This window comes from Hemitrygon akajei, chromosome 3 (genome assembly GCF_048418815.1).
Source record: "Hemitrygon akajei chromosome 3, sHemAka1.3, whole genome shotgun sequence".
NCBI lineage: Eukaryota > Metazoa > Chordata > Chondrichthyes > Myliobatiformes > Dasyatidae > Hemitrygon > Hemitrygon akajei.
Window position 1 is genome coordinate 141,498,878 of NC_133126.1, and position 72,089 is coordinate 141,570,966.

Consider the following 72,089-nt stretch of genomic DNA (forward strand, 5'->3'; position numbering starts at 1 on the left):
TTCAGATTGTTGTACACCACTATTACACCCATTATCCCTTCATTAATAATTTAAGTAGAATAAGTATTTCCACATCCTCTTCAAACAATGGACCTCCTCCAGTTCCTGTCAGAACAGATTTTAAATGAGAAAATGGAATTTGTTTTTAACATTGGAATCAATGGTAGCAGATACCCTTTGACAGAAAAGGCACAGTTAAATGCAGACAATACTATTTATGTCTATCTGAGCCAATGTCTTGCCATGGCAACAGTCGCTTCAGGAGAATCTCATCATCAACCCTGCAGGGGAAAGAAAAAGGAGAGATGAATCTCCCTAGCCGCTTTGAGTGGCATTCACTACTTTCCCTTATTGGCAGGAAATGAATCTTGAGGCATGTTTGTGACAGTGCTTTATGAAGGAAGTGTTGAATTGGACACTTAGAAATGGGCCCACATCTCTTGATGCAAATTGTGCACGTAAACAAAAGATAGTGTTAAATTGAAGTATACTCTCTGTTGAGGACAGCTCCTGCTTATACGTACGTGTAGTTGAGGATGCCCACACTGATGCTGGCACTAATCAGAAAGTAAGAACCTTCGACAGCTTTAAATGCAAAAACACCCCTGATGCATCCACACCTACAATGTTCAAAGAAAGGTGATTCTTTGTGACTGACCCTTGAACCCATCAATATATTCCAATCTTTAATTTGCCTTATATGTTTTAAGTGTAAAAATATTGTTTTTTTATTATCTGCAGTAGTTTAGAGTCTGTGAAGTTCTGCATAGGTACATTCCAATTAGACAGGGAAGTTATGGTAGGGTACAGGAACCGTGGTGTACAAAGGCTGTAATAAATCTGGTCAAGAAGAGAAAAGCTTACAAAAGGTTCAGAGAGCTAGGTAATGTTAGAGATCTAGAAGATTATAAGGCTAGCAGGAAGGAGTTTAAGAAGGAAATTAGAAGAGCCAGAAGGGGCCATGAGAAGGCCTTGGCAGGCAGGATTAACGAAAACCCCAAGGCATTCTACAAGTACGTGAAGATCAGAAGGATAAGACATGAAAGAATAGGACCTATCAAATGTGACAGTGGGAAACTGTGTATGGAACCGGAGGAAATAGCAGTGATACTTAATGAATACTTTACTTCAGTATTTACTATGGAAAAGGCTCTTGGTGATAATAGTGATGACTTACAGCAGACTGAAAAGCTTGAGCATGTAGATACTAAGGAAGAGGATGTGCTGGAGCTTTTGGAAAGCATCAAGTTGGATAAGTCACCGGGCCCGGGTGAAATGTACCCCAGGTTACTGTGGGAGGTGAGGGAGGAGATTGCTGAGCCTCTGGCGATGATCTTTGCATCGTCAATAGGGACGGGAGAGGTTCCAGAGGATTGGAAGGTTGCGAATGTTGTTCCTTTATTCAAGAAAGTGAGTAGAGATATACCAGGAAATTATAGACCAGTGAGTCTTACCTCAGTGGCTGGTAAGTTGATGGAGAAGATCCTGAGAGGCAGGATTTATGAACATTTGGAGAGGTATAATATGATTAGGAATAGTCAGCACGGCTTTGTCAAGGGCAGGTTGCGCCTTACAAGCCTGATTGAATTTTTTGAGGATGTGACTAAAGACATTGATGAAAGAAGAGCAGTAGATGTAGTGTATATGGATTTCAGCAAGGCATTTCATAAGGTACCCTATGCAAGGCTTATTGAGAAAGTAAGGAGGCATGGGATCCAAGGGGATATTGCTTTGTGGATCGAGAACTGCCTTGCCCACAGAAGGCAAAGAGTGGTTGTAGATGGGTCATATTCTGCATGGAGGTCAGTCCCCAGTGGAGTGCCTCAGGGATCTGTTCTAGGACCTTTGTCATTTTTATAAATGACCTGGATGAGGAGTGGAGGGATGGGTTAGTAAGTTTGCTGATGATACAAAAGTTGGAGGTGTTGTGGATAGTGTGGAGGGCTGTCAGCGGTTACAGCGGGACATTGATAGGATGCAAAACTGGGCTGAGAAGTGGCAGAAGGAGTTCAACCAATAAGTGTGAGATGGTTCATTTTGGTAGGTCAAATATGATGGCAGAATATAGCAGTAATGGTAAGACTCTTGGCAGTGTGGAGGATCAGAGGGATCTTGAGGTCCGAGTCCATAGGAATCTCAAAGCAGCTGTGCAGGTTGACCCTGTGGTTAAGAAGGCAAATGGTGTATTGGCCTTCATCAATCGTGGAATTGAATTTAGGAGCCTAGAGGTAATGTTGCAGCTATATAGGACCTTGGTCAGACCCCACTTGAAGTACTGTGCTCAGTTTTGGTCACTCACTACAGGAAGGATGTGGAAGCCATAGAAAGGGTGCAGAGGAGACTTACAAGCACGTTGCCTGGATTGGGAAGCATGCCTTATGAGAATAGGTTGAGTGAACTCGACCTTTTCTCCTTGGAGTGACGGAGGATGAGAGGTGACCTGATAGAGGTGTATAAGATGTTGAAAGGCGTTGATCGTGTGGATAGTCAGAGGTTTTTTCCCAGGGCTGAAATGGTTGCCACAAGAGGACACAGGTTTAAGGTGCTGGGGAGTAGGTACAGAGGCGATATCAGGGGTAAGTTTTTTACGCAAAGAGTGGTGAGTGCATGGAATGGGCTGCTGGCGGCGGTGGTGGAGGTGGATACAATAGGGTATTTTAAGAGACTTTTGGATATGTACATGGAGCTTAGAAAAACAGAGGGCTATAGGTAAACCTAGTAATTTCTAAGGTAGGGACATGTTCGGCACAACTTTGTGGGTTGAAGGGCCTGTATGGTGCTGTAGGTTTTCTATGTTTCTATCTATCTAGAGCTAAACAGATGATATCAGCCATTGAATATTCACTGTGGAAAGACACATACCTCCATCCTTTCTTTATTTGCCCTCGAAACCGCAATATCTGGGAGTCTTAAGTTTTTGTTAATATTGGTAAACATTCAGTAAATACAATATTGAAGGAAAAATTTGCTTATTGTTTATTGTTATTAAGATATTGTTGCACCACAAGTTTACTCTTGTTTACTGGCACTGTTATGGAGTATTGTGTATCCGGTATATGGAGTATTAGTATATTCAGGTGTGCGATGATTCTGTATTGAATTCAATACATATTTTATTTAACTTTCTGCAGTTCCATAAGTAAGATCTCATTAAAAATCCTGACAAAATATTCCATCTCGAGTGATTTTGAGACGTTGTTTAACTCCCTGCATAGCTTTGTATATATGCACTGTGAGGGCAGTAGAGTTAGAAATATTATGTTTCATTGACTTAATTTGAACAAACTAAAGAAATTGTTGATCCTATAGCATATTGGAAAACAAATTTCTGCTGTTGTGGACGTCAACAAGAAATTTGTTATCTGATATGCTAAAGAGTCTTAAAGTTTTTTATCTGCTGATCAACCCATCAAATTTACAGCACAGGATGTTACATTGTGTTAAATGTAGTCTACTAGAATTCTTGGCTAAAAAGCCTGCAAAAAGACATTAGTGAAGTGAATGATGAAACCTGATCCTTCATCTTTGAGAAGAAAAATTGGTCTGTCATGGAATTTAATTCCGTGCAATTGTCAGTGAACATTCTTAATACTGATCTTATGATGTAACAACTGAAGATGCTTAGGTAAGGATGTTATCCTGAGGATATTCTGCAGTTAGGTCAAGAGTACAGCTGACGGCAGTGAAAATTATTCAGCTAATTACAAATAGTTAATTTATAATTTTTGACGTTCTCCACCACTTTTAAAATGACTATGTCAGTATCTCTCCTTAACGGTTATGTTTAATTGCTGGCATGCTTGTACTTCATTTGCTTCTCCGAAGACAAAGCTTTGTAGTCTCTATGTACACAAAATACTTTTATACTATTTATTATCTATGTTGCCACCTAAAAATCTTATATATATTGTGGCACTATTTTCTTTATAATATTTCCATATGTTTTGAAATATGGAACAAAATGTTAAAAGTGATGAATATGATTCACTTTTAGTAACGTGCAGTACAGGAAAAGGCTTGTTAACCCATTGTATTTGTGTAGACTATCATGGAGTTTTCTACAGTCATTCCACTGATTCTCCTGCAACCCACCTAAGTTAAGAGCAGCTGACAGCAGGCCATTAAATACTAACCAGCGTGTCTTCAGTCTGTGGGGGAAACCCGCAGGGTCACAGAGAAAGTACAAACTCCACACCGACAAGTCAACACACCAACAAGTCATAATTGAACCCAGGACTCTGGAGCTGTGCTGGGTAGCAGCAATTAACCACTACTTACCATGTCTCCCAGTTTTACTTAAGGAAAACCATCAGAGAGGCAAGTAATAAAGTATAAAGAAATTGGCAGTGAGTTAAAACACGTCAAAGTGTGCATGGTTTTGTGTGAAAAGACAGTACTTTAATCAAGGTTTCAATGTGAATTGCGAAGCACATCAGTGAACACTGAGTGGTTTATGGGCCTCGTTGAGTGCTTCAGTTTAAATTGCATTCTTGGCTGTTAAAACAATAATGGGAGGGAATTTACATGGTTACTGGATCTATAAATTACATGTGGTGACCTCTTACATCCAACCTTTTTGCACATAATTTGGCCATGGCACTAGAAATGAAGTCATTGCACATGCCCGAGACTGCAAGTGAACTCAAAGCCTAGATTTCAGTTGTAGGAGCACAATAAGAAAATTGGGTACAAATGAGCAGAGGTTGCCTCGTGCTAGGGCTGCCTGATGGCATTGAGAAATCTAACCATCTTTTTTAAAGGAACTTCAGTGGCCAAGAGTAGTTCCTTCTGACTCACCAAATTTACTGTGGATCACTGCCGGCCTGCTTTTGCTCCTATTTGCCCAGTATCTACCTAGAGGATAACTCTGAATGTAGATAAATAGAGCCCGGAGACCAGAAACGGGAGAACTCATCAATTTCCTTCCAAATTTGAATCAGGCCCATTGCCTAATCATCAAGCATGAACTCCTGATTAATGTGATAATTTTCTGTTGACAAATCCCCCCCCCCACAAAATTCTGGTCTCAGTTATGACTGTGCATGTTACTGATTAAGTTATGGATGAAGATTAAATATAAACCTTGAGCTGAAAGGTGCTGTGATTTTAACTTGTCAATCAACTTCATTACTGTTTTTCCTTCTTCGAATTCCAGAAGGAACTGTAATTATTTTTCAGTTCTACAGTTGACTGGTTCAGCTAGCGGAGCTATTACCCCTCAACCCCAGTGACCCGGTCTCAATACTGACCTGTATTGCTGTATGTGTGGAGTTGTCACATTCTCCCCGTGACTATGTGAGTTTCCCCCAAGTGTACTAGTTGCCTTCAACATGCTAAAGACAAGCAGGTTGGTATGTTAATTGGCCAAAGTGTGCAGCTGAATGGTAGAATCTAGGCGGAGGTGATGAGGAGAATAAAATGGTTTAGAGTGCGATTAGTGTAAAGTTGAGTGCCTAATCGTTGCTGTTGTTTTGATGGGCCAGATGGACTGTTTCATGCTGTTTTTCCATATGACTTTGAATGTAGAAAAATAAGTTATTTTTTCATAAGTATTCAAAATAATTATATTGCAAGTTTATATTCTTTTTCCATATTGTTATATGATTGGATGCCGATCTCCTTCCTCTGGACCATTTTTCATTTTTCTCTCTCGGAAGTTTCTATCTTTTAATGGACAACAAATTAAACCTTTTAGGTACTGTCAATCCTGTTTAATGCTATGTGAATTAATGGCAACCACAATGTAGCTTAAGGTATCCATCAAACTGAAATTCTATGCCTAAGCCCTGGTACTCAATGTTCCAGCGGTGATCTTGTTAACTGAATCACTCCTCCGGAAAATTAATGAGACACAAGAAAGATTGCAGGTGCTGGAAATCTGGAGCAACGCACACAAATGCTGGAGGCACTCAGTGGGTCATTTAGGGTTAAAACCCTTCATCAGGACTGAAAAGAAAATATTGTACCTCATATTCTGCCTGTAGGTCTCCAATCTCATAGCATAAGCTTTGATTTCTCTATTTTCTGCTAACCACTCCCCTCTGTCTCCCCTTTGTTTTCTCTTGCCCCTTCAATCCTCTCTCCCCTTCTCTTTCCCCTCCTCTGGCTCTCAGTCTCCCCATCACCCACACATCTACAGCATTTCATGTGTTATTCCAGAAAACTAATTTACTGAAAATTAAATCAATTAAGTAGCAATTTTAATCATGATAGTCTGATGCCTTGCACTGGAATCAAATTGCTGGTGTTGACTTCTGATGAAGTTTTGTTCATCGCCATTTCTCATTTTTCTTTACTAAGAGCAAACATAGGCAGAATTTGATGAAGGTGTTCCACAGTCCTGCTTGATTGATGGAGTCAAAAAAATTAGTGATATTGAAGGCCTTGTTCAGTAGCTGGTGATGCTTATGGTATTTCACTGGAAGTCTTTGATGAGTTTCCTCTTGTTTTTGGTTATAGTGAGATGGTACCTTGGATGTAGGTAGTTTCTAGGTAAAGAATCTAAGAATCTCTTTGCGTGCACCGTCCAACTCTAATATGTATTTTGAGAGCTACCTCTCAACAAAGACAGACATTGATGATGAAATTCACTGCTGCCTTCAATATGTCAGCACAAACTTTGGTCAATTGAAGAAAAGGATGTTTGAAGACTTCAGACAAAATGCTGGTGGAACGCAGCAGGCGTAATCTCTTAATATCTCTTCTTTCAGTTAGTCCTGATGAAGGGTCTCGGCCCAAAACGTTGACTGTACTTCTTCCTATAGATGCTGCCTGGCCTGTTGTGTTCCACTAGCATTTTGTCTGTGTTGCTTGAATTTCCAACGTCTGCAGATTTCCTCGTGTTTGAATACTTCAGACTTGGTTTACCATTTGCAGTGATCTCTGCCCTCCTATATTCTTCTAGGTCTTGGACTACCTAAGGCATCTCTAGATCATGAAAAAATTAAATCAGAGCCATCTGCCAAGTCCCCCAAATAAATAGGTAGATAGATAGATACTTTATTGATTCCAAAGGAAATTACAGTGTCACGGTAGCATTACAAGAGCACAGATATACAAATATTAGAAGAGATGTAACAGAAAAAAATAAGCTACCTTAAAAATAAGACGAACAAGACTCACAAGTCAAAGATTACAAGATTTCCAAGTTCACACTGATAAGATGGTAGTGCAAGAATTACTGTAATATTATAGGGTAATGGCTGCACATTCACGCTGTCCAGATAAGAAGTGATGGGAGTATTGTACGGGATGTCTGCGATAGCAGGGTGTGGTAAACAGAGATAAACAGACCTTAAACAGACGTTAATAACAGTCTTACAGGAAGGGGTCATCACTTCCCTGGCTGTAGGTTGACTCATTAGAGAGCATAATGGCCGAGGATGAGAATGACCTCATGTAGCGCTCTTTGGAGCAGCACAGTTGTCTTAGTCTATTTCTAAAAGTGCTCCTCTGTTCAGACAAGGTGGCATGCAGAGGGTGAGAAACATTGTCTAGAATTGCCAGAATTTTCTGGAGGGTCCTTTGTTCTACCACAGCCTCCAGTGTGTCCAGTTTGACTACTTTCTAACAGAGCCAGCCTTTCTAATCAGTTTATTGAGCCTGTAGGAATCACGTAGGAATCACCTGTGTTGATGCCATTGCCCCAGCACACCACCGCATAGAAGATCATACCAGCAACAACAGAATGATAGAATATGGAAGGAGAAGCCTGCATACTCCAAAGGACCTCAGTCTCCTCTGGAAGTAAAGGTGACTCTGGCCCTTCTCATACCCAGCTTCTGTGTTGGTGTTCCACTCAAGTCTGTCATCCAGGTCACCCCCAGGTACTTGTCAGTCCTCACCACATCCACATCCTCACCATCAAAAGTAACAGGGAGCAGTGCAGTCTTATTCTTCCTAAAGTCCATCACATCTCCTTTGTCTTACTGATGTTGAGCTGCAGATGATTCAGCCTGCACCATTTGACAAAGCCCTCCACCAGGGCCCTGTCTTCATCCTTCCTCCTCCATTTATACACCCAAATATTGCAGAGTCCTCAGAGAATTTCTGCAGATGACATGACTCACTGTTGATTCTAAAGTCTGAGGTATGCAGCATAAACAGGAAGGGAGCCAATACAGTCCCCTGTGAGGATCCAGTGCTGCTAATAGCCATGCCTGACACACAGCTCTGAAGCCGCACAAACCGTGCTCTGCCATTCAGGTTGTTCATTATCCAGGATACAATTGAAGTGCCAGCCTGCATTGAATGGAGCTTTCCCCCGGCAATGAGGGCTATATGGTAGATCAAAAAACATGATCCTCACAGCCCTGCCCTGCTTAGCCCAATGGGAGTAGGCTCTGTTCAGCAGGAAGACGACAGCTTCGTCAACTCCAATGTGCTCCAGGTAGGCAAACTGCAGGAGATCGAGGGCTGATCTGACCAGGGGTCAGAGGTGAGCCAGAACCAGCCTCTCCAGGGTCTTCATGATGTGTGAGGTCAGGGCCACTAGATGAAAGTGATTCAAGACTTTCAGTCGTCCCTTCTTGGGTACTGGGACCCTGCATGATATCTTCCACACAGTCAGGACCCTTTCCAGGCTGAAACTCATACTGAAAATGCACTGGAGAACTCCACACAGCTGTTCAGCACAATCCTTCTGGACCCTGGACGTTTTGCCGTGTCGGAATTTCCCCGGAGTCCTTCTGACCTGCTCAGTAGTGAGGGTGAGTCCATGATGAGTTGGTGGAAGGTGGTAGCTGGGTGAGGTGAAGATCGGGACAATAGCAGTTGGTACATGGAGGTGTGGATGGTAGTAACAGGGCAAGGAGGAGATCTAGACAGTGGTAGCCGGTGTTGTTCATCCACATGTTGAATTGGAGGGGGGAGGAGGGAGCAGGGGAGGCATTGGTGCTGAGGGAGCATTGGGTGTCTCAGCACCTGGATTGGTGTGCTGAGATGGGTTTGCACAGGAGGGCATTGTCAAACCTATTGAAGAATTGGTTTAACTCATTAGCCCATTCATGGCTGCCTTCTGAGGTTCTACAGCTAGGCTGATTGAAGCCAGTGATGTTCTTCATGCCTCTCCACACTTCCCATGTGCTACGCTGCCTAGGCTTGTTCTCCAGCTCTCTCCGGGACCAAAGAGTCTATTCCAAACCCTACCATGGGAGGAGATTACTGGATGGACAAGGGAAATATTCACATCCTCACTGACTTCTAGAAATTCAGGCCCATAGCTGCTCAAAGTGAAGAAGGAGGAATTGGCAGGGTATTGAGAGTCAGGGGTGCAGACCACACAGAAACCCAGAAAAAAGTGGAAAGGATAACACCATCACACAACCTACTCACTCAGTCACCCCCTTACCCATCCAGGGAGTTATCTGTAGTTACCACATTGCTCACCTCAGAACCCATAAATCAGAAAAGAAGCAAGTCATCCTTGACTCCCAGGGAATGCCTCAGAGGACAATTCATGCCCTTTTACTGTTTGACAGTCGCATTTTATTTGAAATTCATCTCAGAGATACTATCAGATTATTAAATGTCAAGATGTCACTCAATCAAATAGGACAGTTGTGCATTTTACTGAATGAGCCTAAAAATGATCTTTTTATTTCCTTTTAACATTACAATTATCTGTAAGTTCATAGGTCCACAAAGACGAATGCACAGGTACACATACATGCCCATGTGCACACAGACACACTGACAAACACACATCTGTACACACACATGTACACATACAAAGACACACAAGTGCACGTTCATACATTCTCCATGACTAAATTTAATAGGCTCTTTGTTTCTGCTGTTAGATGGTAGAGATGGAAACAAACAATATGTTGTTCCTGGGTCTAGTATTCAGTGTTTCATTTATCTGCAGTGGAATCTTTGAGGACTGGTATTCATCTAGTTGTTACCAAGCTATATCAATTTGAACAGTTGTCTTTTTTTATCCACTCACTGCCAATTCCTGTTTCCTGCAGTTCAATCTGTTTCAGTTCAGTAAGTTTATTTATTAATGGACTAGATTCTCCTGAGAAATTTAATTAGTTCCAGAAAAACATCAAGGGTTTTCGGGCTCCCATGTAAGTTTGCATGAGTGTACAAATTCCTGAGAGATTCTTAACCATACTCTCTTCATTCAGCTATCAGCTCTTCCCTGCAAAACTGGGCTGCTGCTCCTCTGAATATGGGTTGACAATTTCTATTGTTGAGCCTACTGACATGATTCAAGGAGTATAAGAAATGTTTCTAGATACATTTTACTCTTAATTTATTGAAATTTACTGCTTGTGCTCCAATGTTTTATGGTTGTGCTTAATAATGTCTGTTTAACTGATGGCAATAGCAATGTTACAGCAATACAAAGCTTTTAAACCAGTACTTAATAGTTTATACTAAGGGAGATCATAATTACGACTAAAATATGAGATGGCTCAATAAAAAGCGTACAATTATGTTCACCATCTTTAATAAGTCGTGGCTGAATGCTAAACATGAATTGTGATGTTTGCCATTAAGATATAGTATATCTCAATGGCAAAATGTTCTCTAAATCTTGCAGATGTGATTTCAAAAAATAGATTTAAACTGAATTTGGCTATTGCATTAAACAAATAAAATTCAAAGGATCTACAGATAGTCAATTCCTGATTTTAAATGATATGGGTGAATCTATACAGATTCAAAGTACTTTGAAGGGTGAATACTTTGGAAGTTATAAGAAACTGTGCACAGTATATAACATAAACATTTTAAATTAATTATTGCATGCATTTTGCACAATTGTTTGTATAATGTATAGCATGTCTTATAGAATTTTAAAAGCATTATTATACATAAGCTAATATTATAATGTTTGGTGAAAACAGGTTGGTTAAATGATAACCTACATACCTGCAGAAATATCACTGTCAGATAGGAGAACTCAATTCAATTAGACTTTTCTTACTTCCTTTCATAAAATATGTTAAAACAAACTAGATAGTGTGACTAAGGAAGATTTTTTTTCCTGTTAGCAGAGAAGACAGAACAGAATTTTAGGAAAGGCCAAAAGGATGTAGACTCTAATTACAAGGTTGGTGGAATGGTAATTATGGGAATGCTGACTAGAATTCTGAAGGCATAGGTGGAACTACAACTGACATACAGTGTAAAATTTAGTCTCTTTATCTTGGGAAGAAGGCACTGGTGTTGGAAACAGTAGATTGAATCCCGAGCTGACATAATTATCTTATGAAGAGAGTTGAATAGGGTGGGTTTACTTTCTCCAGAGTTCAGAAGAATGTGAAATCTTACTGAAACATAATTTTGATAGAGCTTTGCATAGTAAATATCTCCCCTATTTTGGGTTATTAAACTAGGGGACATAATTTTGTGAGAAATAAGCAAACATTTAAAACTGAAATTAGAAGGAATATCTCCTCTCCATACAGTGAAAATTTAGAATTCTCAGATAAAGAGTACTGCTGAGCATCAGAGTTTCATCAACTGCGTTAATATCATATTGAAGCAATATGACTATTTATATCACTGCAGTGATACAACATACGAGTTTGTTGGGGAAATTATTTTGAGGCTTATTGTCTTTAATAATTGTCTTTAATGTATATGAACAGGCTTGTAAGTTCACAATTTCTTCATTTGATGAAAGAGAATAATAAGCATTTTGAACATATATTTGAAGCTTTGGATAACTAATTGCTCAGTTATCACATTCAGCTTAGCAATTATCTCACTTTATGTTCAGTGAGCATTTAAGGATGAAATATTCAGTCTTTCTCATGGGATTTGATTATATTAGTTAGTTTCTAGCATAAAAAAGAGACTTTGGATGTTCATTCTAATAAGCACCGAGCATTAAGGAACAGGAAGAGTCTTGGACTTTCATTCTGCTTGCTTTTAATCCAGAGAGGAGATCTTACTTACTTACTGCCCATTTGCAGCCGGTGCTTAGACCAGCAATGAATGTCCTCCATCTCTCTGCCATAAGATACAGGAGCAGAATTAGGCCATTCAGCCCATCGAGTCTGCTCTGCCATTCCATCATGGCTGATCCCTGATCCCACTCAACCCCATACACCTTCCTTCTTGCCATATCCTTTGATGCCCTGACCAATCAACTTCCACTTTAAATATACCTGCGGACATAGCATCCACTGCAGTCTGTGGCAGAACATTCCACAGATTCACTACTCTCTGGCTAAAAAGAAATCCTCCTTACCCCTGTTCTAAAAGCTTGCCTCTCAATTTTGAGGCTGCGCCCTCTGGTTCTGGATACGCCCACCACAGGAAACATCCTCGCCACATCCATCTTATCTAGTCCTTTCAACATTCAGTAGGTTTCAATGAGATCCCCTTGCATTCTTCTAAATTCCTGTGAATACAGGCCCAAAGCTGCCAAACGCTCCTCATATGTTAACCACTTAATTCCTGGAATCATCCTCGTGAACCTCCTCAGGACTCTCTCCAATGACAACACATCTACACCCAAAACTGTTGACAATACTCCAAGTGCACCTAAGTGTCTTATAAAGCCTCAACATTATCTCCATGCTTTTATATTCTACTCCCCTTGTATTAAGTGCATTTGCCTTCTTTACCACAGACTCAACCTTTAAATTAACCTTCTGAGAGTCTTGCACGAGGACTCCTAAGTCCCTCTGCACCTCTGATGTTCGAATTTTCTCCCCATTTAGATAATAGTCCGCAATATTGTTCCTTTCACCAAAATGCATATTCATACATTTTCCAACACTATTCTATCTGCCACTTTTTTCCCATTCTTCCGATTTGTCAAAGTCCTGTTGCATTCGCATTACTTCCTCAGAACTACCTACCCCTTTACTTATCATCCGCAAACTTTCCCACAAAGCTATCGATTCCATTATCTAAATCACTGACAAACAATGTGAAAAGTAGCGATCCAAATACTGACCCCTGTGGAACACTACTAGTCACTGACAGCCAACCAGAAAAGGCACCCTTTATTCCCACTCAATGCTTCCTGCCTGTCAGCCATTCCTCTATCCATGCCAGTATATTTACTGTAATACCATTGGATCTTATCTTCTTAAGCAGCCTCATGTGTGGCACCTTATCAAATGCCTTCTGAAAATTCAAGTAAATGACTTCCACTGCCTCTCCTTTGTCCACCCTGCTTGTTACTTCCTCGAAGAACTCTAATAGATTTCTCAGGCAAGTTTCCCTTTACAGAAACCATGCTGACTTTGACTTATTTTATCATTAGTCCTCAAGTATCCCGAATACTAGACTCCAACATTTTCCCAACCACTGAGGTTAGGCTAACTGGCCTATAATTTCCTTTTTTTTGCCTTCCTCCCTTCTTAAAGAGTGGAGTGACATTTGCAATCTTCCAGTCTTCAGGGACCATGCCAGTTCTCGCCAAAGCCTTACCAATCTGTCTCAGGACACTCCCATGATGACCACTCCACTAGACAGTAGCCCTCTTTTAGGGAAGCTGGGTCTTTAAAGCTCTTCATCGGACTTGCAGAGGAATGCTTCTACTATGTCTACACAGAACTCCAATCAAAGACTCATGTTGAAAAAATTTCTGCTTTTTAAAGCTCTTTGCTGGACTTGTGCAGAAACACTACCAAAAAGATGTAGCATAGTGATTACAACATGTGGTCACTTACAATGTTATTGGTGCTGTCTGTTGTTATTCTTCACCTGAAAGTACCATGGACAACCACTTTGAAAATGTATAATCACTACACTATTAAAATTCTCTCTCTTTTACTTGTCTAGTTTACTTCCTCCTTGTAATTCTGCAATAAGCTGATGGTGTCAACAGCAACAATGCGCTCCCATCATTCAACAGGAATCAGTCCCAGAGTTCCATGCACACGCTTTAGCTAATTTAGAGGACAATTCTGTTCAGCTCATCCGACAATTATTTGTCAGTTATTTGTCTCTAACCCCAGGGCCAAATCTTGCTAGGATTCTCCAGCATAATGGAGACTCAATTTTCTATCCTGCAGTGGAATCTGAAACCCTATTGATTTCAAGGGACGCAGATAAGAAGCTGAGTAAAATCAGACCCTTTCTTTAAAACCTTGCTATAATGCCATGTCTTTACTGATTTCAAATTGTTTTACCATTTTTCAAAATTATTGCGGAATTTTTTTTAAATATTAGAGACATTGTTAAAATTAATGACATTTGGAAAGCTTTACGAGCTGTTGTTCTCTGTTAGGGAGATTGGTGGTGTTTTGCTAATGGGGGGGTCTCTCACTGAACTGACATCAGCTTTGTAGTCATTTCCACATCATAGCTGGATTTACGGTTACAGAGTGTAACCATCCATTCTCTGATTTCAGAGATAAGGCTAGTGCAACATATCCATAAGAAATTCATAAGATTTCTTGTAAAGGGCCTCATCAAATAATTGTTTTAAGAATGGAATACATAACATTCAATGCATCTATCTATTCCACAGGAATGACAATTTAAAAAAAAATCCATTACATTTGTCAGGTGAGTCATCCTTCCAAATCTGTGCTAACTCTCTTTCGTCACGTTCCATTGCAGTGAACGTGTTTGAATTAAATCACTTACCATTGGTGTCCAATATTTCCTCTGCAATGGATATTAATTTAACTACAAAAAGGAGTATAGTGTCACGTTTCTACCCTTTCTTTAACACTGTTGTTGCAACCACAGCTTTCCACAGGCAGCAATCTCAGCCCCATGCTATTCTGCTATTGTAAGTTCTACCATTGTTTACTCTTCTTTAGCATTTTCTGATGCATGATTAGAGTCCCAGGAGTTAATTTCCTTCTCCATTGCAGATATTCACATGCCTTTAAACTGGCTATGAAAAATTCTGCTTATGCAGATGCAATGAGAAGGGGATCATTGTCCTCCATCCCCCCACTCCCCATGGTTAATGGCAAAAACATATATAGATGATATTATATTAGCCCTGAATTTGCCCACACCACCTTCTCATTCTGGTAACTGTCCCTTTCCTTTCCGGTCCTGATGAAGTACCTCTGCCCAAAACGTGGACTCTTTATTCTTTTCCATAGATGCTGACCGACCTGCTGAGTTCCTCCAGCATTTTTTGTTTGTTACTTGGGTTTCCAGCATCTACAGAATCTCTTGTGTTTATCGTATTCAGCATAACACAATATTTATGTTAAACTCAAATAAGTATTTTTAGAAATGTTGATAATTAAAGAATAAGTTTCGAATGTGAAACTGAAGGCATTTCAAACCTAATTAATTTAACCTTTTCAGTTGAAACATAGTTGCTAAGTACTGTGACAGTATTGGGTTTGCTGACCATGAAGTTTTAAACTCAAACAAAGATCTTAAACCCTGTTGGATAGAGATAGCTCCAAAGAGTGTTTAACTGCCAATACCCACTGTTAGAGCAGTGGGTCCCCCCTCCCTACTAAGGAAGAGATGCTTCCAGCTAACAAAGTGTTTTAAATGCAGTTCATAGATTTTTAGTGAGATACATTTAAATACAGATAAAATTTTTCAAACACATTTGAAGCTCTCAAAGGTCTTCTATTGCAGACAACTTCTAAAACACAAAGGATTTTCAAAACACAGGTACAAGCCCTATAAACTAAAAAGACAAACTAATGAGTTGTAGATGAATGTATCATCCATCACAGAAATCAAAGGCAGGGAAATGGACTCTCGTCATCCCATCTTTCAGTCATTCTTCTTGCTGTTCTATACCATTGCTAACAAGCCTGACTGCTCTCTACATTCAAACTGTTTTTCTGCTGCTTGCGTGACTTCACATTCATGTGATTTTTTTTCAGATAACTTTTTACACAAATGGTCTAAAAGCTTCTGGAGAAAGAGTTCTCAGATTCCCACAATTAACACAGTGAAGATGGATCTTTGAGCACACAAACCCTGCACCTATTAACAGATCAGCTATTTGATTTGCTAAGTGGTAGTATCAATTTGGTCTGCAAGCTTCCTTGAACTAAATAACTTAGTCAGTATTGCCTGGTTTGAAACAGGCCAATTAGCATAACCCCATTATCACAGACCCGTGCTGTGGCCCAGCATCCTGTGCTCTATAGACAGTGCTGTTTGTTTGCAAAGCTATCCTTTTAACCTCAGACTGATTATTGCTTGTCATTTACATTAAGATCTGAAGACTGGCTCTTGTTCACGATAAGAAGGTGAAAAAAATACATTTGTTAGAATTTTAACTTATTCAAAAACAAATTTTTGATCTCTACAAGTAAGAACTGCTATATTTGAAAGCTGATCTTGGCAAAACAAAGACCCCATGGCCCTAGGCAGTGAATAGCCATTACAATATCCTTTAAAGATAAAAAAAGCTGAAAATACTCAGCAAACTTAATAGCATCTGAAATAAGATCAGAAATTTCTGGAGATATCCATCAGGTGTCTGTTACAGTGTTCATCCCTTGTGCAAGCATTTTGGATCTTTGAACATTATGATTGCCCCAGTATGAGGCAATATGATTTGTATGATTCCTAATATAACAAGAGAAATTAAGTTATGGTTTATGTTCAACATGTTTGGTTTCCAAGGTTACAAATACCAGAGCATTTTATTTTCACTGTAAATTAAAGAGTCTTGTTTTCTGTTATTTTTGAGACTCTGGTGAATTGTAACTTACACAATTGTAGCTTACAAAGATGAAAAAGAAGCTGGATTACAAATTAGAATGAATTTCCTAAAAGAAAATATCAAACAATCACATCATTTTATTCAGAATATATTCCTTTATTCAGTCCATGCATTATCAATAAATGAGCAATCTTCCTTAACTGTCTATAAAGTGCATAATACTGTACAGATAGCCAGAATTTTCATTCTTGATCCTTGGAAGTAGCAATCCATAAAACCTTATCTGTGGCATTTTATGTATTCATTATGTTACTCACCACAAATATTTGGTAACGTATGTGTTTTTTCCATTATGTCATTATACAAAACTTAAATTATAACCCCATACAAATCTTTAAATTGATCATGATTAAAAACCGGTTAGTATACGTTTTCCTTTTTAAAAATCCTTGTTTTACTTGTGCTGAGATACTTGGTGTAATTCACTCAATTGTTATGTTAGCAATGGTTTATCATTAAGTTTGCTCTTGGCAGGTTATTTTTCTTCATCCAGCTGAAACATGTTACAAATATACATATCCTCAATGCATAGAAAGTTTGCTCCTCCCCAGTACAATGTTATCAAAGTATTATTTTATCATTCAACATGGCAGGACAATAATGGGACATATTTTTATGGGAGGGCATATTTTTAAGGCGCTTGGAAGTAGGTACAGAGGAGATGTCGGGTAAATTTTTTATGCAGAGATTGATGAGTGCATGGAATGGGCTTCTGGCGGTGGTGTTGGAGGCGGAAATGATAGGGTCTTTTAAGAGACTCCTGGATGGATACATGGAGCTTAGAAAAATAGAGAGCTATGGGTAAGCCTTGGTAGTTCTAAGGCAAGGACATGTTCGGCACAGCTTCGTGGGCCAAAGGGCCTGTATTGCGCTGTAGGGTTTCTATGTTTCTATATCTAACTAAAAGTATTTCTTTGATTTATCAATAGTGCTTTCCTGAAATATTTTCTTTGGCTTCTGAAAACTGAGAAACTATACTGTTCCACAAGTCTACCCCAGCACCACACTAGTTCCTTGAACCATCAATATTATGAACACAAGCTTTCTATATCACCATCACCTCAGTTTTACTCCTCCTTGTACAAACTTCATGCTATTAACTGCAATCTAGTTATTCCTATGAACTCCTTCCTTGATTTAACCTGCCAGCTTCACTGTTTTCTTCAGCCTTGAATTATCCTGCACTATTATTTTTCTTGTCTCTAGTTTTTTCATTTCCAGTAATCGGCAATTCCATTTTGACTTTCTCTTATGGTTCTCATACACATTTTTAAACACGTTTGTGTATTGACTACATTTCATGCATGTGATCTACTCTTCAACTTATTTCTAATGCTGTGTAAAGATATATAAATCACAGTTCCTGCTATGCTGTCAACTACTAGTTTATAAGACCATAACACATAGGAACAGAACTAGGCTATTCGGCCAACTGGGACTGCACTGCCATTCCTTCATGACTGATTTATTGTCCCTCTCAACCCACTTCTTCTCACAATCTTCAATGTACTGACTAATCACAAAGCAATCAGCCTCTGCTTTAAACATACTCTAAGACTTGGTCTTCGCAGATTCATACCTCTGGATAGAGAAATTCCTTCTCATCTCTGTCCTAAATGGACATTCCACTGTTCTGAGGCTGTACGCTCTGGTCCTAGACTCACACACTATAGGAAACATCCTCCCTACATCCACTCTATTCAGACTTTTAAATATTCTATAGGTTTCAGTGAGATCCCCTCTCATTCTTCTAAACTTCAGCAAGTAAAGGCTCAGAGCCATCAAATGCTCCTCGTATGTTAATCCTTTCGTTTCTGAAATAATTCTCGTGAACCTCCTCTATGCCATCTCCAAGGCCAGCATATCATTTCTTCGATAAAGGGCCTAAACCCGCTCACAATACTCCAAGTGAGGTCTGAAAAGTAACACCTTATAAAGCTTCAATATTACATTCTTGTTCTTATATTCTTGCCCTCTCAAAATGAATGTTAACATTGCTTTGTCTTCCTTACTACCAACTCAACCTGTAAGTTTATCTTTAATGAATCCTGCACAAGAATTCCAAATCCCTTTGCTCCTCTGATTTTTGATTTTGAATCTATGCCTTTACTCCTTTTACCAAGGTCCATGACCATATACTTCCCTAAACTATAATCTATCTGCCACATATTTGCCCATTTTCCAAATTTGTCTCAGTTCTTCTGCAGACCCCCTGCATCCTCAGCTTCACCTGCTTCTCCAATTATTTTACTACCATCCATAAATCTGGCCACAAAGCCATCAATTCTATCATCCAAATGATTGACATACAACGTGAAAATAGTGGTCCGAACACCGACCCCTACAAAACATCACTCATCACCGGCAGACAACCAGAACAGGCCACCTTTATTACCACTCTTTGTCTTCTGCCAGTCAGCCAATTCTCTATCAATGCCGGTATCTTTCCTGTAATACCATGGGCTCTTATCTTGTTAAACAGCCTCACATATGGCATCTTGTTAAAGGCCTTCTTAAAATCCAAGTAACTAGCACCCACTAACTCTTCTTTGTCAATCTTGCATGCTATTTCCTCAAAGAATTCCAACAGATTAGTCAGGCAAGATTTCCTCTTAAGGAAACCATACTGACTTTGGCTTAATTTATCATGTGCCTTTAAGTACCCTGAAATCGCATCCTCAGTAATGGATTCCAACATCTTCCCAGCCACAGAAGTCAGGCTAACTGGCCTATAATTTCCTTTCTTCTGCCTTCCTCTCTTCTTAAAGAGTGGAATGACATTACGACTCAAGTACTTGGGTTTTTACTGCAAAAAATATCTGTATATCTGTACTATTATTTTCCCTATGTGCATCTCTTGTTTGCTTCTCACAGTGTTCTTCCCTATCCCAGAAAGAAGAGTTCCACGGCCATGATTTGTGATAATGATCACCACCTGAGTGGTTTGTTTTTATTTACACTAAATGAAATGTCTGCTGCCTGATGCATTCCCACTGGACCCATTGTGAGACACAACAATAAGTATAACATTGATTAATCAGGAATTCTTTTTTTAATATTGTGCAAATGTTAATGATTCCCATGAGAGAGAGACCTGTATAATTTAGAACAGAATTGGTATGCATTGCGGTATTGGTATGTCATTGAAACAATCTCAGTTATAAATCAAACTTAAACCTAACACTGGAAAAAGGTTATTAGTGAACTTAGTGAAAACTTTGGCTGTAAAACATTTAATGCTGTTTGTCAGGCGAAGGACTCTTATTAAAACTATAGTTCATGGTTCATTATGTTTTGCAATCACAATTGAACAGTACATAGCAGTTATGTCAGGAACTCTGTGTTTAATTGGTGTCTACAATGTGCTTATTAAATACTCTTTATAAGTTGCCATAACTTAACAGGTTAAAACGTTCAAGCATCTCAGCGAGAATACATTACCAATTTGTACAATGTCATTAAAATAATGAATGGAATAAAAGAGAGAAAAATAATCTATCTGAGTGGGTTAATGCTTGGTTAATCTTACACCCAATTCATCCATTTTAAAAAATACCATCACAATAAATATACAAAGCTATTTCTTGATATCTTCATATCTTAATTTTATTTAAATTCTTCTAACTTATTTTGTTTTAACATACATCCAAGATACTATATTCATGTCTGGCAGAAGAAATTTTGGTCATTGACGAGTTTTTACGTGGTTTGCAGTTGATATTGATGGTGGTGAGATGGAAAACAAATAACAGGAATGAAAGGGAATTTAAAACTCTCACGTATCTCACTGATACGATATGACAGCATAAACGAGGATTTCTATTTTCTAATATTGTGTGAGCACATGACATTCTAAAGGTATTTCCTTCCTCTTAAAAATAATTTCATCTTCATCAGAAAGGTACCTATTGAGCTGTGTCAGCAATTTCCTTTGCTCCAACAATCGCGCTTTATATTTTGCTGCTGAAGACAGGAAAGCCACTCATGTTGGAGAAGGAGGGAATAGCTGGACCATAGGTGGAGGTGAGGTACATTTCAAGATCAGAACAGCAACTTAGACTAATGTGATCATGGTTGCGAACTGAGTAAATCAAAGGTTAGCATTTTAAACTTCAATTTAATGCTGTTTAGTTCTGGAATTTTCTTTGATTTAATTTACTTGATTATGGCAGTTACCTCCTTTTCATGTTATGTGCAGTATAGCATAGAAATGTGTCAGAACCAGAATCAGGTTTATTGTCACGGACATTAATTGTGAAAGAAGAAGCATATTCGGGATGATGAGGGACCTTAATTGATCTAGCAATAAGTCAAAACAATGTAACATGAAAGGAAATTTGTTTAAACTACTAAACTGAAGTCTGTAAATGTCCAATTTAGAATTTATACTGGAGAAAGATGACTCATGTGGGAATGACATTCGTAACAATGAAATACAACAACTAACAAGCCACATTGGACTTGATTGTGGTAAAAACAGAAGGGCTAACATTGGCTGAGACAACTACAACTTGACTGGCGATCCATTCACAACTTGCATGCTACGTCTTCTGCGATAGAATCAACAGAAAGTGAATTAAGAAAGGTACTGGATGATGTCACGTCTGTCTCCACACTGTACACCATGAACTGTTGCCCAACAGAGAGCAAGCATGTGTTGGTGCCAGCCTCTGTGACTCTGGGTGGAAAGCAAGGAAGGACCATGCAGTGTCCCAACTACCACACATCTCACAACACTTCTTTGATTATCAGGCAGTTACTTGTGAAATGTGGATTGGAATTAAGCTGGAAGAGAGTTCAAGGAGCTTCAGGAAAGCAGCAAGCAATTGGCATTTGTGAGTTTAAAGAAGCAGAATCTACCCCGTGTGCATTAAGGTAATTAAGTGAACTTCTACTGGGAGAAAGAAAGCGGCTTGTAAAAATAGATGCAAAGACCAAAGCCCTGCTGGATGAATGGAAGACCAAAAAAAAGGAGTCAGTGGAGATAAGGAAACAGGATCCATCAGATGAAGTTGTGGAGGAGGAAACTAAAAGGAGAGATCAGATCATAAGGGGAGCAATAGAAGAATTAATGAGAGAATACACCAGTGAACTAAATACACCTTCCCAAGATCATGATGCACATCTTAGAAAGAAGTAAAAGGATAGCGAGAAAAAGAAAGACAAGAAGTTGGAAAGGAGATAAGAGATAGAGAGAAACAACATGAGTGAGAAAGAAAAAGTTGTGAAAGAGAGAAGGAACATGATAAAGAAAAAGAGAAAGATTCTGGCACTGAGAGAAGAAAGGATCAAGGTAGATCCAGAGAAAAATCCGAAAAAAGAGAAGGAAGATTGCTACTGTCATCAGAACCACTTCCTCCAATCCCACTCAACTCCTGTAATCACCATGAAGCAGGGCCCAGAACCTGAAATTGTTCTCACAACCACAATTCTCACCTGCCAAGCAGCGGGATCCCCCTTATCAGGGCAGATGTTATCCTACAAGAATAACAAATCCTCCATAGCAATTAAATCTTCAGGCCTGAATAGGTCAATTAAAAAATTTACTATGTTGCGGATGTCTGTATAGAGTAAATTGTATTATTTAATATACTTTGTATATAGTTGAGATGCATTCTCTATTGATTAGGAGTTCATAGCTAAGCAGGGAGGTGTGTTTTGTATTTAATTTTTCAATAATACAGTAGAGAAATAATAATAATATTATTTATTATTATTAATCCATATTCCAACTGGGAGAAAGAAAGCAGCTTTCATATTCCATATTCTAAATAAACATGCTTTCACAATAATAGTTCATAATTAACTTCACCAGTCTAAACATTCAGTCTTTTTGGTGGCGCTCTGTTTCTTTCAGGATAGTCGTCGTATGAACAGAGTTCTGAACCCCAAATAGGAAGTTGTCCACCTTGTGCTGTAGAGAAATGTCCTCCTTGTCTATTGCTTTAATGGACTACCTGAATGTTTGGATAAACCTATCAGTCAACCCATTCATCGATGGGTGGTTGAGGAGCTGACTTGAAATGTCTGATGCCATTTTTCTTCATGGACAATCGGGATTCTTCTGACATGTATTGTGGTTCATTGACACTCACAGTTTGTTCTGGTAAGCCATTTCTGGTGAAGGTAGTCCTCAGAGCAGAGACAGTCTTTGCTGGGTGGTTAACTTCATTGATATAACCTCCAGCCACTTTGAATGAGCATCCACAGCAATCAGAAACATGGAGTTCATGAATGGTCCAGCAAAGTCAATGTACACTCTGTCATGGTGAAGATGGCCACTCCCACAGGTATAATGGTGCCTGTGGGGTGCATTTTGAACTTTTTAGCATCCCAAAAAGCTTTTCTCCAAGTCTTTGATCTGTTTTTCTATTCCCTTCTCAAACACCTTCTCAGTGTCATTAAGCAGCTGTGAAAGCCTTTGGTTAGTGCTACTATTTGGCTGCAGTTGCCTGTTGATGTCACACTGAGAGCTTTTATTGAGTGCCAGTCTAGCTGGACTTTTCTCAACCATTCATATCTGAAAAGTGCTGGCCCTCCACTTTTCAATACACAAAGCTCTAACTGTTGTGTTTGGTCTCCATACATCACATTTACTTTCAGTTTGCCTTTCGGAGACACTTTTTTGCCTGTGTATGTCTTTAGCCTCACTGAGGTCTTCTCTAATGGTATCTGAAAAACAGTCTGTTAGCCTCTGGAATTATGGACAAAGCTGACCCTGTATCCAGCTCCATTTTCAGTTTTACACCAGACACATCAATTGTGATCCAGATGATTTTGTGATCTGCTTCAGTACTATTATGCAATTGTAGACTTGACAGCTCACCTTCATCAGACTGTCGTCTGTTTCACATTCGGTCATTTTATGCATTTGCTTCTCTTTGTGTGTGAAACTCTTTATTGGGCGTGTTTTTTTTTTCTCTTTGGTTGTGCTTTTTTTCTGACTTGCACACTCTCTCTATATAACCTTGTCTGTGACACTTACTGCACATTTTTTCTTTGAACTAACAATCATTTGCATCATGGGAGGTTTTGCCACATTGATCACATTTTTGGCTTTTTGTACCATTCAGGGTCATTTTGTGCATTTCACATCCTAACCTCCTTTTCTGTAGCTCTGTTGCATCCTTTGCTGCAGTCTCTAGCGATATTGCAATGGTCGATGCCCGTTCTAAGGTTAGGTCTCTTTTGGATAGAAACACATAAAACCTCAGCTCAATAAAGGCCCTTCGGCCCACAAAGCTGTGCCGAACATGTTCTTACCTTAGAAATTACCTAGGGTTACCCATAGCCCACTACTTTTCTGAGCTCCATGTACCTATCCAGGAGTCTCTTAAAAGACCCTGTTGTATCCACCTTCACCACTGTTGCCGGCAGCCCATTCCATGCACTCACCACTCCCTGCGTAAAAACTTACCCCTGACTTCTCCTCTGTACCTACTTCCCAGCACCTTAAAACTGTGCCCCCTTGTGTAAGCCATTTCAGCCCTGGGAAAAAGCCTCTGACTATCCACATGTTCAATGCCTCTCATCATCTTATACACCTCTATCAGGTCACCTCTCATCCTCCGTTGATCCAAGGTAAAAAAGCCGAGTTCACTCAACCTAAGGCATGCTCCCTAATCCAGGCAACATCCTTGTAAATCTCCTCTGCACCCTTTCTATGGTTTCCACATCCTTCCTGTACTGAGGCGAACAGAACTGAGCACAGGACTCCAAGTGGGGTCTGACCAGGGTCCTACATAGCTGCAACATTACCTTTTGGCTCCTAAACTCAATCCTATGATTGATGAAGGCCAGTGCACCGTATGATTTTTCTTAACCACAGAGTCAACCTGCGCAGCAGCTTTGAGTGTCCTAGGGACAAGATCTCTCTGATCCTCCACACTGCCAAGTCTTACCATTAACACTATATTCGGCCATCATATTTGACCTACCAAAATGAACCACCACACACTTATCTGGGTAGAACTTCATCTGCCACTTCTCAGCCTAGTTTTGCATCCTATCAATGTCCCGTTGTAACCTCTGACAGCCCTCCACACTATCCACAACACCCCCAACCTTTGTGTCATCAGCAAATTTACTAACTCGTCCTTCCACTTCCTTATCCACATCATTTATAAAAATCTCAAAGAGTAGGGGTCCCGGACCAGATTCCCAAGGAACATCACTGATCACTGACCTCCATGCAGAATATGACCTGTCTATAATCACTCTTTGCCTTCAGTGGGCAAGCCAGTTCTGGATCCACAAAGCAATGTCCCCTTGGATCCCATGCCTCCTTACCTTCTCAATAAGCCTTGCATGAGGTACCTTGTCAAATGCCTCATTGAAATCCATATACACTACATCTACAGCTCTACCTTCATCAATGTGTTTAGTCACATCCTCAGAAAATTCAATCAGGCTCATAAGGCACAACCTGCCTTTAACAAAGCCATGCTGACTATTCCTAATCATATTTTGCCTCTCCAAATGTTCATAAATCCTGCTGTCAGGATCTTCTCCGTCAACTTACCAACCAGTAGCCTCTTTTGAGTGTTTTGACTATGTATGCCATATACAAGCCTGTCCCTTAATGCATCAGAAAGTCCATCTCTAAAATCACAGCACTGGGAAAGTTTGCACAGTTCTGCAATGTATTCAGAAATGCTTTTGCCTTTTGACTGGTTCTTTTTGTAAAATCTAAATCTCTCAGCTATTGCCAGTGTTTTAGAGCTCAAGTGATTTTGTAAAATTGTAACAATTTCATCAAACGTCTTATTTGCTGGCTTTGCAGGGGTTACTAAGCTGCATAAGAGACTGTACGTTCTTGCACCCATTAAGCTAAGAAGCATAAGGACTTTCTTTTGCTCCTCCACATGGATCGCATTACACTACAGTTCCACCCTTTTGATGTAAAACTCCCAGCCTTCATTAGCACTATCACATTTGTCAGCTTTCCCTACCGAAGCCATCGCCATGTTATCTAAATCTCTTCTGCTTTTTCATAATCTATAAACCTCTTTTCGCTGCATTTTGCTGTAACTGTCTGATAATCTCTTAAATGCCACTATTGTATCTGCTTCCACCTCAACCCCTGGCAGCGTATTCACCACTCTGTATAAAAAATATTTCCTTTAAACTTTCCTCCTCTCACCTTAAATGCATATCGTCTAGTAATTGCCATTTCCACACTGACAAGGAAGATTCTGACTGTTTACTCCATCTAAGTATACTGCTTATAATTTTATAAATTTCTAGCGGATCTCCGCTCAGCACCCAACACTCCAGATTAAACAACCCAGGTTTGTGCAACCTCACCTTGTAGTTTACACCCTCTAATCCAGACTGCAACCTAGTAAACCTCTTCTCTACTCTTTCAAAAGCCTCCAATTCTTCCTATAATGGAGTGAGAAGTGTTGCATCCCAGCTGTAACTTCACTAAGGTTGTATACAACTGCAATGTTACATCCTTACTTTTGTACTCGTTGTAATGAGGTATGTGCATTATTTTCAGCTTTTCTGTACTGGATAAAGACCAATGCAATTACTATGAAAACAGTTACATGAACCTGACAATTATTGGCAGTGGATATGTGCTGTTCTGAATATAAATGTGTATGATTGGCAGCAGTGGGAATTTAGATCAATGCTTGATTGTCTTTCACTCTCAGCTGACTCTACACTTACATTGTCTAAGTCGGGCATTATTATAAAAACACGTAAATGTCTAGAAGGTTTTAAGACTTGTTTAATAATTTATCAAAATAAACGTATATAACACCCCAGGGGAAGAAATTGGATTGGTCTGGAAAATGCTGGAATTGCAATGCACGTGTAACCCATGGCAAGTTGGCCTTTTACAGGCCACAGTTAAAATTCATCACACACCTCATAACAGTGTTTGCAGCATTCTGTCAAGACTACATTATTCTCCAGTGTACCATGAGTATAAAAGTACAGAAGTATTGTTGCCTGGATTGCAGTGTGTGAGCTATAAATATAGGTTGCACAAAGTAGGGTTATTTTCTCTGGGGCATTGGAGGCTTAGCAAAGGCCTAATAGAAGTTCACAAAATTATGGGAATCATAGACAAGAAAGACAGTCAGAATCTTTCTGCCAGGGTAGAAATGTCAAATACCAGAGGACGAGCATTTCAGATGAGCATGAGAAAGTTTAAAGGTAATGTGTAGGGCAATTCTTTCATACAGTGTGGTTATTGCCTGGCATGAGCTGCCATCGGTGGTGGTGGAAGCAAATACGATAGCAACATTTAAGAGATTTTTAGATAGACCTGTGAGTATGCAGTGAACCCAAGGAAAAAGATCAAGTGAAGGCAAAAGAGAGTTAGTTTAATTTGACATCGTGTTCGCTCATACGAAGTGAGCCAAAGAGCACGTTTCAGAGCTGTACTGTTCTATGTTCTATGTATCTCATTTGCCCAAGTCTCTTACATGCATTTTGTGATAAACAAGTGTTCAGATCATTCTCATAAAATAAGGGTAGATCACTTATTGCAATTTCAGTATGTTTCCTTTGTATGAAGTCATTATTGGTTTAGCCTGACATTAAAGTTAATTTTAATGCATATCAAAATCCAAAACCAATAACTCATACAAAACTAATTTTCCATAAATTCCTAGTAAGTTGGGGTTGTAAAGTAGAGTTATTGACCTACTCGTGGAAGACTGATCTGCTTAGGATTTGTTTTGGCTCCCACTGTAACAATAATACAGCACACTTTGTACAAGTGTGCTGAAAGTGACGTTTTATATCAAACGGCAGAGTAAATGTGTCTTCAATTACTCTGACATTTCCTTTACAATTATCCTCCTAGAATTCTGACATATGAAAAGATTTGGAATTTGTTGACATCTAACTTGCTGCTGATTTAAGTGCAATAGTAATTGACAGTGGAGCAGTAATGAAATTGAAGATATTGGACTGGAGTTCAAGTTTCATTATCAGATACTGCGTGAAAGTTGTTTACACTGAACATGACTTGTACAATGAGAGGCAGTTAACAGGCTATGCCATCTCATTTCTATCTCTAGAGTAAAGCACATGAGCATTAATTTAACTGATGTAAAACTGATTGAATCGCCTTCTGGTATTCAGATGCTGACATATTCAACCTACCCCTTTAACTCAGCCCCTCAAGTTCCAGCAACATTCAGGTATATTTTCTCCAGTGTAGGCATCACTGGCAGAGGCTTCGCAGTAGTGAATTTAAAGAGCAAACACGAGGAAATCTGCAGATGCTGGAAATTCAAACAACACACACAAAATGCTGGTGGTCAGGACTAACGTTAGTCCTGACGAAGGGTCTTGGCCCGAAACGTCGACAGTGCTTCTCCCTATAGATGCTGCCTGACCTGCTGTGTTCCACCGGCATTTTGTGTGTGTTGTTTGAATTTCCAGCATCTGCAGACTTCCTTGTGTTTGTACATTTTCTCCAATTCTTTCAAGCTTACTGATAACAGTCTCATAGGTAGATGACCAGAACTGCACACAATACTCTCACCAGCATCTTAGACAGCTCCAACATAACATCTCAACTCCTGTATTCAGTGCCCTGATTTATGAAAACCAATGTGCTAAAAGCTCTCTTTACCACTCTATATACCTGTGACACCTTTTTAAGGAATTATGGATCTGTATTCCCAGATCCCTTTGTTCTACCACACTCCTCAGTGCCCTACTGTTCACTGTATACTGTAGACTCAGCACCGATTGCAATGGTACCCCATTAGTAATAGGCCTCCAATCAGAGAGACAGCCTTCTACTACCAAACTGGCTTCTCCCGATAAGTCAATGTTGGATTCAATTGGCTACTTCTTCCTGAATGCAAAGTGATTTAACCTTCTGGACCAGCATCCCATTTGGGACGTTGTCAAAGGCCTTGCTAAACTTCATGTCGACAATGTCTACTGCCTTCACTAGATCAACTTTCTTGGTAACCTCCTCAAAAACCTCCATAAGGTTAGTTAGAGCAACAAACACAAAATGCTGGAGGAAGCCAGAAGGCCAAGCAGCATCAATGGAAAATAGTACAGTAGACGTTTTGGGCCAAAACCCTTTTGTGTGTGTTGCTTGGATTTCCAGCATCTGCAGATTTCCTCGTGTTTATGAAGGTTAGTTAGACATGACCTGTCATGTACATGATTGATGTTAGGCTCACCAGCCTATAACTTGCTTGCTTTTTCTTAGAGCCTTTCTTAAACAATGGAACACCATTAGCTATACTCCAGTCCTCTGGAACCTCACTCATGTCTAAGGACATTTTAAATATCTCTGCGGGGCTCCTGCAATTTCTGCACTACTGTCTTCTGAGGTCCAAGGTAACACCTTGCCTGGCTCTGTGGATTTATCCACCCTAATTTGTCTCATGATAGCATGCACTTTCACTTCTGTAATCCAAATACAGTCCATGATCTCACCTCTCTTTTGCCTCAATACTATTTTGCATGTGCCTGTCTACCAAATAAATACAAGCATAAAAAGATTTTCCCCTTTTGTTTCAACCTCATGCATGGATGACCATGTTTATCTCAAGAGGACCAATACTGTCCCTTGCTATCCATTTGCTTTTGATATAGCTTTAGAAACCCTTGTGATTCTCTTTCACCTTTTCTGCCAGAGCAGCCCCATGTCCTCTTTTAGCACCCTAATTTATTTTGTATGTGTTTTCTTGCATTTGTTATATTCCTCAAGAACATCATATGATCTTAATTGCCTATATCAGACATACACCTTCTTCTTTTCCTTCCCCAGATCCTCAATAGCTCTCAATGATCAAAATTTACTGAAACCATTCTCAATGTCTTTTATTCCAACGAAACATACATATTCTCTACTATTAATAATTGGCTTTTAAATCTTCCTGCTTATCAGACATCTCTTTGCCAGAAAACAACCTATCCCAATTCATTCCTGCTAGTTCCCTTCCGATGCCACTAAAATTGGTTTTTCTCTAACTTAGACTCTTAACCCAAGGTCCAGTTCTATCCTCCTCCATAACTACCTTAAAACTGATGGAATTTTGATCACTAGATCCAAAGGATTCCCTACACTTATTCCATCACCTGCCCTGTCCATTCCCTAAGAGAACATCTTGTATCGTGCTCCTTCTATTTAGAGCCTCTACATATTGATTAAGGAAACATGCCTGAATGCATTTGATGAACTCTATCCTTAACAGTCCTTTTACAATATGGGAATACCAGTCATATTTTGAAGATAAAATCACCTAATATTGCAACTTTATATTTCAGAATCAGAATCAGGTTTAATCTCACTGGCATATGTTGTAATTGTCTGCCTAGCATCAATGGTTGCATAACCAGGACTTGGTCTAAGCTAATTATATACATAAATAAATTAAATAAATACAAAAAGAGAGGGAAAATAGTGAAGTAGTGTACATGGATTTATTGTCTGTTCAGAAATCTAATGGCGGAGAAGAAGGATCTATTCCTGAAATGTTGAGTTTGTGTCTTCATGTTCCTATATCTCCTCCTTGATGGTAGCAATGAGAAGAGGGCAATTCCAGGGTGATGATGGTCCTTAGTGATGGATGCCACCTTTTTGAGGTATCACGTTTTGAAGATGTCCTTGAAGCCAGGGAGGTTAGTGATCAATGTGGAGTTGGCTGTATTTACAACATTCTGCAGCTTTTTCCAATCCTGTACAGTGGCCCCTCCATTCCAGACAATGAGAATGCTCTGCACAGTACATACATAGAAACATACATAGAAAATAGGTGCAGGAGTAGGCCATTCGGCCCTTCAAGCCTGCACCGCCATTCAGTATGATCATGGCTGATCATCCAACTCAGAACCCTGTACCTGCTTTCTCTCCATACCCCCTGATCCCTTTAGCCACAGGGGCCATATCTAACTCCCTCTTAAATATAGCCAATGAACTGGCCTCAACTATTTCCTGTGGCAGAGAATTTCACAGATTCACCACTCTCTGTGTGAAGAAGTTTTTCCTCATCTCGGTCCTAAAAGGCTTCCCCTTTATCCTTAAACTGTGACCCCTCGTTCTGGACTTCCCCAACATCGGGAACAATCTTCCTGCATCTAGCCTGTCCAATCCCTTTAGAATTTTATATGTTTCAATAAGATCCCCCCTCAATCTTCTAAATTCCAGCGAGTATAAGCCTAGTCGATCCAGTCTTTCTTCATATGAAAGTCCTGCCCTCCCAGGAATCAATCTGGTGAACATTCTTTGTACTCCCTCTATGGCAAGAATGTCTTTCATCAGATTAGGGGACCAAAACTGCACACAATACTCCAGGTGTGGCCTCACCAAGGCCTTGTACAACTGCAGTAGAATCTCCCTACTCCTGTACACGAATCCTCTTGCTATGAATGCCAACGTGCCATTCGCCTTTTTCACCGCCTGCTGTACCTGCATGCCCACTTTCAATGACTGGTGTACAATGACACCCAGGTCTCGTTGCACCTCCCCTTTTCCTAATCGTCCACCTTTCAAATAGTAATCTGTTTTCCTGTTCTTGCCACCAACGTGGATAACCTCACATTTATCCACATTAAATTGCATCTGCCATGAATTTGCCCACTCACCTAACCTATCCAAGTCACCCTGCATCCTCTTAGCATCCTCCTCACAGCTAACACTGCCGCCCAGCTTCGTGTCATCCACAAACTTGGAGATGCTGCATTTAATTCCCTCGTCTAAATCATTATTATATATTGTAAACAACTGGGGTCCCAGCACTGAGCCTTGCGGTACCCCACTAGTCACTGCCTGCCATTCTGACATCTACATCTGTAGAAATTTGCTACAGTCTTTGGAGACACACCAGATCTCTTCAAACTTCTAATGAAATATAGCTACTGTAGTGCCCTCTTTGTAATTGCATCAATATGTTGGGCCCCAATAGATCTTCAGAGATGTTGACACCTAGGAACTCGAAACTGCTCATCCCTCAATGAGGATTGGTGTGTGTTCCCTCGACTTCTCCTTTCTGAAGTCTACAATCAATACCTTGGTCTTACTGATGTTGAGTGCAAGGTTGTTGTTGCGACACCACTCAAACAGCTGATCTAACTCGCTCCAGTACGTCTCCTTGCCACCATCTGAAATTCTGCTAACAATAGTTTTGTCATTGGCAAATTTAGAGATGGTGTTTGAGCTGTGCCTAGCATCTTATTCATGAGTGGAGAGAGAGTAGAGCAGTTGGCTAAGAATGCATCCTTGAGGTGCACTGGTGTTGATTGTCAGTGAGGAGGAGATGTTATTTCTGAGGAGGGGATGATGGTATTGAATAAGTGTTGTAATCAATAAACAGAAGCCTGACATAGGTATTGCTATTATCTAGGTGGTCTAAGACCAAGTGGAGACCCAATGAAATCGTGTCATCTGGAGACCTAATGTGGTGATAGGCAAACTGCAGCGCAACCAGGTCCTTGCTCAGGCAGGAGTTGATTCTGGACATGACAAACGTCTTAAAGCACTTTATCACAGTAGATGTGAGCTCATCTGGACAACAGTCATGGAAGCAGCTTACCCTGCTCTTCTTGGGAACTGATATGATTGTCAATCTTTTGAAGCAGGAAGGAGTCTCCAGCCTGCAGCAGTGAGGGATTGAAGACGTCCTTGAGCACTCTCGCTATTTGGTTAGCACACTTTTTCAGTGCATAACCTGATGCGCCATTGGGAGGCCTTACGAGGATTCTCCCTCTTGAAAGATGTTCTGACATCTCCAAGTCAGAGATCACAGGGTCACCAGATGCTGCATGGGTTTCCACAGGTATAGTTTTATTCTCCCTTTCAAAGTGTACATTCAAGGTGTTGAGCTCATCTAGGAGAAGTATCACAGTCATTCATGATATTAGGTTTCACCTTGTAGGAAGTAATGCAAATGTTACCAGACATGTATCTAATTCAGTCTCAAATTTCAATCAGAGTTGTTTTTTGCTCTTAAAATAGCCTTTCTTAGGTTGTAAAGGAATGATTTCCTGGGACTGTGTTGCTTTCTATCTACAAATTTGACCCTCTAAATCACTCCAACTATTGGGAAATCTATTGTTTAGTCCCATCAACAGTAAAAATAGTGTTAAATGAAAATGCCACACTGAAGGTTTACAAAGCCCCTCCAGTTCCTTGAACCATCCAGAATAAATTAGCCAGTGAGTTTGATTGCAAGGAGGCTGACGAAATTCATTTCAAGGTTGAGAGGAGCCCATAGGCAATGCCAATGGTCCAAGTAGCCATTAAGAATGAGTCTGTCAGAGACCCTACCAATAGAGATTAATCAAAATCAATTCAATGAATGGAACAAGATGCTATCAAGGTATATTTGGCAGGTTAAAAGGCCTAGAGTTCGTCTCAAAACTTTGCAATTAGCAAGGGAAAAGGGGGGATGGGGCCTACCTTCTCTTAGAGATAATTATTTTGCAGCACAGTTGAGAGCTGTGATATGTTGGTGCAACCCATCATATGACGCTCAATGGATAAACATTGAGGAGCGGGTACTTCCCATCCCCATACAAGCAATTATGGCTGATAACAACCTGCAAAGTTACATAAATACTATTGATAACCCATGGGTGAAATTGACTCTTAAAATATGGAAAACTACTATAAAAGAATAGAACCTAGAGGGAGATATTGCAATTCTTAAATGGTGTGCATATGACTCGGATTTTACACCAAATAAATTGGATGATAGATTTAATGACTGGACAGCTAAAGGAATAACAGTTCTATGCAACATAATGAAAGAAGGAACACTGTTCAGTTTTGAAATGCTTAAAGAGAAACACTTATTAGAAAAACAAGATTTCTATTGGTATTTACAGATGCGACAATATGTTAATAAGACGCTTAAAAATGTAACCAAGGCAAGTACATGCTTGATAGAGCTCTTTAGAAAAGCATATAATACAGATAATGGTAGTAGAATCATTTCAAGCATGTATAAGGGGTTGTCAAATCTTAAAACACATTCGACTTCATACATTAAAACAAAATGGGAGAAGGAAGGAGGGATAATTATATCTGAGGAAGAATGGACAACAATATGGAGGTATCAATGGAAGTGTACCAGTTCACAGAAATGGAGGGAGTTTGGATGGAAAAACTTGATAAGATATTTTATTACACCCTCTCAGAAATCCCATTATGATAGTAACCTCCCTGTTTGCTGGAGAAATTGTGGAAATCAAAGGGACTGCCCTGTTATCAAAAACTATTGGAGGGGGATACACAATGCTCTACAAGACATCTTTAAATATGAAATACCCTTAGAGAGTAAGACCAAATATTTTGGATATATACCTCAAGAATGGTTGCAAAGAGATAAATATTTAATGAATATACTGTTGGTGGCTGGTAAAAAGACTCTTACTAGGAAATGGTTATCACGGGAGAGCCCAACTTTAAATACATGGATGGAAATTACAATGGACATTTACAAAATGGAGAAGATAACAGCATCTGTTAATCATAAGCTCAAACAATTTGATTCATACTGGGAAAAATGGTTTAACTACATAATGCCTCATAGGCCTGATTTTATTCTCACAAATCAATGAATCTGTTGCAAAAAAAGATCACTCCCTACTTGTACATAATTCTTTCTTTTTGCTTGTTTTTTTCTTTCCACTCTTTTCTATAAGTGTATACCTCAGATAAATCCTTTGTGGAGATTTGTGATATATATGATTATATGATATATATGTACAATGTCTGAAATACATCTTATGGAAATGTTTGATGATGAACTTCAATAAAAAAATAAGTTACAAAAAAAAAGAATGAGTCTGTCAGGTTCTGCAGTGACTTTATGATGCTGAAAGTCGATCAATACACTCTGCTCAGGATAGCAGATATCTTTGCAAACCTTTCTGGAGGAAAACACTTCAGTAAAGTGGACAAAGCTGAATCCTACCAACAGATGTGGATAGAAGAAGAGTCCAAAGTGTTTTCCATCATAAAGACTCACAAAGGGCTTTATCACTATAATAGGCTTGTTTCTAGAGTAGCGTCTGCATGTGCACTCTGGCAGAAAGCAATTGACTGGGTGCTGCAAGGCTGCCCAGGCACTCAGTGTTACCTGAATGACATCTTTGTTACTGATAAGAATGTCTTTTCTCACTGCTGCCATCAGATAGAAGGTACAAGTGCCTCAGGCCTTGCACCACTGGGTTCAAGAACAGTTATTATCCCTTGAACATGAGGCTCTTGAACAAAAGAGATTGAACTACATTCATTCTATTTCTGGTGGTTTCCACAACCAATTATCTCACTTTAAGGACTTTTTATCTTGTCATTTCATGCTCACATTAGTTATTGCTATTTATTAATATTTGCATTTGCAGTTTGTCGTTCATTGATCCTGCTTACAGTTACTGGCCTATAGATTTGCTAGGTATGCCCACAGGAAAAAGGATCTTTGTATGTGGTGAAATGTATGTATTTTGATAATAAATTTTACATTGAACTTTGAACTTTGTCAAGAAACATCTCAAAACTCTCAACTGTATAAAAAGATTAGAGGATAAAGGGTTTAGCTCATTAAGAGTGAATTCTTTAAACCAAGCATCACTTACTGTGATCACATCATCGATGCCCAAAATTTACACAAGTGTGCCCAGAAAATTCAAGCACTGGTGGATGCCCCGGGGCCAAAGGATGTGTCACAGTTATAGTGCTTCTTAGGATTTGTCAATGACTATAATAGATTCCTGCCAAACCTGGCTGCTGAGCTCCACCCCTTGATCTCTGTGCTGCAGATCAGGAAGAAAAGGCAATGGAGCAACCAGTATGATGTGGCTTTCCAAAAGACAAAGGCAATGGTGGCATCAGACAATATTCTCAGACATTATGAAGAATAGTGAAGCTTGCCTGTGATGCCTCAGCTTATGGTCTAGTAGCAGTCATGGCACCGGTTATGACGACCGAAGCAATTGCCCCATAGTCTTTGCATGACGTACTCTTACTGCTGCTGTAGAGAAAACTTACACACAGATTGAGAGTGGCCTTTAGTCTAGTTTGGGGTGTAAAACATTTCAACTAGTACTTGTATGAGAGAGAGTTTATCCTCATTACCAACCATTAACCTCTGATGTCCATTTTCTGTCCACAGAAGGCGTTCCACTAAAAGCAGCAGTATGAACGTAGAGATGGGCTCTGCTTCTTGGAGAACACAATTACAAGGGTGAATTCAAGAGAATGACTAATCCTGGAAATGCTGCTGGATTGAAATGTTTACCCTTGTAAAAAGAAATAGCTGAAAAATTTACAAAGAGGACCCTCGTCTTGGCATACAATATTCTCCCTAATGCAAATTGAAAGTCTCCCTATTTATTTGTCTCCTCCTTTATCTACTCTGATTTTATCTACTCTGATTTGCCTCAAGACAGCAAGCACCTCCTCCTCTTTAATCTGTATAGGTTCCATGACCTCACTACTTGTTTGCCTTATTTCCATAGACGCCTTGCCAGTTTCCTTAGTAAATACAGATGCAAAAAACCAATTTAAGATCTCCCCCATTTCTTTTGGTTCCATGCATAGCCAACCACTCTGATCTTCAAGAGGACCAATTTTATCCCTTACTATCCTTTTGCTCTTAATATACCTGTAGAAGCTCTTAGGATTATCCTTCATTTTGACTGCCAAAGCAACCTCATATCTTCTTTTAGCCTTCCTGATTTCTTTCTTAAGTATTTTCTTGCACTTCTTATACTCCTCAAGCACCTTATTTGCTCCTTGTTGCCTATACCTGTCATACATCTCTCTCTTCTTCTTTATCAGATTTCCAGTATCCCTTGAAAACCAAGGTTCCTTATTCTTATTCACTTTGCCTTTAATCCTGACAGGAACATACAAGCTCTGCACTCTCAAAATTTCTCTTTTGAAGGTCTCCCACTTACCAATCACATCCTTGCCAGAGAACAGCCTGTCCCAATCCATGCTTTTTAGATCCTTTCTCATTTCTTCAAATTTGGCCTTTTTCCAGTTTAGTACCTCAACCCGAACACCAGATCTATCTTTATCCATGATCAAGTTGAAACTAATGGCGTTATGATCACTAGACCCAAAGTGTTCCCCTACACACACTTCTGCCACTTGTCCTAACACATTTCCTAATAAGAAATCTAATATTGCATCCTCTCTACTTGGTACCTCTATATATTGATTTAGAAAACTTTCCTGAACACATTTTACAAACTCTAACCCATCTAGACCTTCAACAGTTTGGGACTCCCAATCAATATGTGGAAAATTAAAATCCCCTAATATCACAACTTTATGTTTCCTGCAGTTGTCTGCTATCTCTCTGCAGATTTGCTTCTCCAATTCTCGCTGACTATTGGGTGGTCTATAATGCAACCCCATTAATGTGGTCATAACTTTCCTGTATCTCAGCTCCGCCCATATGGCCTCAGTAGACAAGCCCTCTAATCTGTCCTGCCAAAGCACTGCTGTAATATTTTCCCTGACTAGCAATGCCAACACCCCGCCCCCCCACCCTTCATCCCTCTGCCTCTATCACGTCTGAAACATCGGAACCCTGGAACATTAAGCTGCCAGTCCTGCCCCTCCTGTAGCCAAGTTTCACTAATGTCTATAATGTCATAATTCCATGTGTCAATCCATGCCCTCAGCTCGTCTGCCTTCCCCACAATACTCCTCGCATTAAAATAGACACACCTCAGAAGATTATTACCACCACACACAACCCTTCTATTTGTGACTTTGCATGAACTTTTTACATCATTTATTTTCACCCCCGCTCCACTATCTGCTCTGGCACTCTGGTTCCCATCCCCCTGCAAATCTAGTTTAAGCCCTCCCCAACAGCACTAGCAAACCTCCCTGCAAGGATATTGGTCCCCCTGTAGTTTAGGTGTAACCTGTCTCTTTTGTACAGGTCCCACTTGCCCCAGAAGAGGTCCCAATGATCCAAAAATCTGAAACCTTGCCCCCTACACCAGCTCCTCAGGCACATGTTAATCCTCCAGAGCATCCTACACTTACCCTCACTGACACGTGACACAGGTACCAATCCTGAGATTACTACCCTTGAGGTCCTGCTTTTTAACTTCCTACCAAGCTCTCTATACTCACTCTTTAGGACCTCCTCACTCTTTCTTCCTACGACATTGGTACTGATGTGTACCATGACATCTGGTTGCTTGCCCTCCCACTTCTGAATGCTGTGCACGTGATCAGAGACATCCCTGACCCTGGCACCCAGGAGGCAACAAACCATCTGGGAGTCTCTGTCACGACCACAGAACCACTTGTCTGTGCCTCTAACTATCGAGCCCCCTATCACTACCGCTCTCCTCTTCTTCCACCCTCCCTTCTGCACTGCAGAAGCAGACTCAGTGCCAGAGATCCAGCTGCCACAGCTTGTCCCAGGTAAGTCATCCCCCTCAATGGTATCCAAATCGGTATACTTGTTTTTGAGGGGAATGGCCATAGGGGAATCCTGCTCTGCCTGCCCTTCCCCTTCCCTTGCCTGATGGTAAGCCAATTACCTGTGCCCTGCTCCTTTGGCGTTGCTACCTCCCTGAAATTCCTGAATGATCCAAAGGTCGTCCGGCTCTGCTCCAGTTCCCTAACGCGGTCTGTTAGGAGCCGCAGCTGGATGCACTTCTTGCAGGTGTCGTTGTCAGGAACACTGGAGATCTCCCTGACCTCCCACATCCTGCAAGAGGAGCATTCCACCATCCTGCCTGGCCACTCTCTCTAAACTTACTAGTTAAAAAAGAAATCGAATGAGAAAGAAAACAACAACAACTTACCGGAACCTACCCTCACCTCTGCCTGTTCACGCCGAAGCCTGTTGAGCCAAAGCCGTCCCACTCTGACTCAGACCACTCCGACGATGGCTGCTTCGCTGGACAAAACTTCTTTTATAGTGCGCTAGCTGACCAGCTGTCTTCAGCTCCTCCGTTCCCAATTGTTTGGCTGTTTAAAAAACTGAAAAAGCCCGCAAATCCTCTCTTTCTCAAGCTCTGACTTGTAATATTAAAGACAGTAATTCATAATGTGCTCATCCAGTTTATTGTGTATGGTGACCACTAAGAAACCACTGATGAGGAGTCCCTAGCTCCTGCAGTCCATCTAGTTTATTCTTAGCATAAAACTGTTAGTTGTCTAATAATCAATCAGTGTAATCCTCATCATGTGAAGAGTTAAAGGGGTATTTTGAAGACTTAGTCACATCTTGCATATGTTGCAAAGTTGAAATTAAATCAATCTTAAATTTATGGTGTTTAAGTCTGGCAGCTCAGCAGTATTCTAGAATGCTATTGCTAATTGTGCAGTAAACCTGCAATCTGACATTGAACAGCATAGGCCATATATGTCAAACTCAAGGCCCGCGGGCCAAATCCGGCCCGCGGTGGAATTATCTTTGGCCCGCGAGATAATATCTAATTACTATTAAAGCTGGCCCCAGTAATCGAAGCGCCTATGGCGTATGATATGGCTAATGCTGAGTTTATTCAGGTACCAGGTTTTCAGGGTTTTTAGTGTTTATTCGGCAGTCTTGCTCGGCAGTCTTCTTAATAAGAAACGGAATTTGTAAAGTGAAACACTTTGTAGTTATAGCAGAGACTGAGACACATGAGAGCAGGCTGAAAAAACGGAGGCAACGAAAGCTGCGTTCGCACGCGTCCGACTGATCCGGCCCGCATGAAGCTGCATTTTGCTCAATCCGGCCCGTGACCTAAAATGAGTTTGACACCCCTGGCATAGGCTAATAGTAGTGAGAAATCACTAATTTCCTTGTAATTTGTACAAATAATTTTGAAATTGTGTAATTAAATAACCAAATGGCAGCAGTTAGCCCCAAAACATTAATTCTATTTCTCTCTCCACAGATGCTGCCTGAGCTGTTGAGTATTTCCAGTATTTTCTGTTTTTATCTCAGTGACTCATTTGACTGTGCTACAGTCCTCACAGTGTTAAATGAGTTGATATCCAGGATGTGATAGCCATTCAGATAATTGTGTTACAGGCTAGCAGTCATAGTTTTGGAACAAGGGTCATGAATTTCAATTCCATCATAGACAGCTCAAATTCAGTGGAATATATTTTATCTAAAAAGATAATTTACTCTCAATTACACAAGCATGAAACTTCTAAATTATTGTAACTGACAGCCAACTTGCCAAATCCTTCAGAACAGGAAATGTGCTCTTGATGTATATATGAGTGTCGTTCCATCATTGCAATTGTTTCTTAACCATTTCCTCAGTTCAGGAACAATTAGGAATGGAAAATAAATAACAGTAGCACAATGAAGTTCACATCTTGTGAACAAAAACACCAACTATTTCCAACCTAAAACTTCTGAATATAAGCAATTTCAATGTACTCTTGTTTTACAGTGTAACTTTCAAACCGGGCTATGTAGAGGTTAAAACACATTGAGGATAGTCTCTGAAGTAGAAATGTGTGCTGCCTTAAGAAAAATTCAAAAAACCTAAGTAGATTTCCTCCAGCCAGGTTTATAATATTTCACATCATCTGAGACCCCTTTATCAGGAAAAATGTCAGAATGTTTTTGTAAAACATGTAGCTGGTCAGTTAATCACCAATGCGGGTATCTTAGAGTTAAATGAGCAAACATGATCATTGTGATGCCCTGAGATCTTTAAGAATAGTGAACTAACAAGCTTCTCTTTGAAAACAACATCTCCACAGGATTTTCTGACCATCTGCCTGAATGTAAATCTTCAATCAGTGAGTCATTAAGAGCAGATGCTTGTTACAGAAAACAGCTGCAACAGCTAATGTTTTGTTTCTCTGCTGATTCCAATCTTCATCAATCAATCGTTCTGGTTGCAAAATCTCTGTAACTTTGAACCCCAGTCAGCAGATCTCCAATAATACATCACTGGGCAAATAGTAATTTGATAGAGCTTTGATAAAATGTTAGTTGTACATTCAGGTACTCCTGAACACTTTGGATTGATCATCATTTGCAACCCCTTCCCCAACTCTCTCAACTCACCAATCTGTAGTTCTGGCAGTCAAAAATATTTCTTTCCTAATCAAAAGTAAAATCAAGGTTACACAAAACAATTTTTGACAGCGAATCTGGAGACTAGTCATTGCAATTTGCGAATTGTTGTTTTATCAATTATCATGATATTTAATAATGGCGACATTTTCAGGTAGGCCTCCTGTGCTATTATTCTGCAGGGTCAGAGTTGAGACTGCTTCTTTTCACATTATACAGTATGTTAGTGATCCGGATGACAAATTTAATGGCATTGTGGCTTGTGGATGATACAAAGACAGGTGAAGGGCAGGTAGTGTTTTGGAAGCAGGGGGTCTGTAGAAGGGCTTGGAAGAATGGGCAAAGAATGGAATACAATTTAGGGAATTTTATTTATTTAGAATTACAGTGCAGAACAGGTCCTCCTGGCAAACCAACTTGCACTGCCCAGCAACCCACTGATTTAATTCTAGCCTAATCACAGGACAGTTTACAATGACCAATTAACCTACTAACTGGCATATCTTTGGAATGTGGGAGGAAAATGGGGCGACTGTAGGAAACCCATGTCTTCATGGGGAGAATGTAAAAACTTCTTACAGACAGTGCCAGAAGTAAACTCCAAACTTTCACACCCTGGGTTGTAATAGTGATGTAACCACTATGCTGCTGGGGCACCCCAAGTGTATGGTCATGAACTTTGGTAGAAATAATAAAGGCACAGACTCTTTTCTAAACAGGGAGCAAATTCAGAAATCAGAGGTGCTAAGGGATCCTTAGTGAAGAATTCCCTAAAGGTTAATTTACAGGTTGAGTTGCTAGTAAGAAAGCCAAATGCAATTTTAGCATTCATTTCAAGAGGATTAGAATTTAAAAAAAGCAAGGATGTAATGCTGAAGCTTTATGAGAGATTGGTCAGACTGCAGCTGAAGTATTTTGAGCAGTTTTGGGACTCTTATCTAAAAAAAAGTTATGCTGGCATTGGAGATGGTCCAGAGGAGGTTCACAAGAATGATCATGGAAATGAAAGGGTTAATGCATGAGGAGCATTTGATCGCTCTGGGCCTGTACTTGCTGAAATTTTTAATTTGAGGTGGTATTTTAATGAAACCTATCGAATATTGAAAGGGCAAGATAGAGTGGACATGGAAAGGATGTTTCCAATAGTAGGGGAGTCTAGGACCAGAGGGCACTGCCCCACAATAAACGGACATTCCTTTAGAACAGAGATGAGGAGGAATGCCTTTAGCAAGAGGGTAGTGAATCTGTAGAATTCATTGCCGCAACCGGCTGTGGTAGTTGATACTTTCTTGATTAGTAAGGGCTTCAAAGGCAATGGGAAGAAGGCAGGAGAATGGGATTGAGAGGGATAATAAATCATGATCAAATGCTGGCACAGGCTCAATGGGCTGAATGGTCTAACTTTGCTCCTATGTCTTATGGCTTATTTCAAATATATATGGATTCTATGCTACATTAGGACAAACTATTTAATCCAAATATAAGATGTTTTTACAGTTTATTCATAATTAAACATCACCCTAGATAATAATGAAAATTTAAACACTGACAATCACAGATATGTACAACACAGCAAGCAGATTCTTCATGTTACAGAAATGGTTTATAGCAATGACCTTTTGTACAATAAGGATAATGTTATAAAGAGTGCTGTTCAGAATCATATATTTGTCACTTTTACTATCAACCAACATTAGCTCCATTGTGGTTTAAATAATGTGCTTTAACACATCAACCATTACAATTGGGGTTTTAAGCCTGCATGGAATTTTTGTATAATGGATTATAACCACAATAGAAAATAAACCTTCCACAGTGTAATTCTCTAAGATGTACAATGGGAGTATTTTTGTGCATTATATCACTATAATATGATATTTGAAAGTTAACATTTCTGGGATTAAATAGATTAGAACAGTGATGTCAAAACAATGAGAGCAAGTGCAGATCCATGTACATCTGCAGGAAGTGCATCAAACTGACCAGGTCAAAGAGTTAGATCTGGAGTTTGATGTACTCAGGTTTATTTGTGAGGCTGAAGATATTATAGACGAGACTTCTGGATAGGTGGTCACACCCAGAGTTCAGGCTTCGGGCAGTGGATGGGTGACCACCAGAAGAGGTAAAGGGGTTAAGAAGTCTGTGCAGGGTTCCCCTGTGGCCATTCCCCCTCAGCAACAAGTATGCCCCTTTGGGTACTGTTGGCGGGGTGGGGAATGACCCATCAGATCACAGGCAGGCTGATGGCACTGTGGCTGGCTCTGAGGCTCAACAGAGAAGGGTAAGGTCTGGCAGTGCAGTCGCTGTAGGGGACTCGATAGCTAGCGCGACTGAAAGGAGATTCTGTGGTTACAAAGAAACATCAGGATGGTGCATTGTCTCCCGGATGCGAAGGGGAGGGGGTGCAGCCAGAGGAAAGCAGTGCATGTTGCCACCATGTGACGTAGGCAGAAAAGGGAAAGAGGTCCGACACAGTGAGTATACAGGGCTGGAAAGAGGCTGAAGAGAAGGACCCTCCAAAGTTGTAGCCTCAGGATTATTCCCTGTGCCACCGGCTAGTGCAGGTAGGAATGGGGCAATAGCACAGATGAATGAGTGGCTGCGGAGATGGTGTAGGGGACAGGGTTTCAAGTTCATGGATCATTGGAACCTTTTCTGTGGAAGGGGTGACCTATACAAGAGGGACAGGTGGCACCTGAACTGGAGGGAAACTAATATCCTGGTTGGTAGGCTTGCTGATGCTACTTTGGAGGGTTTAAACTAGTTTTGCAGGGGGTTGGGAACCAGAGCCCCTGTTTAGTAAGTAAAGGATTGGACCTGAAGGTAGATGTCAGGTAAAGTATGAAAAGGCAAAATCAAAATAACGGGTATGATGGTTTGGATAGTTTGAAGTGTGTATATCTTAATGCTAGGAGTATTATGGGTAAGGGTGATGAATTTAGAACATGGATCAATACGTGGAACTACAATGTTCTTGCCATTTCCAAACCTCGGTTGAGAGAGGGGCAGAAATGGGTGATTAATGTACCAGGTTTTTGAAAAGATAATGGAGGAGGAAAAAAGAGGGTGAAGAGTTGCACTACTAATCAGGGACAATATTATCGCTGCACTCAGGGGAAACATAATGAAGTGATCACACACTGAGTCCATTTGGGTGGAACTCAGGTATAGGAAGGGTGCAATCGCACTGATGGGATTGAAATACAGACTGCAAATAGCCACCAGGACATTGAGGAACAGATATATATTCAGATTAAGGAAATGTGCAAAAATAGTAGGGTTGTTGTCATGGGGGATTTCAACTTCCCTAATATAAACTGGGACTGTCTTAGTGTAAATGGGGCAGAATGTATTAAATGTATCCAGGAAGGTTTCTTAAATCAATATGTAGATGGTCCAATGAGAGGAGGACCTGGTGTTGGTTAATGAGCTTGGCCAAGTGACTGATCTTCCAGTGGGTGAGCAGTTAGGGAACAGTGACCACAAATCTTTTACTTTCAGGATAACTGTAGATAAGGATAGGTCTGGTCCTTGTGGGAGAGTTTTAAATTGGAGTAGGGCAAATTATGAGAACATTAGGCAGGAGCTAAGAAGCATTAATTGGGAACACCTTTTCTCTGGCAAGTCCACATCAGACATGTGGAGGTTATTTAAAGATCAATTGCACAAAGTACAGGAAAGGCATGTTCCTGTTAGAAGGAATGACGGGGATGGAAAGATAAGAGAACCTTGGATATCCAGAAAAGTCGTGAATTTAGTCAAGAAGAGAAAGGAAAAGTATGTAAATCTTAGGATGTTAGGAACAAATGAAACACATGAAGAGTGTAAAGAAGCCAGAAAAGAACCAAAGAAGGGAACTATGAAAGCCAGGAGTGGCCAGGAAAAGTCCTTGGCAAGCAGGATTAAGGTGAATCCCAAGGCATGCAATGCATATATCAAGAGCAAGAGGACAACTTGTGGGAGGGCGGGACCACTCATGGATAAAGGGGGAACATTTGCTTGGATGGATAGAGGTAAATGAAGTACTTAATGAGAACTTTGCCTCAGTATTTACCAAGGAAAAGGATACAGAGGACCAGGAGATCAGTGCTGAGTGTATAAATATGTTAGGGCATTTAGAGATCAAGGAGGAGTAAGTGTTGGGCCTCCTGATTAGTATTAATCCCCAAGGCCTGATGGGATTTACACCAGGTTATTGAAGGAAGCAAGGAACAAGATTGCTAGGCCCTTGACCTGTATCTTCATGTCCTCTCTAGCCACAGGTGAGTTTCAGGAGGGCTGGCAAGTGGCTAATGTTGTACCTCTACTTAAGAAGGGAACAAGAGAAAATCCTGGGAACTATACACCGGTGAGTCTCAAGTCAGTTGTAGGGAAATTTCTGGAAAAAATTCTTAGTGATAGGATCTATGAGCTTTTGGAATCCCATGGCCTAATTAGAGAGAGCCGGCATAGCTTTGTGCGTGGCAAGTCATGCCTTGCCAACTTAATTGAGTTTTTTAACAAGGTGATGAGAGAGATTGATGAGAGTAGGGCAGTGGATGTTGTTTACATGGATTTTAGTAAGGCCTTTGACAAAGTCCCTCATGGGAGGCTAATCTGGAAGATTGAAATGATTGGGGTCAGTGGCGAATTGGCTGCTTGAATTCAGAACTGGCTTGCACATAGCTGGAGGTCTATGATTAGTGGAGTTCCACAAGGATCTGTGCTGGAACTTCTGCTGTTTGTGATGAATATAAATGACCTCAATGAAAAAATAGGTGAGTGGGTTAGTAAATTTGTGGATGATACCAAGATTGGTGGAGTTATGGATAGTGTAGAAGACTGCAAAGAATATAGGTCAGTTGCAGATATGGGCTGAGAAATGGCAGATGGAGTTTAACCCAGATAAATGTGAGGTGCTGCTCCTCAGCAGGGCAAATGCAAGGAGACAGTACACTGTTAAGGGCAAGATCCTTAACTGTGTTGCTGAGCAGAGAGATCTTGGAATCCAAGTTTATAGCTCATTGAAAGTAGCTATACAGGTCAATAAGGTGGTTAAGAAGGCTTATGGAATGCCTGCTTTTATTAGTCGAAGCACTGAGTTCGAAAGTCAGGAGGTTATGTTGCAACTTTATAAAACTCTGGTTAGGTCACATCTGGAGTATTGCATACAGTACTGGTTGCCCCACTATCGGAAGGATGGTGAGGCTTTGGAGAGGGTGCAGAAGAGGTTTATCAGGATACTGCCTGGTGTAAAGGACATGTGCTATCTTGAGAGGCTGGATAAACTTCAGTTGTTTTCTCTGGAGTGTCAGAGGCTGACGGAAGATCTGATAGTGGTTTACAAGATTATGAGAGGCGTAGATAGAGTGGACAGACAGTATCTGTTCACCATTGTCGAAGTGTCTAAAACCAGAGGACATGCATTGAAGGTGAGAGGGGATAGTTTCAAAAAGGATGTGAGGGGTAGGTTTTTTACTCAGAGAGTTATGGGTGTCTGGAATGCACTGGCTGCTATGGTGATAGAGGCAAATACATTGGAGGCTTTTAAGAGACATTTGGAAAGGCACATGAATGTCAGGAAGATGGAGAGATATGGATGTGCTGTAGGCAGGAGGGATTAGAGTCTGGGTGGTTTTGATTTGCTTTTTAGCTGCTTCAGCACAATACTGTGGGCCAAATGGCCTATTTCTGTGTGGTACTGTTCTATGTTGTATGGTTGAATAATCGAAGTACATGATTAAAAGATTTTCGGGTCTATCAAATTCATAGTTACGAATAATGCCCAACATTTCCAACAAAAAATTTCATATTTACCATCATGAAGTTTAGAGAAGAAATTCAAAACCAGGGAGCCAAGGCAGTGTTGGAACAATCATTTCAACATTCAGTTCTGTCTTCACAAAGCAGGAACCAAATAATCTCCCTCAAAATGCTGGGGAACAAAGGGTCTAGTCAGAGGGAAGAACTAAATGAAATCAGTACTAGCAAGGAAGGAATGTTGAGGAAACTGAAATAAATACTAATAATTGCAAAGCCCTGATAGTCTGCATCCCGGAGGACTTAAAGAAGCAGCCCCTCAAATAGTGGATGCATTGCTGTTCATGTTTAGACTCTGGGAACAGTTCCAATGGATTGAATAGCGGCCAATGTAACAATAATATTAAAAAAAAGAGGCAGAGAGTCAGTGGGGACAGGTTAATTTGATATTGGAGGTGGGAAAAACGCTTGAGTTCATCATAAAAGTTGCCAGGACACATAGAGAAGGGTGACTGGATTGGACAAGTCAACAGGGATTTGTGAAATGGAAATTACACTTGACAAATTCACCAGAATGCTTTGAGAAGGTAGCAGCAGAAGAGATGAGTGGGAACTAGTAGATTTGGGCTTTGGAGTTTCAGAAAGCTTTTAATAGATTAGCAAGCAAAAGTACATGGAATTGGCAATACAGGCCATCCTTGTGTTGTGGCCATTCGAAACACAGAGATTTGCTCTTAACAAATTCATAATCACTACCTAAATACTGGAGATGCAGGAGAAAAATCACTCTTATGGAATCTATGAGGGGAAATATTATATACATGAATATAAACTGTGAAAGATACAATAAATTTTATTTTGTCCAACTCCCATTTTTTGACACAGGCACAGATAATGTGTGTTTTTTGATGAAGTAGGTTCATTTGCTGTCTAGCAGGGTTTTTTTATTCTCAAGAGTTTTTCATGTTATTTACCATCAAGGTGTCTGAAACAGAGCCAGAATGTTTAAGTGCAAGTTGTAAATCTAAACATCCACATTATTTGTTGTGAGTTATATCATTAAACAGATAAATTCACTATATATTTAAGCATTTATGTCTCAAACTGAAGACAGGAATGTGGTAAACATCTGCAATCATTAATCTCTCCAACCTCAGCTGTTTACTACTTAAGATTGTCTTCCCGCCGCTGTCTGTAAGGAGTCTGTACATTCTCTCAGTCATTGGGTGGATTTCCTCTGGGTGCTCCGATTTCCTCACACAGTGCAAAAATCTCCTGGTTGGTAGGTTAATTGGTCATTGTAAATTGACCCGTGATTAGGCTAGGGATAAATCAGGAGTTGCTAGGCAGCACCACCTGAGGGGCTGGAAAGGCCTATTTGATAGATAGATAGATAGATAGATACTTTATTCATCCCCATGAACATTTTTTCCAATGTCCCATACACTTGTTGTAGCAAAAACTCATTACATACAATACTTAACTCAGTAATAATATGATATGCATCTAAATCACTAACTCAAAAAGCATTAATAATAGCTTTAAAAAAAAAAGTTCTTAAGTCCTGGCAGTTGAATTGTAAAGCCTAATGGCATTGGGGAGTATTGACCTCTTCATCCTGTCTGAGGAGCATTGCATCGACAGTAACCTGTCGCTGAAACTGCTTCTCTGTCTCTGGATGGTGCTATTCCTGCACAAGGCATCTGTGTTGGCAGTCCAGTCTAGCTTCTCGTCCAACTGTACTCCCAGATACTTGTATCTGTTCCACATTGTATCTCAATAAAAAAAATACCAGATTCCAAATCATATCACTGAAGTTAACCCCCACCCCACTCCCACTCCCACTCCAACTGCTTATCTGAGACAAATGAGGAGACATTTCTTCACTCAGGAATCAGTGTTTCTGTAGAATTCTGTACTACAGAAAATAATTGAAGATAAATCATGAAATATGTTCATGAGAAAGTTAGAAAAAGGATAGGAAACTGATGTTTGGGGTAGAAGATCAACTATCAAATGGTCAAAAATGATTGAGGACAAATGCCTTATTTCTGCTTCTATTCTACATAACCTTGTGATTAAATTTCAGTTCCTTCAGGTTGCAACGTGGCGTGTCTGAATACGTTTGATCTGTTATGTTGTATTTACTGTGTAATCTTGATGTTATTACGTGTAATCTTGATGTTATTACTTCATGCTGACTTATTCTTCTTTTCTCAGAACAGACTCATTTAGCAGGCGTCTTTTCCCATGACACAGTTAATGCTTCGTCAGCTGTGAATGGACAAGAATCTCAGAGTTCTACTCTACATACATACTTTGATAACAAATGTAACTTTGAGCCTTTAAATTGATTTGACTTTATTACCTTCATCCTTCATATACATGAGGTGTAAAAATATTTACATTACGTTTCCATCTAAGTGTGCAATGTGCAATTTATAGTAGTTTATAATGAATATGATGTGCAACAGGATAGTCAGTATAACATAGAAATACAGTTGTGTCAGCATGAATTAATCAGTCTGATGGCCTGGTGGAAGAAGCTGTCCTGGAGCCTGTTGGTCCTGGCTTTTATGCTGCAGTACAGTTTGCCAGATGGTAGCAGCTGGAGCAGTTTGTGGTTGGGGTGTCTCAGGTCCCCAATGATCCTTCGGGCCCTTTTTACACACCTGTCTTTGTAAATGTCCTGAATCATGGGAATTTCACATCTACAGATGAGCTAGGCTGTCCGCTCCACTCTCTGCAGAACCCTGCGATTGAGGGAAGTACAGTTCCCATAGCAGGCAGTGATGCAGCCAGTCAGGATGCTCTCAATTCTGCCCCTGTAGAAAGTTCTTGGGATCTGGGGAGCCCACAGCAAACTTCCTCAACTATCTGAGGTGAAAGAGGCACTGTTGTGTCTTTTTCACCACACAGCCGGTATGTGCAGACCACGTGAGATCCTTGGTGACGTTTTTGCCAAGGAACTTAAAGCTGTTCACCCTCTAAATGCCAGATCCATTGATGACAATAGGGGCTAGCTTGTCTCCATTCCTCCTTTAGTCCACAACCAGCTCCTTTGTTTTTGCAACATTGAGGGAGAGGTTGTTTTCTTGACACCACTGTGTCAGGGTGATGAATTCTTCTCTGTAGGCAGTTACAAGTACCACAGTTACAAGGGCAGATCTCCACACAGAGCAGAATTGATTGGGTTGGCATAATATCCAATATCATAGGCAACATTCAACATGTTCTACTGGCAGCTGTAAAATAAAGAATGAACGTGATTATGCAAGAACTTTCTCATACTTGGTGAAGTCTGTGCTGCTTACTATCAGGTTAGTATGTTTAAAATCTAGTAGATTAATAAATCGTGATTTACATTTTATGAATCTATGCACTCTGTGCAATCTTGTCATACATATCATAGTGTTCTGATATTACCACTTTCATTGCATAGTGTTTCCCCTATTACTGGTGATGGGTTAACAGGCCTGCAGTTCCTGCTCTCTTCATTGCTCCTTCTTTACTTAGTCAGTGTACATATACTAGTCTCCACTCCACAGGAACCCAAGGTAATCAGAATGTGTTTTTTTATATATTTGGGAGATTCATTGGCAGGACATTGCCCAGAGGGAGGTTGTACAGAGGTATCTAGAACTGGCATTCAGCATGTTTAAGACAGAGGTCAGTTTACTGAATAACAAAGCCATCTTTGCTTGTAGGTTTAAGTTAGATGGAGGAAAATGGTGTTGTTCTACACTGAGAGGAAAATATGCACAAGATAATAACTGTTTTAGATATGGTAAATATAAAGAGACTGCATGGGAAAAAAAACTTTTTGAGGACTAAGTAACACGCATTCAAAGTTTTAGAGCACACAAGGGATGCGAGCAAAATCAATTTTGTGCCGAGAGTATTTATGGACTTGAATTCACTGCCTTTAGGGTGTTGGGACAGAGACATCAGAGCCTTCAACACAGAATTGTATTGCAATGAAGGACAATTTAGAAGAATACGGAGTAAAAGCAAATTGGTACTGGAAAGATTGCTCTAAAAGGAGACAGCATGGACCTAATGGGCAGAATGGCTTCTTCTGTACCTCTGTGATTCTGTAACCTCATTTCCTTATTAATGAATTACCTGGAATAGTTTAATATTTCTGTCTGATGACAGCAGATTAAAGGATGTGGTTATCCTAATGACAATGCTTCAAAGGCTGGTTCTTGAAAGTGCTTCTAAAAGATTTTAATGAATTACTTTGAAAAGAAAGGTCACTGCTCTTGTAACATGAATTGATCACTTCTGAAGTTTTATGTGCCTCCTCCATTTTAATTTCATTTATTGAGTGATTTATCATAAGTATTGAAATGATTGTTATTCTGTTTCCATGGTGAGTCAAATTCCCCGGGGGAATAAATTAACTCTATTAGGGTTTAGAATGTTAAAAAATGCCCAAAATGCATACAAAAGGAACTGGAAAATGGACTGATATAAGGTCATTGATTTGAAATAATGGCCTGGATTTTGCCGTGGGTTCTGAAGTTCGTAATTCATCCTGTTGATAGTTGTCCAGCCTGTCTCTGGTGATTTCTAACAATTAGTATCTAGATGGACTGGAGAATCTTAGACCAAGCTTCTGTGGTGAGTTTGAGCAGAAAAAAATACAGGGGACAAAGCAGGTTCAATGAGGCAAACGAAGTGTTCAAGTGATTTTATTTATTTTATTTAGAAATAAAGCATGGAGCAGGCCCTTCTGGTCAAATGAGTTGCATCGCCCAGCAATCTCCCTATTTAACCCTAGCCTAATCACAGGACAATTTACATTGACCAATTAACCTACTAATCTGTACGTCTTTGGAATGTGGGAGGAAACCAGAGCACCTGGAAGAAACCCACACATTCACAGGGAGGTTGTACAGACTCTTTAAAGACAGTGTCTGAATTAAACTCCAAACTCTGGTGCCTGATCTTTAATAGTGTCGTGCTAACAATATTTTAATTTTTACTTTCTAAAAATATACAATTCTAATTTTTAACAAAAAGCTATTACTCAATGGTCCAAATTTTTCAAGGGCAGAGGGGTCATTCAATATTAATTATCATTTTTTGCTGTTGAAAAAATTAGTGCTTAGTATACAAGTATTAACTTGTTTTATTGATTTTGAATTGAGGTTAGTGGGTAAGTACCCCACAATTTACCATAATGGTGATTAACTAGCAGCTGCCTGTTGCATATATTGTGGTAATACAGTTTGTTGAAGGAAAGGTTACTACTAAAATGTGATTTCTATGCTTAGTGTGGGGCACCAAATATTCCTGTTAAAAACAATTTATGCTAAGAGTCTTGCATTTTGATTTTAACAAAGTCTGTGTGTTTTACTCTGTTTTCTTTTCCAATGGCATGACTGATCGGCTTCAGCATTTCCAGTTTTTATTTAACTTTCCTGACGGCCATATTATTCTGCTGTTGATTTTAGGATTAGATAACTGGGGGAAAACGGATAGTAAGAACAAAGGGTTACCTAAGTTTAATAAAGGACAATGTGGAGATAAAGTTGTGAATACTGGATAAGTCAGCAGCTTCTTCCCTGCCACAATCAAAGTTCTGAAATGAATCTGAGGTGGTGAGAAACTTCTGAGTATTAATGATTGAAGTGCTGAGAAGGAGGTGCCCTCAGTAGCTGTGAGCAATGACTTGCTTTCAGACAATCATTTGGAAGGGTTGGATTGGTGAGTAGAACATGTAAATCTGAGGAAGCAATCTTCATTGTTCCTTTTCTTATTATGTTCAGCTTGGTTACCATAAATTACTTGACTCCCCAAGATTTCAATTCTGTAGATCCCTAGCATTCATGTGAAAATAGATTAGTTGGTGTGATGAGTTGAAGTGTAATTTGGGGACAAAATCAAAAAGAGTGTTGAATACAGGACTGAAGGTGTCATATTTGAATGCACACAGTATACAGAATTCTTAAAAGATGGTACATCATCCCTGGAAGGTTAAATTGGAAAGTGAACTGTTTGCGGTGCGGATTGAGCAATCAGATAGGATGAAACTCTTGGATTCCTATATCCAATGCTAAAACCTAGAGAAAATTGGAAGATACAAGTCTCTCCAGGGTCTTCACGATGTGTGGAGTTCTTCACCATGTCTTCAACCTGAGCCTGAGTCTCCAGAGGGTTCCTGTGCTGTGGAAGACATCCTGCCTCGTCCCTGTACCAAAGATGCCGTGCACCAGTGGCTCCAATGACTACAGATCGGTGGCATTGACATCCCACATCATGAAGACCCGGGAGAGACTTGTTCTAGAGCAGCTCCGGCCTATGGTCAGGCCACACTTAGACCCCCTCCAGTTCGCCTATCAACCCCGACTAGGAGTTGAGGATGCCATCGTCTACTTGCTGAACCGTGTCTACGCCCACCTGGACAAGCCGGTGAGCACTGTGAGGGTCATGTTTTTTGACTTCTCCAGTGTGTTCAACACCATCCGCCCTGCTCTGCTGGGTGAGAAGCTGACAGTGATGCAGGTGGATGCTTCCCTGGTGTCATGGATTATTGATTACCTGACTGGCAGACCACAGTACGTGGACTTGCAACACTGTGTGTCAGACAGAGTGGTCAGCAGCACTGGGGCTCCACAGGGGACTGTCCTGTCTCCCTTTCTCTTCACCATCTACACCTCAGACTTCAACTACTGCACAGAGTCTTGCCATATTCAGAAGTTTTCTGATGACTCTGCCATAGTTGGATGCATCAGCAAGGGAGATGAGGCTGAGTACAGGGCGACAGTGGGAAATTTTGTCACATGGTGTGAGCAGAATCATCTGCAGCTTAATGTGAAAAAGACTAAGGAGCTGGTGGTGGACCTGAGGAGGGCTAAGGCACCGGTGACCCCTGTTTCCATCCAAGAGATCAGTGTGGACATGGTGAAGGATTACAAATACTTTGAGGATACGAATTGACAATAAACTGGACTGGTCAAAGAACACTGAAGGTGTCTACAAGAAGGGTCAGAGCCGTCTCTACTTCCTGAGGAGACTGAGGTCCTTTAACATCTGCCGGACGATGCTGAGGATGTTCTATGAAACTGTGGTGGCCAGTGCTATCACGTTTGCTGTTGTGTGCTGGGGCAGCAGGCTGCGGGTAGCAGACACCAACAGAATCAACAAACTCATTCGTAAGGCCAGTGATGTTGTGGGGGTGGAACTGATCTCTTTGATGGTGGTGTCTGAAAAGAATATGCTGTCCAAGTTGCATGCCATCTTGGACAATGTCTCCCATCCACTCCATAATGTACTGTTTAGGCACAGGAGTACATTCAACCAGAGATTCATTCCACCGAGATGCAACACTGAGCGTCATAGGAAGTCATTCCTGCCTGTGGCCATCAAACTTTACAACTCCTCCCTCGGAGTGTCAGACACCCTGAGCCAATAGGCTGGTCCTGGACTGGTTTCCACGTGGCATGATTTACCTATCATTATTTAATTATTTATGGTTTTATATTGGTATATTTCTACACTATTCTTGGTTGGTGCGACCGTACCGAAGCCCAATTTCCCTCTGGATCAATAAAGTATGATTGTCTGTCTGTTACCACGTTTTGTTTTCTTTTTACTTCAGAGATTTAGAAGAAGGTCTAATCAGCAAACATCACATTAACATTTTCTTGGATACTTGTTAGATCAATGACTTGGTAAGATTTCACACCGGAAGCTTAGTTGTCCAACCTTGACCTTCCCTTCTGGCTTGAAAGTAGACTCCTAGTTCAGCAGTTCTTCCGTATCCAGCCCAATCTCCTCCTTCTGGTACAATGAGTTCAAACCTCTTTACAGAAGCAGGGGGCATGCTGGACTGATGGAGATGTTTGCAATTCTTAATGACTATACTGAATTCATTTTTGGGTGTCTCCAATGAAACTGGTTCCACCAACTTTTTATTATTCTCCTGCCAGGTCTTTTACTGATTCTTGCATTTTACTGAAGGTGTTGTGAAGATGCCCACCACATTTTGAAGGTGAGGTGAACAACAGTTACATAATTACAATAGATAGAGAAGGAAAGCATTTATAACAGGCTGAGATTAATTAGAGTGGAAGGAGGCTAATATGGATCAAGGAGTGGAAATATCTGTGCTGCATCTAATATAAAAATGTTTTGAACTTTAGCAGGCCATAAAGAAATCTGGACTGACAAGAAGAACAAAGCACACACAGTGATGCCTACGCACGACATTCCCGGTTACACCATCTGCTGGTGAAATGCAACTTTCCAGCACAGAAATGATGTGACAAAATAGACTTGAACTTGCTGGTGGTTAGATGGCAGGTCAAGAAAGGACTGGCAGCTGTATGTAGAGTGCGTGGGAGAATATTTTGGATTTATGTTTCCGAGCTTTGCTTCACAGAAGTTGAGAATGTTGTTGAGGTCAAATACAGGCTCATGTGACCAAAGTCCAAAGGGCTTGTCATCAACTCCAGTCACTTTCTGAAGTAAGGGGATTAGATATTCTGCGCATCTATCCCATCAGCTCAACGTCAACCAAAGCTGGTACACTTAGTGTTTTGAACTTTAGCAGGCCATATTCTATTGAATATTTTCTTCATCCTTTCTTAAAACAAACTTAAGATTCTTTTAACTTTCTTTATATAATGTATATATATTTCTAACTAATTAATAGCATCTGCTCAGGGAGGTGAGCGTGAGGGCCAGTACAGATCAATGTAATCCAGTCCAATGTACGTACATTAGGGAAACTTGGGACATATTCTATGGGCTCGGACACCGAGTGAACTGAACACTTCGTAACAAAAAAACAAACACCTCTTCAAAAACTGAGAACTTTCAGAAATAAACAGAAATTACAATATTTTTAGAATATAGCTAAAATGATTGACTTAAAATCAAAGGGACACTGTTTCTGAAATAAAGATGTATGGTCAAGCTTACGAAATAGGCAGACCAAATTGCCATCACAGATAACTAGGTTCTGAGATTATAATGAGATTATAATCTCTGCCACATCTGCTCCCAGGATGAGACTTTCTGTTCCTGGACATCTCAAATGTCCTCTTTCTTTAAAATCGTCGTTTCCCTTCTGCCGTCACCAAGAGAACTGAACACTTCGAAACATCCTGTGTTTCCTGAGTGGAGGAACAGCAAGTGCCTCTAGCTCGTTCTGAGGTGCGTTGACACGCTTATGGTCATGTTGTGATGCCAGAGGCTTGACAGTGGAATACTCCAAATCCTGATGGGCTAAGTTTAACACGAACTACGGAAATACGTTCAGCAATGATAAAAGTCTTTTCTCCCCATTTCAAAATGTGGAACGGGCCATCGCAAGGGGGCCTAAGGGGATGTTGGTGGTGAAACGTGCTGTACAGTACTTCTTTTCAGAGAGATGGAGCCGGCAGCTGAAGAAGGTGAGTGACTGGCACACAGCTCCAATCAACTGTTTGTGCACAGGCAACAGCAAAGCCTAAAGCATCAGTAGTAATAGTTCAGGAATGGGTACGCCAGTAGGATTATGTTAAAAAGAGCTTGTTTGGTAACATTAATTGCCCTGGTCATATCCACTGGCCAGTCAAGCTCATGATTACAGGTATTGCCTTTAAGCACACTATACTGGGGGAGCATAAGTTCAGCAGCTTCTGAAATAAAGCGGTGATAGAAATTTACCATACCTAAAAATGCCTGTAGTTTTTTTGTAGTGCGGGGTGGTGGCAAATCCATAATAGCAGTTACTTTTGATGTGAGGGGTTCAGACAGAACCCCTGATCTGGCTGACAAGATCATTGGTTAACAACCCAACCTGGCATTTAGCAGGGCTAATAATTAACCGGTGTTGGCTTAAGCACTGAAAAAGTTTGTGGAGATGAGATCCATGTTTGGATTTGGATGCACTGGTGACAAGTATGTCATCCAGCTGAGCAGAAAGAAAACCCAGGTCTTTTAATACAGAGTCCATCAGCTGTTGGAAAGTCTGTGCTGTAATTGTTAATCTAAACAGCATGTGCAGAAATTCAAAAAGGCCAAAGGGGGTTATCACAACCATTTTGGGAATGTCCTCTGAGCACACAAGCACCAGATGGTAGCCCTAACTGGATCGACTTTGAAAAAAATTAACTTTCCGGCTAAATGTGCTGAAAAGTCTTGGATGTGTGGGACTGGGTAATGACTGGGGGTGGGGGGGGGGGTGGCCTCGTTAAGCTGTTGGTAATCACCACATAGGTGGCAAACACCATCAGACTTAGGGACCATATGGAGTGCTGAAGCCCAGGGGCTATTCAACTGGCGTACAATGACAAGACTTTCCATGTTGGCAAACTCAGCCTTTGTGTTGTCAGCTTTTCTGGGTCCAGTTTACACACGCAAACAATGGACTGGAAGGCCAGTTGTGGGAATGTGGTGTTCAACCCCAAGTTTTGTGACTGTAGTGGAGAATGTGAGGTTGTGGAGGTTTGGGATTTACCCAGCAGTCAAGTAAACTCACTTGACAGGGTTGTTGTGGGGAACTTACTGGGGGAGCAGGATAACGAACAAAGTTCGTTGAACAAAATCCACAAGCTGGCAGTTCTTAAGATCGACCATCTGTCTTTGGCCACACAGGAAATCTGCGCCATGCAGAGGTCTAGCCACTTTAGCTAGGACAAGTGTGACATCGCTCACGGAAGCAGAGGGTCACCCGTCGTGCACTGTAAGTCTGTCTAGATCCTGCTGCCATTGCCAGCCACCAGCGAGGTTTCATTGCTCTTTGCTTCCCCATTAATAGTTGATGCTAGCAGCACACTCACTTGAACACCTGTGTCACACTGAAAGGATTTCCGTAATGAACAGCAGACGACCCTGGCAGCTGGAACCACGGTGTTCACAGACCTGTGATATCCTGATGCACTGTCACTCTCAAAGCTGCAAGGTGGTCGACACCTCCTAGTGTTTGTACCAAAGCGAGTGTGGTAAAAACACAGATCCAGTGCAGTCTGTTTTACAGCCACAGGTGTCTTTATGTTGGGAGCTTTGCTAACCGGCTTATTGAGGTAGAGAAAGGAGGAGGAATGATGCACCATTGCACAGCTGAGTGTAGACTATCAGCCATTTTAGCAAGTTCCCTATAGTCCACCATAGGTGCATTAGCGAGGGCTATGCAAACTTGTTCAGGCATTTACTGCATGAAGAGTTCTTTAAAAATAAGGAGGGATGGTGATTTCCCAGGAATGTGGTCCATTAGCTCTGAAGGCTTACCATCGCCGAGAGTGGGTAGGGAGAACAACTGTTTAGCACACTCAGTCTCTGATAGTCTGAAAATCTATCAACGGTGAGCTTGCAGTGATCGGTGTTTATCGTGTTCAGGCGGGTTTTCAGCCAGACTCACCACTCTCACTGCTGTGGAATTGCTGAGCTGTCCTACCACGTAGTAGAATTTGGTGTTGTCTGTGGTGATTTCTCGCAGAGTGAAGTGGGCCTCAACTTGCACAAACCAAGCCATGGCATTTTGCTGCCAAAACTCCAGCAGTTTCAAGCATGTTCAATAACTCTGGGATCATCCTAGAGCATCAGGGTCACCAATGTAAATTTTCACAAATAAATCTAAGTGAGGCGTTTTATATTTAATGAAACCCATAACACATTTTATTGAACTTCAACACCTAAACAACAAAGTGCGCTAAAAATCTTTACGTAATAATGCCATCAAGTCAGACCAGTCTCTTAAAGTGAAACCCCAACTTAAAGTTGGTGTTAGTGAATTATGTACATTTCTCCCCATTACGTTACCCCATGCTAGTACTTATTTCTGGTCTAAATGCACGTCTACAGGGCCCGGTTTCAAGTGTGCCTGAGACAATTTATCTGAGCAGCAATCATGAAAGCCAACCAAACCTCTTAAAGAGGCTGAAGAAGTTAGCTGTGGAATTCATTCCACAGGTCTTGGGAGCTTGCTGGAGGAAACAACCAATAAGATGAACTTAAGGAGAATATATATTGGCACAAGGGGTTTAATAACTTTGCGTGAGTGATAAATATTAGTGAATATATTATCAAAGTCCATCTCCTACCAAGTACAAAGCTGATATCATTTACCACTGAACCCTCCAAACCACAATTTATAGTTCTGTAGCGGTGTGCTACACGCAGCGCTGAAATAACGACACGTAATCGGTGAGCTGCAGTTGCAAACGAGATTGATTCAAACTTTGTGGCCTCGCTTTAAAGCCTTCCTGTTCCCCCCCTCCCCAGGCATATTCACAGTCCTGTCCCGCGTGTGGGCTTTTCCCCTTGCTGGTGAAGCAGGCTTGGCACCCTTTTGGGCCCTGCCTCAATGCTGGCGCGCGCCACTTTGTGAGCCGGTTTGAGTGCGCTGGGAAGTGGGTCACCACATAACCCCCCCCCCCCCCACCCAGAACTGGCGATACACCCCCCAACATTCTCAGTCTGGGTTGGACTCTGTTTGGGAGGTCTGCCTCTGCGCCGTGGTGCTGGAATCTCGACCGGCTGCTCCAAGTCCACATGGGCTGGTTTGAGTCGGTCCACCGTGAAAACCTCCTCTTTCCCCCCAATGTCCAGCATGAATGTGGCCCCATTGTTTCTGATCACTGTAAACGGCCCCTTGTAGGGCCACTGTAGCGGTGCCCGGTGTCCGCCCCGTCGTACAAAAACAAACTTACCATTCTGCAGGTCTTTGGGTACGCAGGTCGGGTTCTGCCCATGCTGTGAAGTGGGTATGGGGGCCAGGCTGCCGAGCCTCTCGCGTAGTCTGCCCAGGACTGCTGCGGGTTCTTCCTCTCGCCCCCTTGGGGCTGGTATGTACTCTCCTGGGATGACCAGGGGTGCGCCGTACACCAACTCGGCTGACGAGGTGTGCAGATCCTCTTTGGGCGCCGTGCGGATTCCGAGCAGGACCCAGGGGAGCTCGTCTGCCCAGTTAGCTCCTCGCAGGTGGGCCATGAGACCCGACTTCAGGTGACGGTGGAAACGCTCCACTAGTCCGTTCAACTGTGGGTGGTAGGCAGTTGTGTGGTGCAGCTGAGTCCCCAAAAGGCTGGCCATAGCTGACCACAGGCCGGAGGTGAACTGGGCGCCTGTGTCGGAGGTAATGTGGGCCGGTACACCAAAACGAGATAACCAGGTGGCAATCAGTGCCCGGGCGCAGGATTCGGAGGTGGTGTCGGTGAGCGGGACTGCCTCTGGCCATCTTGTGAACTGGTCTACGATAGTCAGGAGGTGCCGCGCTCCTCGCGACACTGGCAGGGGGCCCACGATATCCACATGAATGTGGTCGAAATGCCAGCAGGTGGGGTGGAACTGCTGCAGCAGAGCTTTGGTGTGCCGCTGCACATTGGCCGTCTGGCAGTGCATGCACGTTCTGGCCCATTCACTGACCTGCTTGCAGAGTCCGTGCCAAACGAACCTGTTGGCTACCATCCAGACGGTTGTCCTGATGGAGGGGTGCACTAAGTTGTGAATGGAGTCGAAAACGCGCCGCCACCAGGCTGCCGGGACGACGGGGTGGGGTTGGCCGGTGGTGATGTCACACAGTAGGGTCCTCTCACCTGGGCCTACGGGGAGGTCCTGGAGCTGCAAACCGGAGACTGCAGTCCTGTAACTAGGGATCTCCTCGTCTGCCTGCTGTGCCTCCGCAGGTGCTTCATAGTCTACCCCCCTGGGACAGGGCTTGGATGTTAGGTCTGGAGAGGGCGTCCGCCACGACATTGTCCTTTCCCGAGACATGCCGGATATCTGTCGTGTATTTGGAGATGTAGGACAGATGTCGCTGCTGGCGGGACGAACAGGGGTCGGATACTTTCGTGAACGTAAAGGTAAGCGGTTTGTGGTCCGTGAACGTGGTGAAGGGCCTACCTTCTAAGAAGTACCTGAAATGCCAGTTTGCCAGGTATAGCGCCAACAGTTCCCGGTCGAAAGCACTGTATTTGAGCTCGGGTGGCCGTAGGTGTTTGCTGAAAAACGCCAGGGGTTGCCAGCGACCCTCGATGAGTTGTTCCAGCACTCCACCGACTGCTGTGTTGGAAGCATCCACTGTGAGGGCGGTAGGGACGTCCATTCTGGGGTGCACCAGCATTACGGCGTTCGCCAAGGCTTCTTTGGTTTTAACGAAAGTGGCGGCGGACTCCTCGTCCCAAGTAATGTCCTTGCCCTTACCCAACATCAGGGCGAACATGATTCGGGCAGCTGAAGGGAGGAAGCGATGGTAGAAATTTACCATACCCACGAATTCCTGAAGGCCTTTGATTGTGTTAGGTCGGGGGAAATGGCGGACCGCATCTACCTTGGTGGGCAGAGGGGTTGCCCCGTCTTTAGTAATCCTGAGGCCCAGGAAGTCGATGGTGTCGAGCCCGAACTGGCATTTGGCTGGGTTGATTGTTAGGCTGTATTCACTCAGTCGGGCGTAGAGTTGACAGAGGTGGAACAGATGCTCCTGCATGCAGAGGAACTTGAAAAGGCCGAACGGGGTGATGAGTGCCGTTTTGGGGACATCGTTCGGATGCATCGGGATTTGATGGTATCCCCGGACAAGGTCTACCTTACAGAAGATCCATGTGCCATGCAGGTTTGCTGCAAAGTCCTGTATGTGCGGCACAGGGTAACGGTCTGGAGTTGTAGCCTCGTTCAGCCTGCGGTAGTTGCCGCATGGTCTCCAGCCCCCTGTTGCTTTGGGCACCATGTGCGGGGGGAGTCCCATGGGCTGTCGGACCGCCGTATGATCCCCAATTCCTCCATCCTCTTGAACTCCTCCTTCACCAGCCGGAGCTTGTCCGGGGGAAGCCTTCGAGCACGGGCGTGGAGGGGTGGTCCTTGTGTCAGGATGTGGTGCTGTACGCCATGTCTGGGCATGGCTGCCATGAACTGCGGTGCCAGAACCAATGGGAAATCCGCCAGGACTCTGATGAAGTCGTTGTCGGACAGCGTGATGGAGTCTAGGTGTGGGGCCGGCAACTGGGCTTCACCCAGGGAGAACGTTTGAAAGGTCTCGGCATGGACCAGTCTCCTCCCTTGCAGGTGGACCAGTAGGTTGTGAGCTCGCAAAAAATCCGCTCCCAGGAGCGGTTGGGCTACGGCGGCCGGTGTGAAGTCCTACGTGAACCGGCTGGAACCGAGCTGTAGCCGCACTGTATGGGTGCCATAGGTCCTTACTGTGCTGCCGTTCACAGCCCTCAGGGTGGGACCCGGTTCTCTGTTGTGGGTGTCATAACTTGTCGGAGGTAAGACGCTGATCTCGGCTCCGGTGTCGACCAAAAAGCGGCGTCCCGACTGCTTGTCCCACACAAACAGGAGGCTATCCCGATGGCCAGCCGCTGTAGCCATCAGCGGTGGCTGACCCTGGCGTTTCCCGGGAACTTGCAGGGCGGGCTACAGCGGCGGGCTTCTGCGCCCCACCGCTGGTGGTAGAAGCAACATTGTTTGTTGGTCTCCTCACTACGACCTCTGGGGCTAGCGGGCTCTGCGGCCGGGCCTGGTCTGGTTTGCTGCCGGGAGTGTGGCCTGGTGATCTGTGCAACGGACGCCCCACTCTCCTTCTTGGCTTTCCACAGCACGTCTGCCCGGGCCGCCACTTCTGGGGGTCGCTGAAATCCGCGTCGGACAGCAGCAGGTGTATGTCCTCGGGCAGCTGCTCCAGGAATGCCTGCTCAAACATGAGTCAGGGCTTGTGACCTTCGGCCAGGGACAGCATCTCGTTTATCAAAGCTGACGGCTGCCTGTCTCCCAAACCATCCGGTGCAGTAAGTGGGCAGCTCGCTCGTGCCGTGAAAGTCCGAAAGTCCTTATGAGCAGGGCTTTGAATTCTGTGTATTTGCCGTCCTCTGGGGGCGACTGTATGAACTCCTCAACCTGGTCGAGGGAGCTCACCACGTAGTAGTAACGTGTGGCATCCGAGGTTATCTGCCGAATGTGGAATTGGGCTTCTGCTTGCTGGAACCATAGGTGAGTTTGCAGTGTCCAGAAGCTTGGCAGTTTTAACGAAACTGCATGAACAGATGCGGCGTCATTCATATCCTGTCCAAATATCATTTGGGCTGTCGGGGTCACCAATTGTAGCGGTGTGCTACACGCAGCGCTGAAATAACGACACATAGTCGGTGAGCTGCAGTTGCAAAAGAGATTTATTCAAACTTCGCAGCCTCGCTTTAAAGCCTTCCTGTTCCCGCCCTCCCTGTAATTGACAAATAACCTAATTGATCTGCTACATTTTTAGAAAGAGTGCAATATCTGTGTAAAGAAGACACAGATATGTGGTCATACATGAAATGCAGACCTCGATGAAGCAGGAAAAGTCTCACAAGTCCCAAATTGGCAATGCCCAATTTGACTATTGGAATAAATTAAATTGTAGACTCTGTCGAGGACCACATAGGGCCATTGATTAGAGGTCTTTGAGATTTGAGAGTTAAAGACAAGCACTTGAAAGAAAGATTTGCACTGACTTGGACCACGTGGAAGATAGGAAGGAAGTGAACAGACATTAAACAATGCCACCTCTGTTCCTGAGGCTCCAGAGGGCAACAGCTGTAACCTCTTTACCACCCACTCCTTGTTTTATACATATAGAGTTCAGTATAGATTGCTCCTTCTCAGAATCGAGAATGACTTGCTTCAGCTCTAGTTCTGAGGTTACTGATGAGAACAATGCAGACCTCACAGGCTCGCCCACAGATGGGGCAGCAGGTACCTGATGCGTTGGGCAGGTCAGCTGCATTCTACCTATTGTTTATGCTGGGCTTCTGACACAGTGGACTCTGGGTTCTCAGTACCATCTTAAATGCTCCTCCTCCACTATGTGCTGTCATGGGCCAGGGAGTTCCTGCTGCAGTTTTTTAAAGGCATTCTAGAGAACAACCTTGAATATTTTCCTTTGCCCAACAAATAATTTCTTCCAGTGACAAAGCTCAGAAAAGACTGATGACCTTTACCAGGCTCCCTTAACAAATTTAGACTTGCCCACACAGGTACAGAATATAATTAGGACCTGGGTCATTAATGAACTCTCAATCTTTTGCACATTTGTTGCTCATTTTGTGTTGTATAAGAAGTGCTCCAGTCTTACTATGCCAGCATTGTAACTGCACTGGTACAGTGAAGCAGAGCCAGTTCTAGTTGTAAATCTTCAGCACTACAGGTAAGATTTTTTTTAGCCCAACTACTTTGCAGTATCCAGGGATCTTGGCTTACTGTTTGCAGTTAAATAACCCAGCTTCTGCAGTGGCCTGGACCACAGGAAGAGGCCAAGATAAATCACACAGTTAGCACTTCCACTAGAGATAGCTGCAAATGTTTCAGCCTTGTCCTTGGCTTGGTTTGCCATCATTTACTAAGTCTTAGTAAAGATTTTTGCTTAACCAGAAGTGATCTAAACACAGGTCTATTATAAACAGAGGAAGACACCAGTCCAACATGGTACAGTCCTAGTTACAAACAGTTAATATTTTATAGGTCTAAGCTTCAGATAGCCAAATGTCACATGTGCTATAGTTGTTCAAGTAAAAATGGAGACAGAAAACTGATGGAAATTCAAACAGTACAAGTCCTTCATTTCACCACTGGTGCTTTCCATGAGAAGTGCTCCCGAGCAGAGACTCCAATCAGATAATCAGTCTTTCTATTAAATAGAAATATAGGATTAGTGTGGTTGGTTGCTCAGACTCAATAGACCAAGGGGCTTGTTTCCTTGCTGTATCTTCTGATGGCTCTGATTCCCAGATCCATACTTAATACCTCAATTATTTGTTCTGTGTTTTGGCTCATCTCAGAGCCCTTTGATTTATGCACACACCAGCTGGGACCGAAATCTGCATGTCAAATACAATAAAAGCTGAGATAAGACTACACTTAATGGATGCTTCTTGCAGCAGCATAACAGCAAGTCAAACATTTGAGCTTGGTAAATTGTAGTTCACAATGTATGTATGACTAAATAAACAAATTTCGACTAAATGGAATGGTAAAACATCATTGTATAAACAAAGTAGGACATCTTATTTCATTTAGGCCCTGAGAAAATTGGATTGCCTTGCATTTTATAGGCTAGGACAACTAATTATTTTCCTATCCATGTCTCCATTAAACAACATGATAGGCATCTAATTAATGCAACATCTGTACTCAGTCTAACAGCTTAACTGAACTTATATATTACCAAGATTAGTGATGCATATTGATAAGACTGTACTTCATAACACTGTACTGTTCTTCATGGAAGCTAGTGACGAATATCTCAACATCGTCCTTTAGGAAAATAAATCTGAGTAACAGTAAGAGACACTATGTTACAGGTGGTGGATGTTAGACTCAGAAGGATCAGTTATACAGAGGTAAGTCATTGCTTGAAACGTTTTATCCTCAGTATTCTCAGAGTTCTCTGATAGTTTCAATCCACTGGCCTCCCAAGCCCCTAACTATAATTTTGAGGATTCTTGTGAGGCTAAATTGGATAGTCTCTGAAAACTGGGATTGGAATTGCCATTAAGCTGTGACAATGAACTGGCCATCTCACTGCACCCCGTTAGTATGGTTTGTATGGATGTTGTTAATGAACTGTTCATTGGTTCCATGCATCGGTATGTGGTGGTTGAAGGAAAGGGTGGGAAGAGATTGGGGATGTTTTCGGTCAGGAAGGAAAGGGTGGGAAGAGATTGGGGATGTTTTCGGTCAGGAAGGAAAGGGTGGGAAGAGATTGGGGATGTTTTCGGTCAGGAAGGAAAGGGTGGGAAGAGATTGGGGATGTTTTCGGTCAGGAAGGAAAGGGTGGGAAGAGATTGGGGATGTTTTCGGTCAGGAAGGAAAGGGTGGGAAGAGATTGGGGATGTTTTCGGTCAGGAAGAGGAAGAGGAGAACTTCTAGACTGCTCCTCTCCCAGTGAGCTCCTGTATAGCACGTTGAAACTGGCTGCACAGGTTGGTGAGGTGTTAAAGAAGGCAAAGTTCAAGGTAAAATTATTAGCAAAGCAAAAAAACAATGATAATACCTTTATTAGATGAGGACCTGAGTTCATGGTCAAGAAATTATATTGCAGCTTTATAAAGTCTGGTTCTTGCATTCAGTTCTAGTCACTCAATTATAGGAAGGAAGTGAAGGCTTTGGATAGGGTTCAAAAAACGTTTACCAGAATGCTGCCTGATTTCAGGGCATGTACTATCAGGAGAGATTGGACAAAGTTGGGTTGTCTTCTCTAGAGCTACTGGCAATGAGAGGAGATTATGTGAAGTATAAATAAATAAGCAGGTAGTACATTTTTCCCAGGGTTGAAATGGCTAATGCTAAAGGGCACGCATTTAAGGTGAGAGGGGGTAAGTACAAAGGAGATGCACAAGACAAGTCTCTTTTTACACAGAGAGGGTACCTGAAATGCACAGCCTCAGTTGGTAGTGGAAAAAAAATGATATGGACTTTTAAAAGTCTTTTAGATAGGCACATGAACATGCAGAGAATGGAGGAATATAGACTTAATTGATGATCTCACCACCTTTTTTGTAAAGAACACACAGCATAGTCTCCAATTCCTGAGGAGATTGAAACGAGTGAGGCTCCCTGGCCCCCATCCCATTCTAACCAAGTTTTATAAGAGTACCATTGAGAAAGTCCTGATCAGCTGCAGCACCTGACCTCACCTGAAGGTCAACTCGAGGTTCGCCTCACTCAATAGATGCACTCTGGCTGCAGGTGTGGAGAAATTTAATTTGGCCTGAAAAACGATGAAGAATGACACCAAGTGGACCCGTATGCTGAAGCCACTTTGGGCCCTCAGAGAAGCAGATGGATAGTGTACACAATGTTCCAAAAGTGATCTCGCCAATGCTTTGTACATAACCTCCCAATGTAAGACCATCTGCCTATTCTAGGTATCAGTCTAGTAAATCTTCTCTGAACATGGTGGACTATTTCTGTGCTGCACAATTCTGCAGTAAGTCTTCAAAGTAGCAAGCAGGGTATCATAGCAGCCTAGCAGCCTATCCTTAAAGTAACGAGGACTGAATTGGGCTCTGCACTGGGTTAGTGGCAAAGGCTCCATTGCATGTAAGGTTCTTGTCCTCTCTCAGAAGAACATTTATCGTGATCTTACTACTGGTACACCACTATTTTTCTTGCTGATACCTGCCAGCCAGTTTGCCCCAAGTCACGTCATGTAGGTATGATATGAAGCCCATCTGCCAAATCTAGTGCTACTTGAGGTTGTATTCTAAAGTCATTTGCATTCTTCATTGAAGCCTTCCAGGACTTCCAAGCATTAGGGCAATCAAAGTCACATGGAAGGTAGAGACCAAGGGAACAGAAAAGGGTTTCATGCAGTAAGAAAAAAAAATCATTTATAATTATAACTGTCACCAGAATGATATGTTACATTGACATTTATATTAGCAAGGAGACATCTGATGGTCAGTCAGAGAGGGGAGATCAGGAGTGTGGGGATGTGGATGAATGGGGAATTTGGGTTACCACTTCTGATACTGTCTTCAAATTCCATGCTCACTTCTATTCCATATTTGCTGCCCTGGTGGCAAGGGGAGTCTGCTCATGGTGCGCTACATGAAACATCAGACATGGTCTGCAACTACTATCAGTACTTCAACTGCAGCACCAGTGGACCGAATACCAACACTGCTCAGCCACTGCTACACTACCATCAGAAGTGCCTACCGTTCCATCCCTCAAACTAATTTCAGAAGATCTGATCATCTGGCTGCACTCTACTTTTGGGATTTGGGGGTTGATGATTGTGTTGCTGTTCTTTTCTTTTTTGGTTTTGTGGCTATCTGGAGAAGAAGAATTTCAGAGTTGTATACTTTGATAATATATGGACCTTTGAACCTCTTTCTACCTACACATAATCAGAGGCTAAACAGCAAGTCACTGGAGGTAAGCACAACAAAGAGGTGGCCATGATAGGCAGAGGACTGCCTGTGGGATTGTTTCAAATCAATGGACTGGGCTACATTCAAGGTCTCAGAGGACCTTGCCACAATTATATATATATGCCACAATTGTCACGGACTTCAAAAAGACACTCATGGACAAGTGTAGGCCCAAAATATCTTTCAGAGTCTTCCCTAATCAGAAGCCCAGGATGAACCAAGAGATCTACAATCTGCTGAGGGCTAGATCGATGGCTATCAAGACTGGCATCGCTGGAAAGTACAAGAGGTCCAGGTATGACCTCCAGAAAGCCAAGCCACATGAGAAATGGCATTTCTGGATTAAAATTGAATCAGAGAAAGATGTTCAACAGCTGTGATGGGGCCTGAATGCTATCTCTCCTACAAAACAAAACTAAGCAACATAATTGACAACAGGGTTTTGCTCCCAGATGAGCTCAATGCCCTTCATGCTTGTTTCGATCTATAGAACAACCTTGTGATTTCAGTCTCTAAGGCTGACGTGAAAGCATCCTTCAGGAGGGTGAACCCCTGAAAAGCACTTGGCCTAGATGGTATACTTGGCCAAGTACTGAAGACCTGTGCTGATCAACTACCTGGAGTGTTTACTTACATTTCAACCTCTTCCTTCTGCAGATTGAGGGGTCCATCTGCTTCAAGCAGGCTGCGATCATACGGGTGCCCAAGAAGAACATGGTAACAACTTTAATGACTATCATCTGGTAGCACTTACACCCACTGTGATGAAGTACTCTGAGAGGTTGGTCACTCGTGCTGCCTGAGGAGGAACTTGGATCTACTCCAATTTGCCTACTAACATATCAGGTCAACAGAAGATGCTCACTCAGCTCTTCTCTCAGCTCTGGAACATCTGTACAATGAACATGCATACATCATGATGTTCTTCATTGACTACACCTCAGCATTCTACACTATCTTCACCTGGAAACTGAGCACTAAACTCCAAGACCCAGGCCTTGATACCTCCCCATACAACTGGATCCTCAATTTTCTTACTTGAAAACCTCAGTTAGTATGGATTGGCAACAACATCTCCTTCACAATCATCATCAGTAACACAAGGCTGTCCACTTGGCTCATACCTATGTGTGGCTAAGTACATCTCTAGCGCTGTACTTAAGTTTGCTGAGAACACTTCTGTTGTTGGCCGAATCAAGGGTGGTGATGAATCGGCACATGGGGGGTGGGGAGACTGAAAAGAATCAGTAACTTTAAATTCTTCGGCAGACAATCTGTCCTGGCATCGGCAGCTAAGAGCCATCACAAAGAAGGCATGACAACACCTCTACTTTCTTAGAAGTTTGTGTGGATTCAACATGTCATCTAAAACTCTGACAAACTTCTTTAGATGCACAGTAGAGACTGGTTGTATCACGGCCCGTGTGGAAATACCAATGTCCAGGAACAGAAAAGTCCACAAAAAAGATAGTGGATACAGCCTAGTCCATCACAGGCAAATCCCTGCCCATCTTTGAGCACATTTCCAAGATTTCCAAGATGGCGGCACGACACAGCTTGCAGCAGCCACTCCGGAGCTGATCATCTGTTATTTGTGAAGTGGGGTGCCGTGCGCAATCATAATCGATTGAAAATGGATGTGGGAGCACGGAGGAACATCGGGAAATCTCCAGGAAGACCTTCTTCGTTGCTGCTGCTGCTGTGAGGTCCGGGACTCTGCTGGGAAGAACAGGCCCCCAGTCCTCGGGGTTGCATTGCCGATGGCCATTGGCGGGGCCATCTTAATACGCTTGGCAGAGGATGATGCTCAGAGGAGCTGTGCCGGAGGGGATGGTCGTCGGCTTGGAGGTTCAACGGACTCGGAGTCCACTGCGGTCAGGTCTATTTTGGTGTGTGCTGCGTCTGCGAGGCTGAGTCGGGCGGCGCCGTGGAAGTCCATAGCGGGGGTATTCCCTTCTGCCATAGTCCCTTCTGCCACCGGCGTGGGATGGTGAGTCTGTCGAGACCCTGGGGACTTGTGGAAACTGTGTGGTGATTTCTTTTGAACTTATAGTCCTTTAACATCTTTGGACTATTTTTACTGTGCCCATGGTCTGTTTTTATCAATTATGCTATTGTTTGCACTGTTGTAACTATGTGGTTTTGTGCAGGTCTTGTAGCTTTAGTTTTGGTCTTGTTTGTCTGGTGGATTTGGAGCTCCATTCCAGGGAACACGCTAAGACGGTAGCACGATGTTAATACGCAGCAGCCTCTCTGGACTCTGGATTGGGGATTGCCAAACATTATGTGCATTTTCTGGTGTAGTCTGTTTTGTCATATGCTTTTGTGATATCATTCTGGAGGAACGTTGTCTCATTTTTTAACTGCATTGCATTTGTGGTTTCTAAATGACAATAAACTGAATCTGAATCTGAATTTACCAGGAGCACTGCTACAAGAAGCTAGCATCCGTCATCAAGAACCCCCATCATCCAGGCCATGTTCTTTTCTCACATCTACTATCAGGCAGGAGGTACAGGAGCCTTAGATACCACACCACCAGGTTCAGGAACAGATTTAACCGTTCAACCATTAGGCTTCTGAGCTAGTATGGATAACTTCACTCACCTCAATACTGAACTGATTCCACAATCTATATACTCACTTTCAAGGACTCTTCAACTTAAGTTCTCAGTATTATTTATTTACTTTTTTATTATTTGTACAATTTTTTATTCTTTTGCACATTGGATGTTTGTTATGTATAGTTTTTCATAATCTATACATTCATTTCATTGTATACATTTCATTTCATTTCATACATTTTCATTGTACTTCTTTATTTTCTTGTAAGTGCTTGCAAGAAAATGAATCTCAAGGTAGTATATAGAGATAAATAAATATTTTGATAATAAATTTTCTTTGAACTTTGATGATATAGATGTATACATCGCAGATGTACATGTACCATAAATATATCAAGACCTATTCAGCAGAGAACTGAAGGTTTTTTTGGTAGAAATCCAGACCACATGATGTTACTACAGCTCAGGAAAGGGTTCTCTGTTATATTCCTGCGTTGGTATGGTCCTCACTGTTTTCACACTGCACACATCTGCATGCATCGTGAGCCACTGTCATGAGCCATGTCATTTGGTTTGTCAAAGTGGCTGAGGTGCAGTTTGGCTCAGCAGGCTACTGCAAAGTGAAGATCGTTGCCAAGACATTTGCTATTGATCTGCATTATTGGCTTTCTTTGGTCACTTTCGTCTGGCTGACTTGATGTGTCAATAGAGGTATTTGAATCTTTGCAAATCTTCTGACTCTTTAACATTACTTGCTGAATAGAATGTTGTCTACCGGTTACGAACAGAGAGTCTTGGTCCCCTCCCTCGCACAACAGGCAATGACAAACTGTAAGATATTGTAACTACCTCCAAGTTTTATCCTGGAAGGAGCTAGACACGTAAAGGTCAATTAGCATGGACATCTTGATACCCTGTTCTGAAGCGAGAGCTGGGTCTGCTTGGTAAACTCCAGTGAAATCATCTTCACCTAATTGTAGATATCTCACACACTGGCTCACCAAGGGTTAGGGGGAAGAATTGATCCCTGAGTAAGATGTCACAAATGACCTCCTAATAAACTTCTTCTCTCTCTTCTATCAGCTTGCCTTGCCACCTGTACTCATTTTCCCAGTCGTGCTGTATTCCAAATTGGTTTGAAAATCAAAGGGGCTCTCAAGCTATGCACTGTAAATTTTCCAGCAGGTCTCAATAAAAACAAACAGATTTCAGAGTAACTGTCTTCTGCTAATTCGACCAATAAAATACCAATATTTGCTAGACAATCAAAATAAATCAACAATAACAAGGTATTATTTTGCAATACAGCATGTGGGTATAGGATAAAAGTAAGTTCTTTTCACCCCAAGGTATCAAAATCTGAAAAATAGATTGAAACAACACACACAAAATGCTGGAGGAACTCAGCAGGCCAGGCAGCATCTATGGAAAAGAGTACAGTCGTCATTTCAGGCGGAGGCCCTTCAGCAGGATGAGGGGTGAAGTAAAGAGCTAGGAAGTTGTTTGACAAAAGAGATACAGGGCTGGAGAAAGAATCTAATAGGAGAGGACAGAAGGCCATGGAAGAAAGAAAAAGGGGGAGAAGCACCAGAGGGAAGCAATTGGCAGGCAAGAAGCTAGGTGAGAGAGGAAAAAGGGGATGGGGAATGGAGAATGGTGAGGGGGGGCATTATCAAAAGTTTGAGAAATTGATGTTCATGCCATTAGGTTGGAGGCCACTCAGATGGAATATAATTTGTTGCTCCTCCAACTTGAGTGTGGTTTCATTGCAACAGTAGAGGAGGCCATGGAAGGACATGTCGGAATGGGAATGGAAAGTGGGATTAAAATGGGTGGCCACTGGCAGATGTTGCTCTTTCTGGCAGATGGAGTGTAGGTGCTCGGCGAAGTGGTCTCCCAAACTAAGACGGGTCTCACTGATATACAGGAGGCCATATTGGGAGCACCGGAAGCAATAGGTCCACAGACCCACAAGTGACTTGTCACCTTAACTGGAAGGACAGTTTGTGGCCCTGAATGGTAGTGAGGGAGGAGGTGTAGGGGCAGATATAGCACTTGTTTTGGTTGCAAGGATAATTGCCGGGGGAAGATCAGTGGGGAGGGATGAGTGGACAAAGGGGTTACATAGGGAGCAATCCCTCTGGAAATCAGATAGTTGGGGGAAGGGAAAGATGTGCTTGGTAGTGAGATCTTGTTGGAGATGGCAGAAGTTATGGAGAATTATGCACTGGACACAGAGGCTGCTGGGGTGGTAGGTGAGGACAAAAAGCACCCTATCCCTGGTTGGATGGTTGGGGAA